Source organism: Castor canadensis, chromosome 8 (genome assembly GCF_047511655.1).
Source record: "Castor canadensis chromosome 8, mCasCan1.hap1v2, whole genome shotgun sequence".
NCBI classification, from domain to species: domain Eukaryota; kingdom Metazoa; phylum Chordata; class Mammalia; order Rodentia; family Castoridae; genus Castor; species Castor canadensis.
The window spans coordinates 130,553,364-130,625,452 of NC_133393.1; the positions used below are offsets into that span (position 1 = coordinate 130,553,364).

The 72,089-nt window shown below is 38.3% G+C and overlaps 1 long non-coding RNA gene and 1 other non-coding gene across 2 annotated transcripts; one reads left to right on the top strand and one right to left on the bottom strand.

Moving 5' to 3' along the window:
* Positions 1-6,656: 6,656 nt before the first annotated feature.
* Positions 6,657-58,705, bottom strand: LOC141425565 (uncharacterized). Its single transcript, XR_012450541.1, has 3 exons — positions 58,606-58,705; positions 8,929-9,258; positions 6,657-6,744 (listed from the first exon to the last, which is right to left on the bottom strand). It is a non-coding gene; the product is annotated as an uncharacterized lncRNA (long non-coding RNA).
* Positions 50,140-50,274, top strand: LOC141410598 (small nucleolar RNA SNORA2/SNORA34 family). Its single transcript, XR_012435435.1, has one exon. It is a non-coding gene; the product is annotated as a small nucleolar RNA SNORA2/SNORA34 family (small nucleolar RNA).
* Positions 58,706-72,089: the final 13,384 nt, after the last annotated feature.

Sequence of the window (72,089 nt, forward strand, 5' to 3'; positions counted from 1 at the left end):
CCATTGGCCACTGATACCAATGAGCTGTGCTCTTCTAAGTGTGATTCTACCTAACCTGCCTTTGATTTCCCAGAAGTTTGCTTTGAGAAAAGGCAAAGCTCACAAAACACAGAATTCTGAAAATGATGGCTAGCTAGCTATTAGGCAAGATTCCAAGACTTTATACAATGCAAATAAAATCACCAAAGGTGATTTAGGCAGTGGCTGGTAAGAAAAAGTAATATTTGGTTGTCAAACAGGAGCACAGCCATCTTTTCTGATTTAATGCATTTATGAGAGTTTACTTCCTTTCCCAGTTTAGCTTTCACTCCTGGTTGGGGCAATGGCTGGGGGGATGGAAGAGATGTGGAAAATTGAGAGCCAGTACACAAAGTATTTACTGGCTAAAGACGCCTACACTTCCGCCAAAATCGTGTTTATTTGTTAAAAATACAGTTCATTGTGTTGCTGTAAAACTAAATCTATCCCCAGCCCCCAAAGAGATTGGGGTTTCAGGGTGCAGAGCCAGCTAGTGCTTTCCGAGTATTAATGTGCCAGCTGCTCCTCCAGCGTTCCTTTTATTTCCAGTCCCTACGCTGGTTTTGCACTTTGTTTTTGTGTAAAGAAATGAGGATTAGAGGCCTTTTGTTAGTAAGAGGGGACAGGGAGCGCAGCATCTCCTTTGAGCCCCATGCACAGGGCAGCCTAGCCGGGCAAGGCTCAAAGCCCTGATTTACTTGCTTCTTACTCACTTTTTCAAAAAGAAAAGCTCCATCGCATCACACTGCTCCCTCAGAAACTTGTAAGACAGCGAATTAAGGAGACTGAAGTTTCCAGAATGTCATCTGGAGAACACCAAAGCAGCATTACCTTATCGCTCCCGGCAAATAAAACAGTGCCAAGGTTGAGAGGCATTTGGACCAAAAGGGCTCCTCAGTATCACGTGGTAGGGGCCATTATGGGGGGGTAGGGTTTGAGCTGTGTCCAAAGTCCCCCTCCTTGGCCAGTGTGCCCAGTGTAATGAGCTGCTGAAACAACACCAGATTCTCCTCTGCTGAACAAATCGCCCAGCCTCTGACCGAAAGAGGGCCTCTTTTATTGAGTAACCCCTCTTAAAATGGAATTGCTAACCACACACACACACACTCACACACTCACACACACACACACACACACACACACTCACACACACTCTCACACACACACACACAGAGACACTCAGCACACTCATACACGCACATACTCGCCCTCACACAGGCATGTGCACACACCACACGATGTATTTTTTTGGTTGATCTTTAAGACAGGAAGAAAATCACTAAACAAAACTCCCCAATAAACACTTCTCTATTTTATTTTGAAGGAACCACCGCCTTTATCCTTTGCTCCTTCCCCCTCACAGTTCAGAATCAAAACACTCATTCTAATGACCAAGCAAGGGTGGAAGAATTCAAGAAAATTAGGCCTGGTCTAGTTGCTGGCTCCATGAGGAACTTCTGTTGCTCAACAGCTGCTCTCTGGCTTCCTAGGCAGCCCTGTCTGCCCCAGGGAGGCTGAACATGGGGGCAACACAGGCTTGTTCAGGGAGTGGGGAGGGACAGTGACTATTTTTTTGTACCTCAGAAAGATGGGCTTATCAGAAATTGGTTTTAACCAAACACAGATGGAGAGTCATGTGTGTGTGTGTGTGTGTGTGTGTGTGTGTGTGAAGGAAAAGAGAGTCTGAAGGCACATCCACTCAACTTTGAATTGTGTAGGCTTTTTTTAATGTAGAAAAGGCTGAACCATTTCAGCCAAATAACAAACAACAAAGTGATTGAGAAAGCCTTTATGACTAAGAACAGATTGCAATGTAAAATACGCAAAAAAGAGAAGTTAAACCAGTTGACTTATTTAACTTTGGTTTTTCCTCCTTTTCACATTTTTTTTTCTTCAGCTTAAACTGGGAGGAAATGTACACAGTGTAAATATCCAGTATTTTTCCTTGTGTTTAGCCCTGACAGAATTCTTTGCAGGACTTAGTTTAGTGTGTCTCTGGGGATTATGTGTGAGCATGGCGTTTCACCAGAGGGTCACAGGTTGCTTCCTTCCCCATCTTATAAGTTAAAGCTCTCAGTATCCATGTGCTCAGGAGTAGGAGTAAGGGTGGGGGATGGGAATTCGAAAATGTGGGGGTAGAGGAATGCTCAATAGCTTTTTATTTCTCATATTGTTTTTTTATAAGAACATGTCTTCTGTCATTCTTGTCTCATACTCAGAAACTAAATTTCAAAACCCTATTTCAGAGTACATAAATAAATTAATATATTTCTATTTTATTAATTTATTCCTGCATTCAATAAACATCATTTAAGTACCAGGCATTGTGTTAAGTGCTGGGGAAACAAAGATAACTAAAATTAATTTCCTTATTTTGTATGTCCTCAAACAAACAGCAGACACAGATATTTAGACCAATAATTACAGTAAGTGTGCCATGAATCAACAGAACAGGAAAAAAACGTAACCTGCCTGGAGAGAGCAAAAGAAGGCTGCCAGGAGGTGGTGACAATGAAACCCAGTTTTGCAAGCTAAGAAGCAATACCCCAGAAGGTCAGGAAAAAGAAAAGATGCTAGACAGAGGAAACAGTAAGAGAAAAGCCTGTTTTCACTGTGGGTAAGAAGCAGTCTGCAGTGCTAGGCCCTGTCTAGGATTCTGGGAACCTGGGACAAGTTGAGTGCAATGGGATAAGATTGGCCCATGATGTGTAGTTTGAAACCAAAGAGCCCCAAGAGGCATCATCAGGGATAAGGTTCTATAAATCCAGTGGGAAAATGTCACTTATACATCATTCTAAAGGTTCTCAGTATGAAAACAAAAGCCAGCAATAGGAAAGCAACAAGTGAAGGCAGCACAGGTTTGGGGATGTGAGGAGGAGGGAGAGCTCAGAAACAAGCCTTGACATAGAGCTCCAGAAGACTTTTCCAAAGAGATTGCAGTGTTAATGGTGCAGAACCTGTCTGGGCAGGCACGAGACCAAGGCACAGCACAGCATATGCCGGGAATGAAGAATTAAGGACAGTCATCATGACAGATGCATGAAAGATTGAGGAGAATCGCAGAGAGGGGCTTCACCATAAGGAGCCTTGGGAAGTGTGCTTAGTGGTTTGAACACCATCTTCCCTAAAAGAGGTAGTACCCAATATAGCAAAAACTGAGAAAGTGGTCTTAAAAATCATTGAAATTCGAAAATGTGGACGACAGAAAGGGGGAGCCTCTGAGAAGTTTTAATCATTGAACTTTCTTTCAGGATGCTGGTTTTTGAGGGGATGGGAAAGACTAAAATGTACTTGTTAAAGGAGATTGCATCTAACTTCAAGAACCACAGTACACTTTACATGCTTTTCAGGTTTGTGTTTCAATATAAACTTTAATTTAAATACCAGGGTACTTGGGCAATTCTTTAAGAAATCCCTCATACCCCATTTACAAGTAACATGATCTTACACCTAAAAGACCCAAAAACTCCCCCAAAAAACTCCTAGACACCATAAACAGTTTCACCAAAATTATCTGGATACAAAATCAATTTACAAAAATCGGTACCTTTTCTATACATCAACAAAGAACAAATTGACAAAGAAAAAAGGAAAAGAATTCCATTTACAGCCACAAAAAAAAAAATCAAATACCTAGGAATGAACTTAACAAAGGATGTAAATGACTTCTACAAGGAGAACCACAAATCACTGAAGAAAGAAATCAAAGAAGACTACAGAAGATGGAAAGATCTCCCACACTTGTGGATTGATAAAATCAACATAGTGAAAATGGCTATATAACCAAAAGCAATCTATCTGTTCAATGCAATTCCCATCAAAATTTCAATGACATTCATCACAGAAATTGAAAAATCAACTTTAAAGTTCATTTGGAATCACAAAAGACCGCGAATAGCCAAGGCAATACTCAGCAAAAAGAGCAATGCTGGAGGTATCACAACACCCGACTTCAAACTATACTACAGAGCCACAGCAATAAAAACACCATGGTACTTGCACAAAAACAAGTATGAAGACCACTGAATAGAACAGAAGACTCAGATATGAATCCACACCATTACACTCACCTAATTTTTGACAAAGGCACCAAAAACATATGATAGAGAAAAGCCAGCCTCTTCAACAAATGTTACTGGAAAAACTAGACATCTACCTGCAGAAAACAGAAACTAGATCCACGTCTTCCACCCAGTACAAATATCAACTCAAAGTGGATTAAGTACCTTAATATAAGACATGAAACTTTGAAGCTAGTACAGGAAAAAGCAGGGAATACACTGGAAGCAGTAGGCATAGGCAATGACTTCCTAAATAGAACTCAAATGGTTCAGCAACTAAGAGAAATGATTGACAAATGGAACTACATGAAATTACAAAACTTCTGAACAACAAAAAAATGGTTTCTAAATTGAAGAGGCTACTCACAGAATGGGATAAATCTGTCTTTATCAGACAAGGGATTGAAACCAGAAAATACAGGGACAGCAAAAAACTAAATTGCCGAAAAAATCAATGACCGAATGAAGAAATGGACAAATGAGCTGAAAAGAGTTTTTTCAAAAGAAAAAGTTCAAATGCCTAAAAGCACATGAGAAAATGCTCACCATACCTGGCCATAAAGGAAATGCAAATCAAAACCACATTAAGATTCCACAGGACTCCTGTTATTAGAATGGTTCCTATCAAGAACACAAACAATAGAAAACGTTGGCAAGGATGTGGGGAAAAATGAACCCTCATACTCTGCTGGTGGGAATATAAATTAGTACAACCACTACAGAAAACACTATGGAGGTTCCTCAAAAAACTAAAAATAGAACTGCCATAAGATTCAGCAATTCCACTCTTAGGGATATACCCAAAGGAATGGGAGCCAGATTACAACAAAGGCACCTGCACACCCATGTTTATTTCAGCGCTATTCACAATAGCTAAGCTATGTATGGAAACGGCCAAGATGTCCCACTACTGACAATGGATTAAGAAAATGTGGTATTTATATACAATGGAATTCTATTCAGCCACAAAGAAGAATGAAATTTTGTTGTTTGCAAGTAAATGGAAGAAACTGGAGAACATCATCTTAAGTGAAGTTAACCAGGTTCAGAAGGCAAAAATCTGCATGTTTTCTCTCATATGTGGAATACAGACCTACTACAAATACAACAATATTATGAAAAACAGGTCCCACTAAGGGGAGGTCACACATGAGGAGAGTAGGGTAAAAGAAGGAAGTTAAGAAGGTGAATATGCTTTATGTACTCTCTATACATGAATGAATGTAGAATTTTTAAACTGGCTGAAACCATCATGAGAAAGGGACTAAGGTAGAATGAAGAAAAATAGAGGAGACTAACTAATTGGGGTTATAGTTCATGTATACATGGAAATGTCACAAGGAAACTCCCTGTGTAGCTAAGCAAAATGTCATTTCTATGGGTTTTTTTTCTTTTTTCTTCCACAAAATCAGAGAACAGGAGGGCAGAACAGGTCCTGGGGGTAGGGGGTTGGTACCAGTGGGAGATGGGGGTGACAGGGAAAGGGGGTAGAAGGAAGGTGAACATGGTGCAAATACTCGTACACATGTATGTAAATGCAAAAATTATACCTGTTAAAACTATTCTAGGAAGGGGGGAGGGGGAAATAAAAGAGAGTGGTGGACAGGGTTAATTCAAGTATGATAGATTTGATGCATTGTAAGAACTTTTGTAAAAGCTGCAATATACCCTCACCCAGCACAACAATAAAAAAGAAAAAGTGAGAACAAGAAGAAAAAAAGAAACCCCTTGAAATAATTCCCAATACCTAGGACTTTATTTTCATCTTGAGCAGCTCGATATGTAAGGTATTTATTTATTTATGTGAATATTATAGTAGAAATGTACAGTAGTCTGAATGACTTTCAAGGTGTGAGGTAATGGGCAAAGAATGTCAGGAAAAGAATGCTATGTCTTTGTAATTATTTAGCCAATTTAATTTAGACAGTACACAGGCTCCACCTTTGGTTTTATTTTGTTTTTTGCAAATGCCTGGTACACCATCTAATAATTCTGGGGTTTTTCTATTCTTCTTTTCTGTATTTCATTATGCTTTCTCATCTTAGGGCCTTGCAGACAAGGTTGAATTAGTTAATTGAGATACTAAACAACCTGGGTTTCCACACCTTTTACAAGCAAATTGACAAATGCAAAGTCCACACCTCATCTACTTCCTGTTATCAGGTTCCTAAAGCCCAGATCACCATCTACTGACATTGATCGCCCCATGGCCAGGCCTTGAATTACTAAAGCCAATGCCTATAGCTGAGAGCTTGCCACAAAGGACCTACACAAACTCAAACTAGGGCTTCCTCAGGGGCCTGCCTTGCTGTAAAAGTGGAAATAAAAACTGTTGCCCAGGCTTTCCCTCCCTTTATCTGCCTCCGAGCAATCCTGATGCTTCCCCATATGGCCTACACAACATCCTCTTCCTTACCTTTCAAAAAGCACTTCTCCCAGTGCCTACCACCTCACCATACCTTATTTAAAACAAAGTCCCAGGTACATTTTAAAACATTTTAAAGCAACTCAATAAACAAAGTATTTTTTGTTAGATAAACAAATGAATATTTCCACTCAAAATATATCTTTCACTTACCTTATTAAAATGGTTCTTATGTGATGAAAATCATCATACTCTCATGCAACCAAGGCCAGAATTTGAGAAATCAGAGCTCAGAGTAACCTACACATTGCAAAATAACACCAAGAAATTATGATCTACAAGACAGTGTCATTCTTGATTCCAGGGAGAAATCCAAAGAGGACTTTTCCCCAGCTAGCACATCCATTTTTCTGCATATTCCTATGTAAAATGTTATTTTTGCATGTCAGGGTGGATTAACTGCTCTAACAAATAACCATAAATTTCAATTATGTAAGATAATAATATATATTCCTAAATCACCAGAATACAATGCAGGGGTTCCTACTTGGAAAGTTCTCCTAGCTACCTCCATGACTCAGGAATTAAGGATTCTTCTATTTTGTGATGCCGCCATTTAAAACATGTGCCCCTAACGTCATTAAAAAAAGTGAGAAAATTATGGAAATAGGCATATCAGATTCAGACTCAACTTCAGTCACAAGTGCCAAATAAAATGTCTATGTATATTTCATTACTCAGAAATAATCAGACGACCTACACAATCCCGACAGTTATAAAAGCACCATGACATGCAGTCTCTCGTGGGCTGCTGTTTCTCACAAACTCTTTACAAGGAAAGCAGAGCCCAAATCTTGGTAGTCAGCTAACCTTTCCTTCCAATTCAAGATATATTACCCAGAATTGCAATCTGGTGATGGAGTAACTGTGGGCTGGTCACATGTTAATGTAAATAAGTGGTTCTTAACCTTTGGGGGGTCATAAATCTAACAAAATTTATGAACCCTCTCCTACTACAGAAATTCCTATTTTTACTATAAAAGACTTTTTGTTGGGATCCTGCCCTGTATTTGCCACTCTCTGGTCATTTCACATGACAACCACAGTGACATCTAAAGATTTAGATTTTGTCACATCACTCCCTGTGAAGAGCTTTCAGTGGATATAGACTCAGATCTTTGACATTGCATAGAAGTCTCTGAGTAAACCAATGCTATCTGCTGCTCATGTTGTAAGCTTTGCTTTTCCTGTTCCCTCCCAACTGGCCTTTCTTTTCCTTCTTCTCACCTCCAGCCTCTGCACATATCTTTGTATCTCTTTTAAATTGTTTTTCTTTCCATCCTTACAGTGTTAGCTGCTACTCTGCTTTCAAATCCCAGATCAATGGTCATTTCTTCAGGAAAATCTTTATACAGAAACATAATACAGCAGAAGTCCTATATGTTCTTAGAAACTTCTTTAATTTTCTTAATATTCATCACAGTTTGTAATAATATGTTTGTGTGATTATTTGATTTGTCTGGGTCATTACTAGTAAAAGATAAAGTCCATGAGGGCAGACTCTTGGAGCACCTGGTGCTACAGCTGAGCACCTGGCTTACTGTGTGGAATACAGAGGGCACCCAATATTTGTGTAATGTGTGTGTGAATATTGCCTAGGCTTTACATTATCTTGGGGGGGGGGAAGAAAAGTGATAAAAAGTCTTTAAACCAAGTTACTTTCTCATTCTCAGAAGTGAAAAAATAATGAAGTCAGTGTTGGGAATGATTTTAAGGAACTTTACATTCAGGCAATGTCTTTTACTCTGTACATAGCAACCTTGCTCCTAGATAACAAGCAGGAAAACATGTCCATTATTGCTTATTACTACAAGGAAAAGGGCTTCTGCAAGAATTGCTGAGTAAGATACTATTGGGCTAATCCAGGAAGCCTTCTTGGAAGAGATGGTCTGTAGGTTAATTAGAGGGTCTTTCATAATATTTCTTCTGTGAAATATATTGTTATTTCAAGTGCTAAAAAATATTTTGTCCACAAATCTTCCTCCTTAACTTTTTTGTTTTGCTTTCAAAAGGATAAAGCTATACATTATGAGTTAGGCTGGCAAAGCATGGGTCACTCTGGCATTTTAGTCTTCCGAAGGAGAACAGGACATTAGACAGTTGTTTCTCATACTTTCTCTAATAGATTGTATAAGTTTTCGAAATATCCAGTGGTCTCCATGAAGGAGTCACGCTCTTCTCAGGCTTGACCGTGTGATTTCCTCTTGGCAAATGACATGAGAGTGGGAGAGTTTTGCGCCAGAAGCCCAGAGAGACATTGTGTGGTTCCACCAGCTGTCTCTTTTCCCTGTGACACAGGCCATCATACCCCCAGATGATTTTTTTTTTAATCCACCTGATCTCAAAATGAACAGGACAAGAGACATGGCCACAACTGACCTACAGTTAACATGTAAAATAAGAAATCTACCAGCTTTTACTCACGTAAGGTGCTGAGATGTGACAGTTGTTTAATATTGCAGCAGAACCCAGCAAAAGATGACCGATGCACTGAAAAGCTATGACTAAATGAAATCACACTTTGAGCTACATAGCCAATGAAGGAATGGTCCTTACCACTTGCGTGTTTCATCGCTCATTTTTACCAGTGCACTGGGTCAGGAAGGCACAGATGCAGTCATGAGAAGAAAAGCCGGCAGTGACGCTAGTGAAGTCCACATTCCCCGACTTGCCAGTTCTCAGTGGACGTGCCAAGAGGACTCCATTACAGAAGGAAACAATAGATTTCTGTCAACTAGAAGGGAACTTCCATTTCTGGAAAGAAAAACAAATGGAAAAAGGAGAGCTTTATCTCCTGATTTATACTAAAATAAGAATAGCCGGAGTTTATCATAGTATCATTTTAATAGTGACATCTCATAGAAAAAATATTTAAAGAAAGAAAACTTATAAAGGACAAAAACAGTTTCCACAAACTATTTGTTAAGCTCATGAACCTAAATTTTTATGTTCAGTTCTTAACGTACCATCCCTTCTTCCCCCTCTCTGCCTCCCCTTCCTCTTCTTGTCCCTTTCCTTGTCTTTCTTCCTTGTCCTTACCCCAAATCTACTCATGGTTATCTTTAGAAGATACAGAAATGATAGATAAAAATATAGATATACTAGATATATCTTTTATATATACCTCATTTATTGATATATTTTTATATTTTGAGAGTCAAATATAAATGAAGAACACACTTATTTCTAGGAGTTCAATGCATATCTCTAAAATGTTAAAAGAACTTGGTTAACCCCAAATCCCTACTTCTTGAAAAATCCTCCTCTAAAATGATCTGGAATTTAAGGGATTTGACACTTTCTTTTAAGTATACCAAAGTGTATTCCCATTTCCTTAGGGTGGGCGGGCCAGGAACAACTTCAGTTCAACTTCATAAGCTTTCTTGCACGCCTGCTAGCACCATTAATTCCATCTCCATGTAACCTGCAGTTTAAGTCTGGATTGTTTTAATGAAGAGACTTTTTGTCATGAGTTTTCTATTCCAAGGTCAATTCCAGTTAAATATGAATTATGGTCCAAATTACCAATTTTTACTTCCTATTTTCATGCAATGTTGCCTTTCCCCTAACTGCACTGAGTCCTTAAAATATTCAATAAAAGGTGTATGAGCTAAACTAGTCTTACCATTTAATCACTGAAGTCACTTTTGGAAAACCAATCATTGACACATAGTGCTCAGTTCTGAAATGCATGTGAACCAGAAGTAAGAGCAGTGACATTTATGTGCTGTGGTGTCTGAATTTGCAAAGGTTTTCCAGTAACCTGAGGAGTGCATTGAGTTACTCTGGGCAAATATTTTGCTTTATTTTTATAGCTTTGTGATAAGTGGGAAAGCCCTAGATCAGGAGTTAGCAGCTCATGGATTGCTAAAGGAGTTTTATATGCAGTATTTTGTAATCTAACAAAAAATGTAAATGGTTTATAATTTCCTGACCACAAATAAGATGAACTAAACTCCTTTTTGTTCTGAACTGTTCTAGTCCAATGTAGAATGTTTATAACTGGATTGAGCTACATGAGAATTCAAAGCCAATTATGCATACATACAGAAGAAAGATCTTTTTCCATAATGGTCCTATGGCTTGAAGCCACAGAAAGAAAGGGATTAGTGCAAAATATACCACTCCAAAAATACTACAGTCCATCATTTAAGCAACATATGAAGCATGTGTTGATGGTAATTCCTGGATATGTCAATCAAGAAATAAGCAAGCTTACTGTTAAATTGCCTCAATATAAGAATTATATATTCTTATATATTATGACTACTTGGCTACATTGTTTGTTCTCTCAGGTTAATTTATTTTATTTTATTTATTGATTGATTTATTTTTGGTGTAACTGAGGTTTGAATTCAGGGTTTTGCACCTCAGCCACACCTCCAGCCCATTTTGCTATTTTGCTTTGGTTGTTTTGGAGATGGAGTCTGGCGAATAATTTGCCTGGGCTGGCCTCAAACCACGATCCTCTTGATCTCAGTTTCTCAAGTAGCTAGGATTATAAATGTGAGTCACCAGTGCTTGTCTCCTAATCCCAGGTCAGACATGAAAGGAATCAAATAGATTTACTGAGCTGGCTGTTTTCTTGAAATCCAGATGCCAAGCAGGTCAGTGTCTTAGGATATGTGCTATGAAAACCACAAAATACTCAATTTGTGACCTTAGAAAAAACCAACTCACTGAAAGTTAAAATTAAGTGGGACTCAGACATCTTGTAGCTCTTTCATTTCATTTTAACAGCATGAATACTGAGGCTCAAAAAAACAGAGTAATTTACTCATAATTAATAATCTAGCAATCATAACTTTAGAGAGAGTACTTCACCCTAACCTGTCAACTCCAAGGCCAAAGCTTTCTTCTCCGCCATGTCACTTGGGAAACAAGTACCATTTCTCAAAAATGAGCCCTGCATAAAACATGAAACTTTCAATTACCATTTAAAACTACAGAATATCCCACTGAAGTTTTAAATCTAGTAGCAACATAAAAAATGAAGTTGTACTAAAGAAGCTTAAACTATGTTCCTCTCCCCCCCCCCCTTTATCATGGGGGAAAAAGAATCGCTACTCCTCTATCAAACTACTAAATGAACCCTGTAAATTATTTCTTGAGTAATCTTGAAGCAGTCTCACACATTCTAAATACTCCCTAAAGGTAAAAAAAAACTACATGTGAGATACAAAAAGAAAAAGGCATGCATTATAGTAAAATTATCTCTAAACCAGAGATACTGACCTTGTTTGATTTTTCTTCCTTTGAGTCAATTTTAGGACGTTTACCTTATTTTTAAATCTGTATTGGTGGAACTTTTACTTAGCTATGCACATCAAGTATAAATGAACAACTGAATCTTGTGAATACCCTTAAGAGAATTCAGACATACAAAAAAAAAAATGCTGTTGGGTCAGACCGTCACCTAAAGAGACAGCAAAGTCAACAGTGCCACATTTGCATGCAAGTTTTGTTGCTCCTGTAATATTTACTTTTTCTGGAAATTGCCTTCAGAGCCATGAGTTTACACAATTAAATTTAATCTTATTATGATAGCTACACCCCATGTTGCACCAAAAGCCTTATTACATTTTTATATCATTCACACTTTTCTTCAGATTCGCTCCTGATTACTCTTCCCATTAAAACATTTGTTTTTAATGATCTGTTGCCAATGAAGATCACTTGGAAAGAATATTAATCAGGCTCTAGAAAATATTTCAAAGAACATTTGATTAACGATGGCCAGAGCTTTGGAATAAACACAAGACTTTCCAATCTTTACCACAGAAATAGACTGCTCTCATCTGTATAAAAACATTCTAGCACACTTGAAAACATCAGTCTTTGTTACTTGAATGACCCATGACATCTATGTCATGCTTCCATAAATGTATCTCTAAAAGTGTCCTATAGGGTGGATTGAAGTCAAAGCTGAAAGACGTCCTGCTACATGTCCTAGACTATTCTCTTATTCCATGTGCAACAAGGTCAGAAACATCTGTGATGAGTTTAATCTGCTCAGTGTAGCTACAATGCCAGCAAATCTCAATTTACTAATGCTAGAAAAACAAAAATGCAAAGGTACTCAGTGTTCATAAATGGGGAGGGGAGTGGTTGTCTGTGCTTTAATTATTCTCAGTAACAGTGTCTCTTTACCCTGCTGCAAGCCAGCCATCCCTAACCTGCTCTGCAGCTCTTTGAGGCATTTGGAGAGGCTATACACTTCTTCAAATAGGAATTGTGATGCCTACATTATAGTAACTATGTCATAGAATTTTGTGAACAATTCCTGGTACATGGTGAATGGTCAATAATTACAAATAGTACCATTAATTGAGAGACTACTGAGTTTCCAAGTGCCCAGTGAATATAGCACCCATTTCTTTTAAAATTCTTCCTGGCAATGAAAGCCCCCTATACAACTAACATATGCTGAGAAAAATGTTTTATTAAAAAAAATTTGGAGGCTGGGATGTAGCTCGGTGGTATAGCACTTGCCTAGCATGCGTGAGGCCCTGGGTTCGATCCCAGCACCAAAAAAAAGAAAAGACAAAAAAAATTTTTTTTTAAAGTCTTCTTGTAAATTTCTGCTTTCCAAAGTAAAATTCAATCTCAACTAACTATTAATTTTTGTGTTTTCTTTCCTTGATTAGCACCATTATTAGTTGACAGTACACATAAATAAATAGGTAATTTTTATTTTTATAACAGTAAAGCTTACATTCTTAAAGACACATGAAAATTCTTTAAATATATAAAAATGAAAATTCAACAATAATGAAAGCAAATTTATAGCCCTCCTTCATCCCCACTACATCTGGCTTCTAGTCATTCCCTATTCTCAACCAAAATAACTCCCATAAGAAGAAGGAATGTCAGAAAGCCAAGTCATGATGTCCTGTCTGCCCAACTTCCAAGCATAGTTACAGAGCTCAGTAGATCCAGACTCCATGGCAGAGGAGGGTCATACACCCTGCCCGGGGAGCCTGACAGAAATTGTGAAATGCTGGTGACTTTGCAAGAGACAAGGAGTGCTACCAAGTGCCAGGTACTTCCGGAGCTGTCATGGAAGGAGCAGAGAGCCTATTTAAGGAATGTGGCTTGGGTAAAGATGCTTCATCATTCTGTAAAATAGAAGGCAGTGCTTTTTTTTTTTTTCCAACCCCTTTGATGGCTTCTTCAAGCTGTCCTAGCTCAGAAGTCTGATTCTAATTTTCATGAGCACCACAAACAACCACAAGGGCAAGAGGACTACAAGACCAGAAACTAATGCTAAATTGCAATAATTGCTAAATCATCTACTGTATTGGGAAGCTCACTTGAAACTAGATTTGTAAAGGAATTAAAACTTTGGAAGGGACCCACAATCCTTTTTTGCATCACCAGGGAAACAGCTTGCTGGTAATCCCTGAATAAAGAGAAAGTCTCATGGGCTAATCTCTCTTAGGCAAGTATCATTACTGGTATTTCAACCTGATGAGCAATTCAACTGCAACAAATAAACTAAAATAATGGTGATGATGATGATAATAATAATATTGTAATAACCACACATGATTGCCTTATCAATGCCTGTCATGCAGTGCTTTGAAAGTGCTTTTTTATATAGACAGTCTCTACCTTCCTGTCTCTATTCTTTTTCCCCACCCACTAAGATAAGAAACCACTCTCAATAACTGAGAAATGTCTAGTGGGATTACTTGGAAGGACATAATTATAGCTACTGAGAAAGAGACTCAGTATAATTGAAACTAAATTAGGATAAACTGTTTTCAAGAGATTGATAATTGTACCTTAAGTTTTAAAATAACCAAACTTATGTCTGTAACCTCACTCAAACCAAGGGCAGGTGTATTTCCTATACATCTGCCAGTGTTTTTGTGTATTTTGGGGTATGGTCAACAAAATTTTTTCCTTCCACATTGGCAAGCAAATGTATTATCTAAGCAAATTGTATATGAATTTGTACAAGACCACAAACTTCTATTGAGAAAATAACCTGTATGTCATTATAGGAGATTGTTTTCTCCTCCTAGAAAGGTTTTCTTGACTTTTTTCTCATTTAAACTGGTTCATCCTTTCATGACTTCTTGCAATACAAACTGAAGATGATGCTAATGCTTATCAGTAGTCATACCAACTATTTTTCTCAGGTATAAAGCTAGAATACATTTTTCAGCCTCTGTTTTGGTTGGGTTGTGCATTGTATATATATATACGAGATCTTGCTAACAGTAAGTGGGAAAAAGTGATGGGTTCCATTTCTGGTCCTTGATTGCAAGAACTTTCCACCTATAATCCTTGTTCTGAGAGGATTCAGAGGACATATAATTCAGAGTCATTATATATAAGGCCTTGGGTCCCTGAATGACCATGTGGAGAAGATGCTATCATTCCGCCTTTCCTTCTACATTCAAAAATGGTGTGAGCAAAAAACAAATCTCTGTCATGTTACAACACTGAAGTTTGGGGATTTTATCACTGTCACTGTTTTTACCACTAGTCACTGGCATTTGCTGAAGAGTTATTTTTTTCACTTGCTTCTGCATCTCCATTTTTAAATTCATTTCACATTATCTACCTTTCTTTTATTTAGTCTGCAAAGAACTGTTGTACCCAACATATGTGCTAGGAACAAACACAGTGGACTATAACTACTTTCAAAGTATTCCAAATGAACAACCAACCACCTTACAATTTGCAAAGTACAACAATTTAGGTCTCCCTCTTCTTCTAAGGGCACTAATCCTATCACAGGCCCACCTTTATCACCTTCTTTAGACTTAATCACCCAAGTCCCCACTGACAAATACCATCATAGTGGAGATAAAGGCTTTAACATATGAATTTTGAGGGCAATTTCATCCAAAGCATTCTGCAAAGAATAAATACAAATTCCAATGAACATTGTAATAAATATTTATTCTACATTTATTCATTCAATTTATTCTTTGGGGTGCTATTGTGTGGAAGGTACTCTTCTAATTTGGGAGTGTAACAGGGAATGAAGCAATTTTTCTTCTGTCATAGAGTTTACTTTTTAGTGTTAAGAGAAAAAGGAGTAACAAACAAATACCTTAGCAGGATAATTGTTATTTTTTTGTAAGCAGAATAAAGAAAGAGACTAAGTTTCCTTAGCATAGAAACTCAGGAAAGACCACATGAAGATGTGATATATGAAATCACACTGGAATAGTAACAAGGAGCCAGCAGTGCAAAGACTTGGGAAGAGAACATTCTAGGTGGAGGAAAGAACACAAGTAACAATTTCAAATCAGAAAAGAGCTTGGCACATCTGAGACACTGAAATGAGGCTCAAGTGTTGTGGCATTGAGAAGTCAGGGAAGAGCGGAGGTTGGAGAATTAGTGAAGGAAAAGCCTCCTACAGAGGGAACTGAGGAAACTCATCTGATACTTAACTTCACTCATAAAAGAAGTGTTCAAAGGAATAGTGTAACTTACCTTAAAATTATTTTTAAGTTGTGTATAATTTGGGAAAAGATATTTCTTCAGTGCTGGTCAAGGTTTATAGTGATACAATTCTTTAGAGGGAGTGATGGTTACATATTTATCAAAACTTTCGAACATGCATGACTGTAACCCAGAAATTTCTGTTCTAAGAAATCACTGCAAGGAAATCATCCACTCTCTTCGTCAATGACATTCTTCATTGGATTGTCTACTATAGGTTTCATAACCAAAAGACATAAGCTACACTTTCTTCACTTTTCTAGATAGTAAACAAAACAAATGTCTTCAGTCTCCATTGCTTTTTATACACTCGATCCATAATAAAATAGAAAAATATGAAACATGCAAAGAAACAGGAAAGTGTGACTTTAAAAGAAAATATAGTCTATAGAATCAGACCAATAGATGACCAGCTGTTGGAATTAGTAGACAAAGACTTTTACAACTATTATAAGCATATTTTAATTTTTATAGGAAAACATTGATATAATAGATGAAGAGGTAGATTTTTTTCAGGAAAAAATAGAAACAGTAAAAAATGGAAAGTTATAGGATTAAAAACATAGTATTTAAATTAAAATTATTAAATAGAATCTATTGCAGTATCCACACCAAAATAAGGTTCCATAGGCTGCTGCAGTCAATGGCAGAGCAGGATGGGGTATTGACGCAAACGCATTTCTGGAGCTGTTTGACATTGCCAATGGTGACTATGGATCGAGTCTAGCAAAATGTTTTAGTTCTGCTCAGCAGTACTAGACTTTTTCTTTTACAATCCTCTTTCTTCTCCCTCATAGATATCAAACTTTAGGGATGGTTTGAGGGTTCCCTCTACTCTCTTCAGCTCCCTCATCTTTTGTCTTTCACCAACATTTCCCCATATATCTTGTGGAAATCTAATCACATCTTTGCACCTGCTTTTTGGTGCAAAAATTGTCTACTTCAGAGAAAAGCATACGTGGAGAAGTCAGTAGAGGTTTTCTAGTCTGAGTCTCAGAGAGGAAAGTGATTGGAAGCAAAAAAGAGCAGAGACTACATTACAGTTCTATAGCATTTGCTATATATTGAGTCATTTCCTTTTTTCTTTTTTAAAGATTTTCCTTTTTTATTTAATTGATTTTCACCAAAATATTCCATGCAGTTGTTTCCATTTTGGAAAGGAGGAACCAGACTTGGAGAAATTAATATTCTGAAATGTGGAAAAGGGAGAATTTCCATGTAGGAATAAATATAAGAAGTCCAACTGCCATGCTCTAAGCACACACCGTGCTACCCCCGCTCTGCTCACTAGTGGAATTAATTTGAGGACCTGATGGTGCATGTATCTGTATGTATTTTTCTTGGGATTAAAGGCTAGTTTTCATCTGTAACCTAAAATATACCAAAGAATCACAGTCCTGCACTGCTCTTCTGTAATTTAATGCTATAGTTTGTTTTCCATAACATATAACTAAGATCTGTTCACATGATCTGAATAAACACTTTTAAAAACTCCAGCCACTTGACCATGATAGAACTCTGACCTTCAAGACTTCATATCCTGTACTTTCTTTTGTATATATTATTGGTAGGTGGGTGGTAACTGAAATCTGCAAGGCATAAATAAGAAGCTTTAATCTACTGAGACTATTTTTTCAGCTTTAAGATTCTATAAACCTATAATTCTAATCAAGGGCCCAGCCACCTGCTATTCTATAACTAAGCCACAAGATAGGCAGTTGTCTAAATTGCTCAGAAACATATACAAAGACAGGGATTCCTTTGTTTCCTTGTTAGTCTACCCTGAAGTTTTGCAAGACCTAATGTTAATTAGAGTCTCTTAGTACAATTTAACCATATTACTCTTAGTTTTATTGTCTATGATAGAGTTAGAATAATCTAGCTTTCCTTGGGATAATCATATTTTTATTGCATACTTTATTCACTATTTAGCTTTTTTTCCTCTCTAGACTAAATAAATATGATACCCTTAATCATCCCCCATTGGATTGACTTTCTCAGTAATTATTTTAGCAATGCTGTTTGGGAGACCCTTTCTTAGTTCCTCTATACACATTTTGGAAGTGGAGCCCATATCGATCACATTACTCTAACAAGGTCCTGACCAATGCCAAGAATGACTGGAAAATCTGAGGCTCTTGCCTATTGTGTTCTTTCTAAGAGCCAAGTATTGTATTAACATTTCCAAAAGTATCATTCCCAGTTTTCTGGATTGCCATCAGCCAAAGTTGAATCTCACCCAAGCAAAGTTGGTCATGCACCAACCACACTAACATCGTACACTCTGTTTTAAATTTCTCCTCACAGGCTTTTAAGGCATTTAGATTTCAAGACTTGAATTGTCTTCCTTTTTAAATTTTAATATTTCACTATTGTGTTGCTATCAATTTAATTGATTTCAAGAGTTTCCTTTATTTGAAGGATTTCATTTCTTTGGTGTTTATGTATTTTCTTGTTTGCATGCAATCAAATACATTGCCAGGTTTTTGTTGTTGTTTCTTCTGTTGTTTTTATGGAATGTCTTTTTCAATCCTGAGATTAACCAGTAATTATCAATATTTGTTCTAACTTCTTTAAGATTCCATATTTTTATAGTTTGACTTTTTAATCAATATAGCATTAATTTTTGTCATTTATCATATGAGATTTGACAAAAATCTCACATACATGTATATCTGTGAAAGAGAGAATTTGACAGTGTTTTTAACCCTTCCTTTTCCATTGTTTTATAGTTATTTCCTTAATCATATATAACATTTTTTATGTAATGGTGTATGCATTGGGGAGCATTAATATATTATATATATTATATATAAAAGGTTTTTAAGAAATGAACCCTCCAACTGAACATGGCAAAGACAGTTTATAAAAGAAAATTTCCTACAAACATATGAAGGCATTCAACTTCATAAATATAGAAGTAAAAACTAAAATAATATATAATTTTTCTATCACTTCAGCAAAATTATTATATTAAAGTTATTGAGTTTATCTAAAAGTGCTCAAACACTGAAATGTACAATAGTTTCAAACACTACGGTTTGTATTGTTTTTTCTCACATTTTTCTTTTGAGAATTGTAAACTACTAGAAAGTTTAAAAGTCTAGTACAATGAATACCTAAATACCCTTCACTTACTTTGAAATTTAATTCTATGTGCCAATTTGACTGGGCCACGTGGTTCCCAGATTGAATATATTTCTGTTTTGTTGTTGTTGTGAGTGCTTTGTTTCTGATTTTCATTTGTTTGCTTGGTTTTGGGTGGTGCTGGGATTTGAACTTGAAGCCTAACTTGATAAGCAAGTGCTCTAACACTGGAGTCATGCCCCCAGTCCTTTCTGCTTTAGTTATTTTTCATGTAGGTTCTCATACTTTTTGCCACATCGCCTTACTCTATCCTCCTACTTAAACTTCCCACATAAGTTTGATGACAGGCATGTATCACCATACCCCGTTCGTTGTTGAGATGAGGTCTCACTAACTTTTGCCTGGGCCAGCCTCAAACAGCATTCCTCCACATGTCTGCCTCTGAGTAAGTAGGATTACAGGCATAAGCCATTGTGCACAACCTTAAACTTATTTCTGAGAGTGTTGTGAGCTTGCTTTCAGATGAGATTATCATCTGAATCAACGGACTCCTCATTATAAGTGGGCCTCACCAATGCAGCGAGGACCTGAATAGAACCAAAGGCAGTAGAAGGAAGGTTTCGCCCTCTTTGCTCCCTGCCTGCCTGCTTGAGCTCGACATTGGTGTTCTTCTGTCCTTAGAATGGAATTTGCACATTGGCCTTTCTGGTTCTCAGGCCTTCAAACTTGAACTAGAATTACACCATGGACTTTTCACAGTCTCCAGCTTGCAGACAATAGATCACGAGACTTCCCAGTCTTCATAACTGCATGAGCCAATTCCCTGTAATAAATCCTTTCCCATGTGTGTCTCTCCCACTCTCTCTTTCTCCACGTAGGCTTATGTGAGTATCTGAAGGTTTATGTATATGGATATATTTGTGTATATTACATTTTTCTTTCACCTCTTGAAAGTTAGTTTCAAGTATCATGATACTTTAGCCGCAAAGGTTTTAGCCAGCAGCTGTAGGTACTCTTATTTTTTTTCCTTTATTGTTGTGATGGGTGGGGGTACATTGTGGCATTTACACAGGTTCTTACAATGTATCAAATATATCATACATGAATTCATCCCCTCAACCATTCTCCTTCATTTCCCCCCTCTCCCCTCTCCGTCCCCTCTGATTCCTGGAGTAGTTTCAACAAGTTTAATTTTTCCATTTACTTACATATGTACACCCTCCTACCCCCTTTCCCCAATACCTCCCCCATCTCACTGGTGCCAGCCCTTTGCCCTGGGCAGGACTTGTTCTGCCCTCCTTTTCTAATCATGAACTTTTTCTGTATCTATCTGAGTAAATTCATAAATATGCATAAAAATCTTCAAGAAATAATATTGTCATAATAATTTAACCTCTGAGCATTTGTTCAAAGCATATTTTGTCCTCATTCTTCAATTTTGAGTCTCCATTTTTTATGGCATCCAAGATAACATTAGTTTTTACTTACAATTCAATAGAAAAGTACTCAAATAAATTACAAAGGAGATGTGTAAAATTAATTGTGACTTTGGACACTAAGGGAATATGCATGTGTGCCTGTGCACTTGCACACACATGTGCATATGAGAGCTTTTCCCAGTAATTTGTCCATTTATTCACTTATTCATTTATTTATAGTAAAGTACTGAGTGCTTTACTATAGTTGAATAAATAGAATATGAACTTGATCTCAGGTAGTTTGCTTTTTAGAGCATGTCTAAGAATTCAGCTCTTTCATAGAAGAGGAAAGGCATTGAAGGATTTTAGATATGTCTAATTTGATTTGCATTCCAGAATGGTAATTCTAAAGATGACTTCAAAGATACCTTGAAAGGGAAAAACTACTTATTAAAGAAAACAATTGGGAGGCAGCTGCAGTCAGCTAGGTACTTGGATTGGGAACAAAGATAATGGACAGTTTCAAGAAAAAAATTATAGGAGATGAGGATTTGCTGGAGGACTGAAGAAGCCCCCTACACACACACATCACCTTCTAGATTTGGCCCATGGGTTTGATGGTGCTGCTATCGGGTGAGGCTGGGGAACAGTCAGTAGTTTAGTTTTGAGTGTGTGACATATTCAGTAGAGGGAGATTACATGAGGCATGAACCTATGGAGGACTTTGTATTGTTTTTAAGATGAGAGAGGCATAAACATGTGTAAGTGGTGACAAACAGATCCAACGAAGAACTTGCATTTGAAAGTGGCTATAGATGGAGCAAAGTTCCTAGGGAGGCAGGGGAGAATGGGATGTAGAGAATCCAGTGGAAGGGTTTTCCTTAGGGGTAATTCCATAGTAGAAAATGTGAGTCACTGAGAGTGGTTCAGGACTTGCAAAGAATTTCTGTTTGCCTTTATTGTTTCTGTGAACTAAAGAACAAGCTTTGGAAAATGAGAAGAAAGGTAGAAGAATGAAGGCCCTTATGACAGGGGGTGTTTTTACTTTATTTGTTTATTTTTTCCTGGTACCATTGAGTTGTAGGCAATGGCTAATGGAGCAAGGATGTTTTTAAGTGGCACTGCTTAGAACCAGATCAGGAAGCACTAAGAACACAGCTGAAGTTGGAGACCATGAATTGTCAGTGATAAAAGTATTCTTGCTGCATTATTCATATTTCCCAATAGCTTTAGTAGCCCCAGAAATGTAATAGGTAAATGATTGGATTGATCAAGACATTGGCCTTTAACAGGTGAGTATGATGAGCAGTCAATGTAGTAAGGTATTTAGCTATTTCAAAAAGTTAAAAATTTATGACACATTTAACTCCACAGCTCATCTGGTGGGACACACCTGTTCCCTGACCTCACATCACATATAAAATATGTATTGTATAATATTTCATATGTGTGTATGTATATAATATATATATGTATTACACAGAGTTTAAAAGACTTAAAAGTAAATAAGCAATAGAAAATTTAAGAAACAATTTACATACTATCAGGAAGGAAGGATTTCCTAAAAGCAAAACAGGATGATTAGAAATCATAAATGAAAAGAGATACATTAAAAAATTGTTTTCATGAAGCTTTTGCTCAACAAAAGAAATGGTCTCTAAACTGAAGAGACCACTCAGTGGGAGAAAATATTTGCCAGCTACACATCAGTCAAAGGACTGGTAACCAGAATATATAGAGAATTCAAAAAACAAAACTTGCCCAAAATTAATGAACCAATAAAGAAATGGGCAAGTGAACTAAACAGAACTTTCTCAAAAGAAGAAATTCAAATGGCCAAAAAACACATGAAAAAATGCTCACCATCTCTAGCCATTAAGGAAATGCAAATCAAAACCACACTAGATTCCACCTCACCCCTGTTAGAATAGCCATCATTAGAAACACCACCACCAACAGGTGTTGGCTAGGGTATGGGGAAAAAGGAACCCTTATACACTGCTGGTGGGAATGCAAGCTAGTACAACCACTGGAAAAAAATTTGGAGGCTTCTTAAAAAATCTGAACATATATCTACCATCTGATTCAGCAATACCACTCTTGGGGATATACCCAAAGGAATGTGACACAGGTTACTCCAAAGGCACTTGCACACCCATGTTTATTACAGCATTATTCACAATAGCCAAGTTATAGAAACAGCCAAGATGCCCCACTATTGATGAATGGATTAAGAAAATGTGGTATTTATACACAATGGAATTTTATGCAGCCATGAAGAAGAACGAAATGTTATCATTCGCTGGTAAATGGATGGAATTGGAGAACATCATTCTGAGTGAGGTTAGCCAGGCCCAGAAGACCAAAAATCATATGTTTTCCCTCATATGTGGACATTAGATCAAGGGCAAACACAACAAGGGGATTGGACTTTGATCACATGATGAGGTGAGAGCACACAAGGGAGGTATGAGGATAGGCAAGAAACCCAAAAAAAAAGATAGTATTTGATGTCCTCAATGCAAAGGAACTAATGCAGAAACTTTAAAGCTACAGAAGCCAATAGGAGAAGGGGACCAAGAACTAGAGAAAAGGTTAGTTCAAGAAGAATTAATTTAGAATGTAACACATGTACAGGAAAGCAATGCAAGTAAACTCCCTGTATAGCTATCCTTATCTCAACTAGCAAAAACCCTTGGTCCTTCCTATTATTGTTTATACTCTCTCTTCAACAAAATTAAAGATATGGGCAAAATAGTTTCTGCCTGGTAACGAGGGGATGGGGGGAGAGGGAGGGGGTAGGGGAAAGGGAGGGGGAGGGGGGAAGGGGATAGAAATGACCCAAACATTGTATGCACATATGAATAAAAGAAATAAAAAAATAAAATAAATATGCTTTCTCAAATAGAAAAGAAAGTACAGTTATAATAAATAAAACAACAGGAAAAAAATTGTTTTCATGACAAATAAATGACACCATTATACAAAGTTCAAAGGTAGATTACAGAACGCAATGCATGTGATGAGGGCTCCCAGAAATCATTGAGATGGGATGCTACCATCCCAATAAAGAAATGAAGAAATAAATAATATAAATAATGTAACCAAAAAGGAAACTTCAAAGGCCAACAAACTTATAAAAATATATACAGTCTAACAAGTAGTTGGAAGATTGCCAATCAAAATAACAGTGAGATGCATTTTCCAATTTTAATTGACAAAAAATTAAAGGATATGGAAATGAAGAGATAAGGAAATGAATGTGTCCACTTAGTGATGACTGATGGGTTGTGTATTACAATTCTCTTTTGGGATATTAATGCCAACAGATTAACGATCCAAAACATGCTTAATGAAGCAATTGAATATCATATCAGGAAGAAATAAAAGCACCAAAATTTATGTGCGTATGTATAATATATGTACACATACACTTACTTATATGGTATATGCATATGTATAAGAATCTTTATTGTAGCACTTTTAAATAACCACAAAATTGGATGACCATCCAAAATAGAGAAATAGTAGAATTAATAATAAGACATGTATATTACCACTATGCAACTATAAGTACAATTTTTACATTCCATTTTCCTAGAACAGAAAACTATGTGAAAAAAACCAAGTTTGAAAGTTATTTTAAGGGTGATTTCATTAACACACTCATAGCCTTCCTAATATAGAGAGCATGTATTTATGTTTATTTGTGTTAACATGTATAAAAATAGAAACATGAAAAGACCATTCATCATCAAACTATTAACATTTGTTTTTCAGAAGAGTAAAACTAGATTGGACAGGATTAAGGAAGATTATCAACTTTTTCTTTACAAATTTTCAAAGCATGCTTTATATCAGTAATTTTTAAAAATTAAGTTAAAATCTGTAATTCAAAACTGTCCAGATATCAGTGGTGACTGATATTTCACATTTCTATGTGAGTATAAAATATAGAAACCTTGCTAAAATAAAAGCATATATCACATCTCACTACTTAACAAAAAAAATTGCTTCCATGTCAGAGGTCTGTAGTTTTGGTTGCCATGGGAATGAGACATGTCTGTGCATGAGCAGAAGCTGATAGGCCAGGCCATTGGGGCTGATTTGCATAAGGGAAGGACTGAGGAGCCTCCTAACAAAATTTCTTCTTCTTTTTTTAAAATTTCTTATTCATTCAATTCACATGTGTATACATTGTTTGGGCCATTTCTTCCCCCTGCCTCTGCCTCCTCCTTCTCTTCCCCACACCCCCTGGTTTCCAGGTCTTAAGCAGTTTCTGACCAGACACTTGCTTTTGGCCAAGCAGCATTGGAAGGGGTGGATTGGTTTGGGGCACAGCATATAAGAAAAAAGTAATCCTTAGTATTTAATATTTTCCCACTCAATCTCTGTCTCTGAGTTCTAGGACCAGGAAGAGTTGTATTAATTGAATTAACAGATTCTAGGGGAAGGTGGCCCAATGTATACACATTTGAGTAAATGTAAAAATGATTTAAAATTTTTTAAAAGCAATAAAATAAACAAACAAAAAAGCTTTTATTACAAAAACAAAAAAAAAAACCAGACTCTACACAGAAACACCTTTGAGATGCTGACCACAGTGATGGGATTTGTAGACCATGAAGAGCAAGCACCTGTGTATCAGCCCCAGAAGCAGTACCTCACCTGATGCTGGGCAAGGCGGCTTCATGATAGCACTGGAAGCTTTCTCAGGTGTCTACACCTCTTTACCTACAGTCCTGAGATGCAAACATCTGGGGGGGGGGTATTAGAGGCAGCAGGAAACCTCTAACTTCTGCTTCGTTTCCTTAAGTGTTTCTCCATATGTCTGTGGTCTTCTTAACAATAATTTAAAATAAACACTACTGTAGTTATGATGTGATGTGTGGTGTACAGTTTATTAAGTTCTCTGTTTGGGGGAGTTGTTTTGTTTTGCTTTGCTTTGCCTCAACTATCTTAGTTCATTTGGGGTACTATAACAGAATACCATAGACTGAGTATCTGATAAGCAATAGAATTTTATTTCTCACAGTTCTAGAGGTTGGGAAGTCCCCAGTCAAGGCACTGGTAGATGTCTTGTTAGGACACTTTTCCTGGTTCATAGATGACTGTCATCTTGCTGTGTCTTTACATGGTAGAAGAGCCAAGGGTCTCTCTGGGAGCACTTAGTCCCCATTCATGAGCGCTCTACTCTACTTTTATCACTTAGTCACCTTCCATAGACTGTACCTCCTAATCCTGTCACTTTGAGTAGCATTTCAGTATGTGAATGGGGGGAGCAGGAGACCAACATGTTAAACCATAGCATCTATTCACATAACTTCATGCATATAATTTTTCTGATATTCAATTATTTTCTTAGAATAAATTTCCAAGAGCATACACTGGCTGGTTTAAAAGATTTGAGAATTTGCATGTGTGTTGTGATATACCACAATGTTTTGTTGTAGCAATTTAGCGTGCCATGAACAATGTTCAAGTTATCAAGCTTCTGTAACAAACTGAATAGATGGGTGTGATCTTTTAGATTTAACAAATATTCACTGATTCCTTACTATGGACAGCCACCCTGTGGGTGAGTACAAGTGAGTAACAAACAAAACCAACAAAATTCTCTGCTGGTACGTTACTTATAAGCAGAGGGAAGAGCCTGGTTTGCAGGCATAAAGTCATTTTATCTGCTGTTGCTTCAGGGTCATGTCCTTGACCTTACTAGACAAGGTGATCACCTTGCTTCTTTTTGCTGCTGGTCATTGAAGTTGTGTGAATTTCTTACCCATGCTTTCTGCATGAATTAAGTAAGTGCCTAATGGGAAATTTTATGATATACCTCCCAGATCCTGTTTCCATGTGGCCTCCTGAGTCCAGGGATGATTGTCCTTATGACTTACTGCCCAGATACCACCCTGTGAAGAAATTACCCACAGCTAAGAAAAACCATCTGCACTGGATCCTGTCTTCCTGCTTGCACACTTCTCATCTTCCCCTGGCTGTTAGGGAGATGCTGTCTCCTTTTTTGCCGGCAGGAACAGTTTCTTTCCTTGTCAAGGAGGTTAATTCGTGGGACAGTGTGCCCAACTCTTTCCATATTCAGGACTGTATCTTCCAGGATTTCTTTAGTTTTTACCTTCTGGAGGCCCCACTTTGAGAGACAAAAGTCCTGGGTAACCATACACTGCTACACCCTAGAACTATTTCAATTCTCCAGTTCCCAAAGCCTCAGAAGACCTAGGTACATGTCAAGCCAGTCCCCTTCTCCCTGTACACAGGTGGATCCCCGGGACAGCAAACCTGCTCTCATCAAAAGCCAGCCTTCCTCTGTTCCTCCTTCAGTTTGCACTTGGGGAAGAGCCAGCCCACTGCTCTCAGCCTTCCTAGGAGCATCCCCCACAGATGAGAGCCTATTTGTCATGTTGGATGCGATTCTCTCCCATCTGCTGACCTAAGTTATTTTGTTTTTGTTGTTGCACATGTATTTATAATTCTTTATGTAGCCAAGTCTGTCAGTCTTTTCCTTTATGGTTTCTTCTGTCACTTCAATATTAAAAACAAACTGGTGGTTTCTCCAAAGATCTGACATGTAGTGACATCTTTTCAGCTATGTTTTCTGTTATCCGATACTTTAGCTATCCAAAATTTATTTTATTCATGAGGTATTAAATTGATTCTTTTCAAAAGAATTCTGGCTAAGAATCCTAAATAATATTTATCGAGTGATTCTTTACCTCAATGTCTTTAAAAGCTATCTCTTGTTATCTATCACGTTCTTATATAGTCATCCTTTGGCACCCAGAGGGAATTGGTGCTAGGACTTGTTTGGGTACCAAAATTCACAAATGCTCAGATCCCTTGAGTAGAGTGGCATGTATTTGCCTAACACCCATGCAGAGGCTGTGCTGCTGCGTGGGAACAAACATGCCTACAGATACATAGGTCTCTCAGCCCGGTGAAATAAACGCTGGATACTAAGCTAGCGACCTTTCTGTGAATACTCCAGCTTACTTTCATGCACACATCACATACAGACAGATTTCAATAAGTGCCCTCTCAAGATACAGTCTCCCTCTGACCAGGGAGGCAAGAAATGGGGGGGGAGAGAGATGCAAAGCATTGATACTATTCTGCTACTTAGGTTGGGGGACAGTTTCATAACATTGATGTATGCTTTATATTTATCAAATTTTAGATAAAATATAACTTTAAAATATCAAACCAAACAATGTATACACATGTAAGTAAATGACAAAATAAAAGAAAAAATTTAAACATCAACATAAAAAGGTCAATTAAAAAAATAAAGGTAAAATCTACCTTCTGAAAAAAAGAACACCTCAGGAAAATTTTTAAAAAATAAAGCATGAACCCTGAAAATTTTCTGTTCTTACTGTGACCAGGAAGGTGCCAAGTCTGGGCCGAGCCCTGTCTGCTAGAGGGAGCATTTTGCTAGGCAGAAGGCCTGGGAGTTATCAAATGTAGGTTTTGTAGTTTATTTGTGCTAGAAAATATAACAAAATACCTTTCTTTGAGGGCTAGTCCTCCTTTTGTGCAACCCTCAATAGGCAAACACAGAGAGAAATTTTTAAAACTGCCTGTTTCACTATTACCAATTCATTAACACTGCATTAAAAGGCAAAGGCCTTGCTTTCTTTTACAATGTCCCAGAGCACCCAGTGCAAGGTCTTACACTTAGTAGGTGAACAACTGATGCTTGTAAAAACAGTGTGTGAATGGATAAGTCAAGTCTCACAATTTCCATGGCAACTATTAAATGTCACTCCTCTTGAAATGTGACCATGCTTCTCAACCTACTAAAAATTTCATAATGAGCCACCCACAAACACAATCTTGTATGAATATCCCCCTGTGTTCCCCAAATCCTTTGCAACCTATGGACACAATTGCAAAATGTGAGTCATGGTTCTACCACAGCTCCCACACAATGGATATTTTTAATGCTCTAGCATTTCCTGAAGTCAAGCTCTCAGGAAATGATTTCTGCAATAATGACCTTGTCCTCCCCATGTTCCCTCATACCCACCAATGAATCCCAGAATAGCTAAACAGGTGTCCAAATACCTAGAATTACCAAAATCTTCACAACCTCTCTGTTTCCTATCAAAGTTACAAGGTTAACTTCTTGATTTTTGGAGTTCAAATGGACTGTGTCCATGAACCAGACGTATCCACATTTATGCTTTGTTTTTATAAAGAGACAGTTTGTTCTCAAGGCTGGCAATCGTCTCCACACATGAGAACCAAGTCAGTATAACATAATACTTAAAGGCTTAGGATCCAGGGTTCAATGGCCCTGGAGACCAAATTGTGCTTCTGCCATAGAACATGTGATTTCAGGCAAGTCATTTAGCATTTTAGAGCCTCAACATTCTTGTCTGTAAAATGGAAATAATAGAAGAAACTATTTCTTGGAAAGTTGTGAAAAATCAAGTAATACAACCCATCTGAACTGCTGAACACCAGGCCTGATGCACAGAAAATGTCTGAATACTGACTAGTATTTATTCTTGTGCCAACTTTTCCCTGCCCTCAGGTCTGGCCACTCTCTCTGGTCATTGTGACCACTTAGAATTGCTAGGTGCCCAGATACCTTCAGAACCACCCCACCGTGGCTCAACCCATTCTGGAGAGCACTGTCTGCTTACTCTTTGCAAAGCCAAGACATCAAGGGACACCAGACAGTAAGAGAGTAGGGATGGGCGAGACTTGAGGGAGAATGTAAAAGCACCCAGACACACCCAGCTTCAAAGCAAGCCAAGAAGCCACTCCACAGGGTGGAAAGAAAAGTATTTACATGGTGAAGAATCCTTGAACCCACACCTCATTAGAAAGGACTATATTTGTCTTAAGAGTTTTCTTAAAAATAGAAACCCAACAGCAAAGACAATCATGAAAATGACAATTTGACTATGGGAAACAGCCTCCTGCTATTCACATCTAACCATCTGACAAGCTTCCCAAGGCATTTTCTGAGTCCCTCCAAACAGCAGAAAAGCAACTCAAGAGGATGCCCTGGGGTGCCACTATACCACTAGTGCCCTGGAAATAAGATTTGAGCAGCTCAGATACCAGGGCAGAGGGGAAGGCACATGTATCCCAAAGCCACCAACATCAGCTCCATGGAGCAGCACAAAGCTTTGCCCAGAAGAATTGCTTCAGAAGCACAGATTGGAAAAACAGGATCCTGCTAGCAGTGCTGGGAAAGACAGCAGCAGGCAATACACATGGCCCTGGCAATCAGCAACCCGTTGGCCCAGGCTGAGTAAATTTTTTCTATGAACATAGCATAAAAGCAGCCCCCTTAGGGGCTCATCTCCACAAAGGTTAAGGATCAGCAACAAAGACATTAACCCTTCTTCTGAACGATATTTTACAGCCATCAAACAGCCATCACAGTCCCATCAAAGAGCCTGTCTATACAGGCTGGTGGGAGATGCTCCCAGCAAGGGGGGCACGTCAGCAGTCCTGGGGAAGGACAGTCTCTTGGCTCTCTCTATTTAGCAAAAGCAGCACTTTGCATAACAAAATGTTCCATGCATGATCTTGACTTGGCACATTTCATCCTGGACCCGATAATGAGAATTACTCTCTGTCTGAATTAAGGGGAAAACAAAGAAGCAGCTATTACATTTGTAAATCAACAAGTAGGATTAGCATAACGTACAAGAAACTCTCCAGTCCTCATCAGGGGACCTACTCTGAGTGACCATCGGCATGTTACATCGGCCAACTCCCCTTCAGTTTCCTCATTTACAAACCTTTTCCTTTTTTCTTTTTCTTTTGATTTCTTGAGACAGAGTCTTGCTGTTGCTCAGGATGACCTGCTACTGGCTTATGTAACTCAGCTAGCCTTAAGCCAAGATCCTCATGCCTCTGCCTCCCAAGTGCTGGGATTACAGGTGTGTATTAACATACCCAGCCTTACAAACCTTTTAAAAGACTATTCTTTGGACTTTGAAGTTTCCATTCTAAATTATTATTTGTTTAAAATATTTTTATTCAAGGTTTTGCAAGCTCTGAAGTACACAATGAATATAGTATTCTTACTTAAACTTTTAAGGGGATGGAATGGTAATGGGGTGATATTGATTCTCTCTGAATGATTACCAAGGGTTATATTATAGATTTTTTTTTTAAAAATGGTAGACAATAAAAGGCATAGAGAACATGTTAGTCATATCAGATTAGAACTCCAAAGTCCTGACTTAAGATGTTTAGTCTGGCTAAGTCTCAGAGGGTTCACCCCTAAGGAGCTCATGGAGTGGTGCTTTCATTCTGAGAACAATGTTGCTTGGGGGAAAAAAAGTGGTGGTCTTAGAAAGGATTTTTAGGACACTAGCAAATGCCTAAAAAAGATGAGTATGAACATGAATGGAAAATGATAATTCCTTTTGACAGTCAGGATCTGCTGTAGTTTAATAGCTATTATCAAGTGCTTACTATATGCCAAGCTTTGCAGAAATTCAACATGGATTATTTCATTTAATCCTCAAAATAAGCAAGGAGATGATTAATTATATTTCCACATTTTATAGAAAAGTAGCCAAACTTTCAAGAAAATATAGCCTCTTTCTCCAAGTTATGTATATAGAAAGTGGCAGAACTGGGATTAGAACCCAAGCCCCCAGATTCTACCACATTATTCAGGTTCCCACGAGTCCTCATCAACTAAGGCCCCACTACAACCTCAGGAAAATCAACTACTCCAACCACTACTCCAACCAGATGGCACAGTTCATTCCTGCCTCTGTTGGTTCAGTCTTGAGCTTGACCTAGTCTTCACCCTCCATTCTGCTATCCAACTTCTTCCCTCAAGACCTAGTCAAAGACCACCTCCTCCTAACCATTCCATCCCACCCTGGAAACCCTCATCTCTGAATGACTTTCATCAGGGGTCGTCATTGTTTTCTTAAATGCATACTTCATTCATTTAGTCAATGACATTCATTGTCTTTTCTCTTCAAATGATTGCCAGCTATTAAAGGGCAGGGAACATGCTGCCTCTTTCTTTTGTATCTCCCAAATGGTCATAGTACAAAATTTATTAATGAAATAATATTGCGCTATACTCTGTATGGAAATGATACCATATGACATGATAGCCACACTCCTGTTTTGTTGACTAAATTGTCCTCATTTATTTTCCAATCATTTTTCCTATTCTCTCCCAGGATGAACTGTCTACAAAAGTTTTTTTCCACCATAATATTTTACCTTCAACGTTTTCCATACTGAGACATTAGCAACTGTGTGTATATCTGTGCAAGTGCATGTATATGTGTGTGAAAAAGGTGTGCTCTGAGAAAGCAAAGTGCACTGAACAAAAATTCACTGCATCTTACATGAAACAAACACCCTGGAGAGCATTACTTGCATGCTAACCAGCAAGCCCTCCTGGGAAGTGAGCAACCTTCTCAGGCCATTCTTCAGCCTGATGTGTTGACAACCTTGGGAGAGAAGACTTTAATTGCAGTCCTAAGGTAATATTTGCCCCTATTCCCTTTGGATTGCTTGTTTATAGTCTGAAATGGCTGAACGGGTCCTGCAGGTTTTTCTTGTCTGTTTGCTGAGCATGGAGCAAGAAGAGACAGTCTCAGGTTCACTCAAGTGTAAACAGTTCTCTCCCCAAAGTCAAACTGGAGTGACTGCATAGCCATGGGAGGCAGAGGGAGGCACAATGTGACAAATGAGAGGAACACATTGCATCTGTGCCATGCTGCATACTTGGACAGAAGAAAAAGTGAAGTGGGAATAACATTGCAGAGAACTATGTTCAAACTTGATCTCTCCCAGTTTTTTCTTTCTTTCTTTCTTTTTGACAAAACACCAAGATCAACATTTTAAAACTAATTAGACTTCTGACCTTTGCTTGTTTTAGACCACTGTCACAACTCCTAACCTTTTTCTGCCATTGTATGGACATTATTCGTCATTACAAAGAGCACAGGCAAGGTCAATAGGCTAGATATTAACAAAAGATCCTTAAGGATGTCACAATGTGTCATCCAGCCCCAGCTTGTGTTGTACCAATGGCCAGGCTCCAATACATTTAAATCACTGACAGGTATTGGATACTGTTTTGCCACAACCCATGGGACCACAACACCAGAGAATGGCCAGGTTTTATTCTTGAGGAACTCGAGGTTTGAGGAGAGTAGCATGTACCTTCACACCCCAACCCAACAAGGCCAGACAACAAAAACCATAACCTTAGAAGGATATTGTAGCCCAACTTACAACCTTACATGGCTCTAAGGCAATGAAGTAAACATAAAAACAAATACATTTTTGGCCAGCTGTGGTAGTTCATGCAACTCTAGATGCAGAGATCAGAAGGGCCATAGTTCAAGGCCACATAAAATCATTAGTGAGACCCTATCTTGATTAAGTCAGGTGTGTTGGTATATACCTGTGATCTTAGCTATGTAAGAAGTATAAACAGAAGGATCAAGGTCTGAGGTCAACTCTAGGCAAAAATGAGAGCTCCTATGTGAAAATAACTAAAAGCAAAAAAAGCTGGAGCATGGCTCAAATGGTAGAACACTTGCCTATCAAGTGCAAGGCCCTGAGTTCAAATCCCCAGCACCACCAAAAGAGAAAAAAGCTAATGTTGTACCTTAAACAAAATAAAATATTGATGCCTAAATACCTCCCTAGATAAATCAAACCAGAATCTCTGAAATTAGAGCCCTCAAACGTGCATTTCAGCAAGTTCTCAAGGCAATATAGGCAGCCCACTTGTTTGTGGTCTTCATTGAGAAGCCAGGTTGGGAATCAGGCTGTAGACAGACTGTAACATAGGAATTCATAACCACAGAGAACTGTTCGAGTCAATTCTCATATCTTGTTATCTATAGCTCTCCCAAGCCAACTCAGCACTTGAAGCTGAGCAAGTATTTGGTAAATGTTTAATAAATAGAATTTAATTTAAAGGGTGACCACTGAGTGTTTGGTGGACACTCAAAAGATATACAGAGGAAGGCTTAGGGAGTTAAACTTGAGCTTTAAAAAGATAAGACTAAAGCTCATGTTCTATATATTAAAAACTGTAACTGCTTCTTGTTCCCTCTCCCACTCTCAAATGTTGACTACCAATCATCAAAAAAATTAGTTTGCAACATCAAACTGAGGCTTCCTTAGCTGCTCTGAATTCATGTGATTCTTTAAGACTTATTTCCCCTGAGAGTAGATCTTTTGTGCCAAGCAGGCAAGGTTACTGCCCCATAAACCTGCCTTCTGTCATTAACTTTGAGTGTTGACACTTGCAATGATTAGACAGGGTTAAGCAAAGTGTATTTTTGCAGTCTGTTGGGAAGACTATGGAACATAAACATTGCATCTCATTACAAAGTCCTGAATGTGCAAAACATACTGGTCCGAATACCGTGATTAGATAAGCACCTGCAAAGCACATTAACTTCAAAGGGAAATTGAAGGCAAATTTGGGCCCAGATGCCACCTGTCGCTGTACTTCAGCAAGTCATATGACTTCTATTTTTGCATTTGGTTAATTTCTAAAGTAGCCTACATGGTAGTTATTGCTCCAAACTATTAATAATTACCGCAGTTTGGCCTCCTTCAAACACACTGTGAAGTGCTCTCCACCTACAGTTCTCAGGGTTTCAGATGAGTTTTTGTCCCCCACCTCACCTGGCCTTGAATGTGTCCTGAAAACCAGGCCATTTAAAATGATTCTGAATGACAGCTTTATGTTCCTCCACCAAAGGGAATGAGGTGTGATGGTCACACACACACACACACACACACACACACACACACACACACGTACTCACACACACACTCACACATACACACAAAGATGTGCGTTTTGTTGGAGTGGCCAGAACAACAACTGTGCTTGACACTGGAGGATTGATGAGATGGGCAAAGAGGTTGTAACAAAGAAAGAATGAATCCTCTGTCTCTGTCTGTCTCAGTCTGTGACAATCTACTATGAGCTGCCCTGTACAGTTTATCACGTGACCCTAGAGGTCAGTGGTCCAAGGTAAGGGGCTCTAAGTACCTAAGAAAAAGTCACATTCAGAGACTGCTATGTCTACATGAAGCAACCATAACAAAATACCTCGCCACATTGCAATTCATTTAATCAGATGAACTCATCTGATCAGGTCGAAACTTAGGCTCAGCTATAGGGAATAATGGAGGCTGAAGAATGAGTTCAAGGTCCTGAACTCTGAGGTTTCAAAAATGCTCTGCTCAAATATGTCTTTACTGATCAGATGTGAAAGGTCCTTGAGTCCCATCATGAGAGTCCAGCTTCTTTTTTGTCTGGAGTGTGAAACTGTGTCACAGGGGAGAATGATAGGCTAGAGGAATGAGTAGGCAAAGAGACAACTGGGTGGAAAAGGTCCCCAAGTGAGTTCAAAGATGCCCCCATAAGCCATGGTTCAGATGACAAAGAAAATGAAGTAGGTTGAGCATCAGTGTAAAATGAATGGTTTTCTCTTCTCTTCCTAGCAATGTGAGAACTAGCTGATGTGGAGCTGGGGGCGGAGAGCTGCTGATACGATGACTACAAAGTTCACCAGTTCTCAGAAATAGCAAGCGCAGCAGAACACATCACATGCCCCAGGTGAGCACAGGTGGAGCAGAGTTAAAATTCCACTGGGAAAGATTAGGAAGGATATTTCCCTTCCCAAGACCAAGGACATCAATAATGCCATGTGCATCCTGGAAAGTACTGAAGTCAGAATGCTCTCTCAGGTTTCAGGACAAGTGGGAAACATGGAGGCTAACCACAAAGAAATTCCACCTCTAAGTAACCAGGGGCGCTGAGTGGTTACTTAGAAGTGGAGCAGCTGAAGAATTATAAATGCCTATACAGCACTGATGTCTGTGTAATAAAGGATTCATAGCTTTGAAACTTCTAATAGCACTAGGTGATGGCAATGCTTCTTCCTTCATTCAGATATACCCAGGAGAGCCAAGCCACTCAGTGTTATGCTAAGCAATTAATTACCTAGGACAAAATGAGAGGCAGTGCATAGGTTATGATGCATCAGACATGTTAAATACTGACTTCTCAGGTGATTTTTTTACTTAGACAAATTTTTTTTGACAGTCCGGGAGTTTGAATTCAGGACCTGCACTTGCTAGGCACATATTCAACCACTTGAGCCATGCCCCCAGTCCTTTTTGCTTTAACATGTTATTCAGATAGGGTCTCCAGCAAACTTTTGTCTGGGGCCAACCTCGGACCACAATCCTCTTATCCCCACCTTCCGGGATTATAGGCATGCACCATAATGCCCAGCCCTATGTAAATATTCTTGATATGAAAAACACCTCAAATCATTAACATTTTAGCATGAAGAGATTCTCTCATGTGACAGATGGGGTCCAGGGCTGAGGTGACATTTTGTGGTAGAAGTGAGGTGTGATGCCAATAGAAGAAAGGTAAGAAAAAAAGCCAGGCACTGTATATGAGCCCAATCTGACATGTAATAGGACTTTTAAGCATTTTCCATGAATTCCACAGATATTTACTAGTCATTAGCAATATTCAAGAGAATGTACCAGATGTTTGAGGAAGATGTAAAGAGGTATAAATAAATGATGCCACCCTCAACTAGTTCAAGACTTAGTAGGAGAAATGATACAGATAGAGCTGCAATATGGAACAAAATTAACTAAATGTGGACTTAGCACAAGGATCGCAGCATCAACATCACCTGGGAGCTTACAACACGTGTAGATTCTCAGGCTTCCTTCTGGAATCAGAATGTGCATTTTACCAAGAGTCCCTAGATGATCTATATGCACATTTGGGAGACACTGGTCTTAACAAAAACATCAAGGACTTCAGAAAAAGGAAATATAGCTCTCTTCCCGAAATCAATGGCATAGTCCTGGAAATCTGATACAAGAGCTTCAAAGATAGTTAAGTTCTCACTATGGGATACCTACGAACAGAAAACAAATGGAAGAGTGGGAACAAAACGTTCGGCACAGTTTAACACTGGGTTTCTCAAGTACGCTTGGGGGATGGCTGATAGACCAGCATTTAATACTGGCCGATGATCTTGGGGAATAAGTCTAGAAAGGTGGGTATGGGTCAATTGTAATATCGATTATCCTAATTTTTTATGTCATAATTACACAAAAGAGTTCAATCAAAGGGGGCATGGCAGAAACTTAAATAGCAAAAATATTCTTTAACTTCTCCTGGGTAACATTACTGGGACTTCAGTTTCAACACAAGTCCTTTCTTTCCCCTGTCAGAGTCCTTGGGGAGACTCCTTATGTGTATGGTTTTGATCAAAAAGAAGACCTAGGCAGTCAGTGGGATGGGGATTCCAAGGAGTACAACCTTGGGAAGAATGAATGAAAGTGCACATCAGAAAGCAGACAGAAATTCACTAAGAGGCAGGGGGAATGCAGGCAAAGATTACTGGGAACCTTATCCCAAAACACATGCATATATGCAGGGCCGAAATCTTTCTCCTGTTCAGGGTGTGAGTAAATTTCAGACACTCCTCTTCTCTAGTTCTGACTCATAGGCCCCAGGTTCTTGTCCCACATGTACCACTACCTAGAGCCTGGGAGCCTTTGTACCTGATTGCACTTTGGCCTGTCTTCTGCTCTGTGATTATACTCTCTTCCATAATTGACAGATAAATTATGATAGCACTCATGATGTGCCAGGCCCGTGTGTAAGTGTTTTACGCACTAGATCATTAATGTCTATACCACCCTGTTATTTACCACAGTTATTACCACCCATACACAGATAAGAAAACCATGGTAAAGGACTGGAAGTATATCTCAGAAGCAGAGCTGTATCGTGTCATATGTGAGGTCCTGGGGTCAATTCCCAGCAGAAAGAAAAGGAAGGAAGGAAGGGAGGAAGAAAGGAAGAAAGAAAGAAAGAAAGTCACTCCACTAGTAAGAGGCAATGCTGGGGTCTGAATACATGCAATTGATTCCACAGTCACATTCAAGCAGATGTTTCTCCAAGGTACTTCATCAGCTTACTTATTCTGAGGCTGGGAGAAGTCGTTCCAAAAAACAATGACTTGACTCATGAATAGTGGCTGTTTTCTGCTGTATGACTCACTTGCTAAATTGACATCCAGTCTTAACCATTTGGTCACATAGATCCTGACTACATTTTTTACGAGTGGCCTCTAGACCAGTCATTTTTCCAGTCTTCATTATGCTTCTTGCTTGACTTGCATTTGTCAAGAACCTAGAGATATATTCTAAGAAGTATTTGAAATGAGAGGAAATTGATTATGGATTTAGAATAACCTTTTAAGAGGAGATAATGGATGTGTGAGTGAAGGAAGTTTCTCAAAAATGAGTGAGCCAGGAAAAGAAAGAACAGTGATTACATGAGACAACTAAGGGGGCCAAAAGAGCCTGAAGGAGAGAGAGCCCAGGAAGAAATGGAGTCTACCAGCAGAAAGCTTTACTTGGACATTTAATGTGGTGCCACATAGGTTTGCCTCTTTCAGATGGAGGGAAGGTCCAGTCTTCTAGAGCTGAGAAGCCAGGTCAACTATTGAGGCTGCAGCCCTTGTGTGATAAAGTCTGAGACTCCTGAAAGAGCAATGCAACTATGCCCTCCCAAAGTGCTGAAGATCAACCCCAAGAAGCACATACCATTCACAGGCAGAAAGAAGAGATATCCAGGAAAGATGAACAGCTCAAGAGCTATAAGACAACAGGGGTAATGTAAAGTGAATGAGTTCATTTACACAGTCGTTCATCTCTTCCCCAAACATTTATGGATCATCTACTGCGTGCTCCCCTTTATGACTGATTTTAGGTCAGATCTGTCTTCAAGGGGCTTACAGAATAGTAGGAGACCCACAAAATGGGAAAAGTAACATTCTATTTCTCCCTGTTTATATACTACAAGGAGGAGAATGCCATAAGAACATAGGCTAGGAAAGGACTGTCTGTTAGGATTCCAGGAAAAGTTGGATTTGTGGCTTTTAAAATGAGATCCGCAAAATGAGAAGGAAACTGTCTCCCAAAATGTAGGGAGAGAGAGTAAGGGAGAAATAAGTTTCAGGCAGAAAGAGGGTGTCTACACTCCAGAGAGCCCTAAGAACTGAGAGCAAGTAACATACCTCCAAGGTACCTGGGTGGACCTCAGAGAGCTGGGTTCATAGAGTGAGGTGGGCATGAAGCTGCCGCCGGGGTGTTAAAAGGACAGGTTATGGTAGAAGTCGAGGGGTAGCTGGAGTGGAGGAGATTAAATTTGCTTTTGCTATTTTAGGTCAATTGTACCAACAACTTGCAGTTTCCTTCTGAGCCCCAGCCTGGAGTAGGTGCATTCCAGCTATGCAGAAATCACAACCACAGAGTGACTCATCTCCAGTGGCTCCCTAACAAATCCCCACAGTCACCATTTGACACTTTACCCCCAGGCCTCCACTTTTCTCTCCCCATCCCTTCCAAGATGACTCATTCTTCAATGAGATTGAGGTCACCAGATAAAGGCTTCCTCAACTTCTCTCCTTCCTACCCCCATTTCTTTCCATCTTACTCTCCTCCTTCATTTCAAAGGTAACTCCACCTAGGCACTTGCTGCCAACCTCCTCTCTCCTCTGTAACTTGTGCCACCAATTGTGCTCTCTCTGATTTATCGAATCTCCCTCACTCCTGCCATCTTTTCCTAAACCATCCAGTATCCCTCTCCTGAAGATTTTGCATTCAATCCTGCTTATCTTTTCAGTGACCCTCCAACTCTTTGGAATTTTACCTCAGGACTCCTTAGAGGTGGTCAGACAGCTGATTGTATTCCTAGATATCCCTCAGTCCTGAACCCTTATTATCTGTCTGGCTTCCCTGTCTGCCTACTATGCATGGCCCTACTGCACATACACCTTATTACAGGAGAGTTTTCTCACTCCTTTGCCTGCTGTGAGACAACAGACCCTGCATTCCTCTCCAGAAGCCCAACTCTGTGTCAATCTGTAGACTCAAGCAGAAGAGACTTCAAAGTAACTAACCCAATCCTCTAAGATCCAGCATTTGCCACAACTTGCCATTGCTCCAAATTCAAGTGCTTCTTTCTTGTGGAACCATTTTGCTTCTCATGTGTGGGTCCAGCTTGAATTCCAGCACTAGTCTGGTTTCATTTTCATTCATCCTATTTATTGAGCATGTATCACAAGCCTGGTTCTGCAGCACACATCTCCCACATTTGGTCTTTCCTCCTCTCAGCAACCCTTTGCTGGTGAGCACTTCACAGTCAAGAGACCCACCCAGGCTGCAGGTTTGAGAAGCTTACTTGAGATCACAAAAATACAATCTGTGATGAAAACAGGACTTGAACTAGGCCTTCTAATTCCATAGCCTTTGTTTGATAAATAAGTATAATTTTTGCTAGAAGACAGAGTAGATTGTGTGTGTGGGTGTGTGTGTGTCTGTGTGTCTGTGTATGGGGTAGGGAGTAATGATGGGAAAGCTTTCTGAGACCCTGCTAGTCATACCGGATTTTCTGGTCCTGATTAGCTGCTGTCTGGCTGCCAGGAGCTGTTATTATCGCTCTCGCCTATGCCTGTCACTGGGCCTATGGGGACTTGCCCTTCCTTCCTGCTCTCGACCCTCTGATGTTGACAGCTAGACTGGAAAATCACATGCGGGCTGCTGCCATCCCCACCAGCTGCACATTGTACGTGCTGTCTGCACTTCCTGCCCTGATTCCCCTCTGTCCAAGGCCCTTCACAGAGGTCAGTCTACTTCCAGGACAGGGCCTTTCTCAGTCTGTTTTATCCCTGTCCAGGTAACAGAGCTCTTCTATTTGCCACCATTCTCCATGGAGTCTCTTCTCTGGCTCTTGCTAACAATTCATTCTTCACACCCTGTCTTGTTCCTTTACCTCTAGGCTGATGCTCTTTCTGGCTCTTTCCTCACCTCACATCTTGGTAACCTCTTCTAGCAAGTAACTTCTTTTTTAAAAATTTAAATATTGAATTGAAATGAGTAATTAGAATACACTCCTACAAAATGAAAAACCCAAGTAAGTTTGTTGAAGTAAATGAGTCCCCAGAAGGAGAAACCCACCAAGAAAATAAAAACAGTGATAACTAGGACAATGGAATAACCAATACTTTCAAAGTGCTTTTGTGGTCACCAGAGTCATTGGATCTTCACTGTCCTGTAAGATGACTCTATGATTTGCCAAAAGTCACACAGCAAGAATTATGGTGACAGGATTTAACTCCCAGGCTCTAACTTCAAATCCTATATGCTTCCCAAAATGCTTTTTAGGGAAAAGATTTCTGTCTCAATACTAGCTGTGTCACTGGAAAAGCTCAAGTAGAAATTCCCCTGGTCAGCATTATGCATTCTCCAAGAATAAGCAACTTCAAACAGAAACCCAAAGCAATGGAAAGCAGGAACCACTATCTTCTGACTTCTCTTTAGGGCAGCAAGTCGTAGTTCTTTTTCTTGACCTCATGTGAAAAATTATAATTCCCCAGGGGAGTTATGGGATTTCCAAGGGAGGCAAAGAGGTAAGCACTTAGGAAGTGAAACTTTGCTCAGCACTCCTCAGGAAAGGCGTTCCTTCCTCTACCTAGAACAATGCCAAGTGCAATTCATCTTCCTACCTTTTCTCTCACTCAGCAAACAGGCCCAGTTTTGTATGTATCCTCCTGCTTCTCCTGCAGTAAAAGTAAATACACAGTACATCATTTGCTTCCTAGCATGTGTTCTTTGAGGACATTAGTGCATTCAGGATAATGGCCCACCTGGGAAAACAAATTTCCCTTGATATAAGAAGTCTACAGGGAAAATGAATTTCCCTTTCTGTCCTAAGTAGTGTAAATAGCAAAGTAGAGAAATGAGAAATTATCCTTTTGCTCAATAGACCATACCTCAGGCCAACTGACTTGTTCCCCTCTGAAGAGAAGAAACACTTTGTTCCCAGATCTTGGGAACAACAAGTCACATCCATTGCAAGTTCTGGACAACATTGTTCCTGAGAATAAAAAAACAACCTCTGTAAAGGCCAAAATTGTCACAGTTTTAATGTTTTATAGGTTGATGACTATTTTCAAGAGATATTTGTCCATTGCCTTCAATGTGTTGGGAACCATTCCAGGTTAAAAATATAACCTTGCTTCCATTTTCCACAGAATGGTCAGGGATCCTGCTGAAAGGTTAATTGCATTGCATCACATTTCTCCCTTGCTTTGTGACTTTCTCTGGCTTTCCTCTGCCACACAGAACACACTCTAATTCCTTTCTATGCCATTTGAGCCCTGCCTACATTCACCATCTTGCCACTCTGTTCCACTCCGGCCACATTGGACTTCCCCTCACTCTTTGAAAATGCCAGCTTTCTTTCACCTTATGGGCCTCCCACTGCTGCCCTCTCTGCAGGAAGCATTCTTCCCTAGACTCCCATTCCTATAGCTGGCACCTTCTTCCTTCTCAGTTCTCCACTCAAATATCACCTCTTTTCCTGAAAAACCCTAAAAAGCAAAACTACCATACAATCCAGCTATTCCACTCCTGGATATGTACACCATGGAATGTAAGCCAGCATACAGTAGAGATAACTGCACACCCGCGTTTATCGCAGCACTATAGACAATAGCCAGAATCAGTTTAGGTGCCCATCAACAGATGAATTGACAAAGAAATGATGGCACAAATGCACAAGGGAGTTTCATTCAGCCACAAAGAAGAATGAAATTGTGTCATTTGCAGGAAAATGGATGGAACTGGAATCATTGTGTTAAGCAAAATAACCCAGTGTCACAAATGCAAATATTATGTTTCCCCTAATATATGGAATTATTATTATTATTATTATTATTATTTCCACTAGTGACATGGAAAAGGCAAAGGGGGAGGATATGATCAAGGTGTATTATATGCATATATGAAAATGTCATCATGAGACTCCTCAACTTGTACAATTAATATACACTAGTAAAAATAAATAAAGTGAAAATAACAATAGAACCAAATATCACTCTTCTCCCCTTCCATCCTTTATTTTATTAATAGTATTTGTAATTCTTAGACAATATACTTATTTCTATGTTTACTATTTGTTTTCTTCATTAGAAGATAAGACCTCTATGTTAATTTGTCTTATATTCCCAAAACCCGGTACCAAGAATCCATGAATAAACATCCAAGATGCTATTTATAGGACAATTTTGTTATATTTCTCCCTCATATGTTGGAGAAATGGTAGGATTTCCTACTTGGCAGATAGGAAAACAAAGTTTTCTCTCATGGCTGAAGATTTTTTTACTTCACACACTGCAGACAGGGGTCTCTGGTCAGAGTTTTCCTATTTTCTCTGCAATGCAAGTACAGGCACGGTAGCTGGGTCAGAAAGATAAGCCCAGTGAGTTTGCATCTTATCCCCAATGTTAAAGAAAGGAAGTGAAGCAGAGAAACATTTGTTTTCCTAGATGTGTAGGAGAGATCTGAACAAACTCAGGGCCTTACACCTACTCTGTGGATTCCTTTGAATGGTTGATTTGGGTAAACCTTTTTTCTCTACAAATCTGAGGAAGATTCATTTATTCATTTAACAAACAGCTTAAATGTCACACTCCTGATCAGTTTTCCTCATCATGATGTCTAAGAAGTCCCTCTACTCTTGACTAATTTCTTTGCATTTATCTCTATATAATTTAATTTCTATTAGTGTTTTCCATGGCCATTGTCTGATTCTTTCTGGTACAATACAATCTCCATGAAAGCAAGAGCTCTGTTTCTGGTCCACTGACACTTTTCTAGAAATAAGAATTCCTGACACATGGAAAACCCCAGCAAATTATCTATTGAGTAGATGAAGGAATGAAGTCTTGGCTCTGTGAAGGCTTTCCTGACAACCCTTTCCCAAAGTTGACACTCTTGCTTTTCTGAATACTCTGCAGCTATCAGCTCTTCCCCATCCCCTCTGCTTTGTCATTCAGTGTTGTCTGTTCTTGTGGTTGTGTAGCACTGCTGAGTTGTTTGCATTTTGGTTATACCAAGCTGCCATAATCAGTGCAGGTTTGTGGTGATTATTTCACATTTGGTTTCCCCAACCAAAACTGTAAGCTTGCTGCAGGGAAGCCATATATCCTAGGCCAGGGAATCAAGAAAGGAGAGGAAGTTTTTGAGGGTATGATAATAAAGTGAACTTTTAATATACTGAGTTTTACATACATATGGCATATGTGGGTAGAAATGACCAATAAGTGCATGCATATGGATCTTGACAAAGGTCAAGACTGAGATAATTCATTTGGAGCTCATCAACATGTGTTTAGTATTATTAGTAACCTGGATGTGTGCGCTCATGCATGGCGAGGATAGAGAAACAGGAAATGAGCAAGAAGGGCAGGCACACAGTAATGTTGCCATGTAAAGGGAAGTAGAGCAAGGAGGCCAAGACAGAACCATGCCAGTGGTAAGAGGTGGACCAGAAGTCTGTGTCATTGACGATGCCATGAAAATTTAAATTTTCAAGAGAATAGAGAATGGCCAATGGTGGCAAATATTGCAAAGAATCCAAGTAAGAAAATACTAGAAAAATATTCAACTGCCCACTAGATTTGGCAACTGAGCCTTAAAGAGCAACTTCATGTGAGAAATAAGAATAAATGCCTGATGGAGAGGGTCTGGGAATGGACTTTCCTGGAAGGTGAATAATTAAAAAGAACAAGTTATAACAATGCCTCTGAGAAGCTTAGCTTTGAAGTAAAAAAAAAAAGATAGGTTCTAAATAAAACTTCTGTGGGAAGTGAATTGAGTTTTATTACTCAAAATTCTGTTCTCAGTTGTGTACTTGAAATAAACACCACTCAATAAAGTGGTGTTTAAAAGAGGATATTTTAGAATTTCATAAAACATCAGTACTTTCTCATTTGAGAATCAGATTTCAAATTTATTACAACATATTCAGATCATTTCCTGATATGTGAATGGGAAAAATCCAGGATAAGAAAAAGCCAGAAATATCTAAATTCCTACTCTTGGTTTACAAATAACAATAAGATCAATGATAACAAAAGTGCTCTTTTCCTGCAGTGGGAAGAGGGAAGGCATTATGACCTGGAACATGGGTCAACATGTTTCTCCCACAGGGAGAAAGAACTGGAATTATGGTCATAGTTTGTGAGTTACTGCACACTTACCCACAAGCCTAGACATTGCACTAAGTTATGGCACACACTCAGGCCAATAAAAGACAAATTAAGACCATCTGAAAGGGTTCAAAGAGTTTTCAGAATGGGAAAGATGTATAAGGATTCAGGAAGTAGAGAAGGGAAAACAATATCTAAATTAGATATTTTTCCTTTTCCTAAAGGATCGGTAATTATCCTATCAGTGACTTTAAAATGAAAGTGATTAAAATGCCAAAGTTAAAACAATTAATCAATAGTTGATAAACTCAAAGACAAGACAGGTAGGCACAACAAAGAAGAAATATTAACTCAGTGAATTTCGTTTGTTCAGAATGCATACTTTTTTCTCTACAGGATTTTCTCATGGGATACAGAAAGTCAACACTAGGTACTAACATGTACAGGGCTTTACATTTCCTCATTTCATCCTTAAAATAATTCAGAGTAGACAGTGTGTCAGAATCTTCCTCCCATCCATCTCAAAGTGTTATTTATCTTTGTGTTTTTATACAAATAGAGCCTAAGAGGTAATAAGTTTTTCCTTTGGCTTGTCTGGTTCTTCACAACATTATTCAGACAAGTAGATTTGCCAGTGATCGAGAATGCAACAAAGAGGAAAGGAAAGGGAGCCATTTTCATCTGGTGAAATGAGGATAATCACCTTATTAATTGCAAAAATATCTAAGCACCAAAGATAAGTGGTAAGGTTATCAACTTACTAATTAGAGAACTGTACAGAAAGGCTAAGTGATCTGACCAGATCACAATGGCTAGCACCTGACATACAATTAGTAGAGTCACTATAATATTCCATTTTCCTATGGCCTCAGATTATACTGTGGAAGGGATGATCAAAAAAGTATGGCCAGGTGTGATGGCTCAATCTCAGCTGCTTGGGAGGTGGAGATGGGAAGGATCAAGGTTTAAGGCTAGCCTAGAACAAAAAGTTAGAAAAACCCCATCTCAACAAATAAGCTGAGTATAGTGGCTCACATCTATAATCTTAGCAATAAGGGAGTTGTTAGTACAAGGGAAGTCCAAGATTGGCCCTGAACAAAAAAATGCAAGAAGCTATCTAAAAAATAACTAAAGCCTAGAAAAGCTGTGTGAGTGTGGCTTACATGGTAGAACACCTGCTTAAAACACTTAGAGCATAAGATCCTGAGTTCACATCCCAGTACCACCAAAATAAAAATAACAAAAGTGTAGTGATTCACAGGCCCACAATTGGTTATCCAATGTATCTTCAGTTATTTGTTATCCTTTCCATTTGTGCTGAACCAATTCTGCTTATCCTTCTGAAACAATAGCTAATATTTATAGGGGCCTTACTATGTATAACCAAACATTGCTCTAAACACTTTTTATGTCCTAAATCATTTAATTATCATAAGAACACTACTAGGTAGAGTTATTCTTTTCATGTCTGTTTATAGATGAAAGGGCCATGACACAAGGAGGTTAGGTCATTTGTTCAGGTGCCACACAGCTGGTGAGTGTGAGAGCAGTGATTCAGGCCCAAGGAGTCTGGAGTCAGAACCTTGGTTCTCAACCACTAGGCTATGCTGTGTCCATTCTTATTTCAGGTCAGAAACCCTCTATATTCTGGAATACCACAACAGAATTCTAGCTAGTCTCATTAAATGTATCTCTTCTCACATTATTATTTTTATTGTAAAAATAAAATATGGATTCCTTCTCTAGGCAAAATATTATAAAAGCATGAATTAGACAAAAATCCCATTTGACCACCAGCTACAAACTCAGGTCCCTTCTCAGGGTCTGGTTTATTTCCAATTTTTGTAGATATTTTAAAAGAAATGTTACAGTAATTATTAGCAAATTTCATTTTTAAGTAATCCATGTCTTTGAGAACATGCTAAATCAAAGTCATGTGACTTTAAAGGAAGAAAATCCCATTTCTTAAAAAAGAAAAGAAACCCTCTGCACCCCAAATAGAGAAGCCATGGCCCCTTTGAAATGCTTTACTACTCCTCTTTTGGTACTGAAGAAATCAGGCAAAGTCCTCCAAAGGAAAAGATTAGAAAAAGTCAGAGGAGTGACAGTGCAAGTAGTATGTGCACAGAAGGAGTGACTAACCCTTGGGAAAACAATATGGATGTTCTCATTTGAGGATTTGTTATGCTACTAGGCCAAGCCCACTTCTTGATGAAGTCTGTGTAGATAACCAGAATGTTGATTTTTACCTGTACATCTCATTCCTGGAGCAACCTGGAATCTGCACTACACTGTGGTTCCACTCATTGAACTTGAATGTATCTACCTCTTTCCTTGTTGTATATATTCATGAAGACAGGAATAGCATCTCTCTTATTTCCTGCTGCAGTAGGATTACTTAGGTCAATACCTACCATGTAAGAAATGTTTGTTGACTGAGTGAATGAACCCCACATGACTAATTCTAATTGCTAAAGTTCCATGAATTCTGTACCTTTATTTTTTAAAGTCCTAGAAAACAAGATGATTTAATCATCCATGACCATTGTACAGTTAACATGGCTTAAGCAGTTACTAGTATCAAGTCACTAATATCAAGTGTTCAAAAAAACACATAACTTAGACATCCTAGGAAAAGCATAGGTTTTAGAGCCAGTCACTCAAGTTCATAAAATATCTTTACCTCGTGGTTTTTGTGTAGCCTTAGGCAGTTTTCTTAATCCTCTCTTCAATGTCATTTTCTATAATAATGATGATAATAGACTCTTTAGGACTTAGTGAGGACTAAATGAAATAGTGTATAAAAACATCTAGTGAAGTGTGAGGCATTGAGTAGGTGTTCAGTAAATGTCAGTCCTGCATCTTCTTTCCTTTCACCCACTTGATGCACCCTAACCAATAAAACTTGAGTTTATTTGCACTGATAAGTCTTTTTCTTTCCTCATTTCCATTGAGGGCCATCTGGACAACAACGTTTTTCTCATCTAATCCTGATGTACCATTTTGTGGGACTCAGCCTCAGGCCACTAAAGATTGCTGTCAGACTGAGGTTTATGGATCAAATTCAAGTGTTGTAACACATAATAGCTCTATCCATTAAAAATCCAAACTACTGTAGCTATTTTAGGAGATGCAATATATATTCAGAAGTTTATAAAAGGAGTACCAATGTGATGTTCTAAAGATCAAAAATCATCCCAAAATTATTCATCTCCTTATAGAAATGAATTGCTACATTAGGTACTAAAGCAGACACCTTGCTCTAGAGTCTAAATTTTTCTCCAAAATTTCCCATAATTGTAATTTCAAACCAGTGAAAGTTCTTCAAATAAGAAAAGGTAGAATCCTTTACTTACTCTCACAACATTAGAGCTTCTTCTGTGATAGTGTTTATCCAACACCCATCACCATGTCTTCTACTTCCAACTCATTCAGATGTACCCTAAAAACTTTTCTTTAAGAGACACAGTTAAACATAATCCCACTCCTTCCCCTATTATGACTGGAATTCTTTTTTTTTTTTTCTGGCAGCACTGGTGTTTGAACTCAGGGCCTCACACTTGCTAGGCAGGCACTTGACTACCTGAGCCACTTCACCAGAACCTTCCTCTATTATGAGATCATGAGTCTCACTTTTCCAACATTTAAGAATATCTTCCCAAGGAGTTTGGAACAAGATAGCAGCTGAGTGACATCACTCATCATCTCTCCCCATGGATATACCTTATTAGACTCCTATTCTCACACCAAACTCACTGGAGTAGTGCTAAGGAAGTTAGTGTTGGTGGCTCAGTAGATTTGATTTCATCAACATCCAATGAGCAACTCACCAGTAGCACCTGTGAGCATGGATCCACAAACCACACTGCATGGACCTATCCACAATCCTTGGTGGTAGGGATTAGGGAGAGAGACGGTAAGAGCAGATGTAGGCAGTGAAGAGCTGTGATTCAAACCAAAGGGACCATATCAACCACATCTCAGAAACCCCCATGAAACAAAAGATACAGTCCTGGGGATTAACTTACCCCAGATACTAGTCACAGTCTCATCTAGGAGATCTCAGTGGCATGGACAAAGTTTGCTGATCAGGCAGAGTCCAAGCAAACCCAGAACACAGCACAGCAGTATTGGACCTGGGAACTGAATGGTGCTGGTGTGGACAACAGCAACTGAGTTGGCAGGGACCTAGCAGTCAACATGTCAATGTCAAGTGGGAAGTGAGTGGGGACTAGGGGGCTGAGAGCCTGGTCCCCAGAAGCCATTACTAGGGACTGTAATCAGCTCTCCAAGCCTACCCCTCCTCAAACTGTAAACCAGCCCAGGGCTGTGAGTAGCTATCCCATGGAGTTAAGGCTGCACACCCCCCAACACATACATACTGTATTAATTTGTTCAGAATTTGAGGGATTTGGGAAAAAATAACAACTATACTGGACAGCAATAGAAAACACTGATTTTTTTTTTGTCACTGTCTTTTTGGATTTTTATTTTGATTTATTTGATTTGGGTATTTTTGTTCTGTCTTGCTTTCTTTTTAGTTTTGCTTTTTCTCTCTTTTTGTGCAGTTATTATATGTAAGCCACAACATCTACCTTTCAATATTCAATCCTTAACTATCTCTTCTCCTTACCTCTCCTATCACTGCCCCCATTTTCACTTTCTTTCCATTATAATTAAAGTAGTTCTCTCACTTATTTTTCTTCTATCTCTATTCTTCCACCACAATCCTTCATTCTTGCCTGTATTTTTAGCAGTATGTTAGACTGCCAGATCATTTTGTTGTTGCTTTTGTTTCTTGTTGTTTATTTTTTTCTTTTCTTTCCTCCTTTCTCAGTACACCTTTAGCTAGACCTTTCTCAGTATACCTTTAGCTAGATCTTTTCTATCTATCTCATTCTGCTTTCTCATTATCCCTCTCTATTAACCTTAGCCATGTCCTCTACCAGCCAAATAACACCATACAACTTATACCACTCATTCACATAATCCTGTCTATCCCATATCCCCCATCTTCTTTCCATTACCACCCCTATTAGCAAAGGTCTTCCTAGTATCATTGTTGCTCCCTTATTCCTCCAATAATACTGGAGCACAGGGGATGACTGGTCTTTATTAGGGATTTCTGTGTTCTCATGGTGTCCATCAGCTGTGCTAGCTTCTGCAGTTGAATTTCCTCTCCCTGGGGACCAGACCCAGTGTCTTGAGCACTGTGTCAATTGTTTTACTAGTAAGCCACATATACTGCAGTCTATGATGAGAAAATACATCATGGCTCAGCCACTACCTAGTCTTACCTGAACACTGAAAACTCTAAGTGAAATGACACTGGAGATCAAAACCTCCAACTAAAACCTTTCCTTAGATGTGTAAATCCTGACATAATATTAAAAAAAAAAATAAGGCAACATGTTTCTCCAAAAGTCAACAATTCCACAATGAGTAATAGTGAAGCAGATGAAATTTAAACAATGGACTCAAAAGAACAATGATAAGAGTGATCCACAAAATTAAAAAGAACCTATATAAGCACATTGGTGAATTAAAAGAGAATACAAATAAACAGCTGAATGCCCCTGAGTCAAGGCCAGCAGTTTGCTGAAGCAGTTGGCTTCATGCAAAGCCTAAAAAATGTCTTTCTATGGTCTGTTGGCCATTTCAGAACTTTGGAAATGTAATGGTCAATTCAATGGAAAGAAACATTTGTTGCAGCAAAGAGGAAGGCAAGCTTGTAGTAGAGGTGATACCTTCAGCATATGAAGCATAGGCATTTAAAAACAAAACAGAACCCATTGCCAGTGGCTCACACCTGTAACCCTAGCTACTTGGGAATCTGAGATCATGAGGATTGAAGTTTGAGGCCAGACCAGGCAAATAGTTTGTGAGACATCCCCCCCACTACCCCCATCTCCAAAGTAAGCAGAGCAAAATGGACTGGAGGTATGGCTCAAGCAGTAGAGCACCTGCTTTTTAAGCATGAAGCCCTGAGTTCAAATCCCACTCCCATTCAAAAGAAAAAAAATAGCTGAATGAGCTCAAGGATAATTCAAATAAACAACTAAACCAAATAAGAAAGACAATGAAAGACATGAAAAAGGAATAAAAAAAAATAGAAAGTCTGAAAAAAAAATTGAAATCCTGGAAGTGAAAAAGCTCAATAACTCAAATAAAAATTCAACTGGAAGTCTTGCTAATAGAATATAAGTTGAAAATAGAGTATCAGAAATTGAAGATAAAGAAGAGGAATTAGATCAATTAGATAAAGATAAAGAAAAAATACTGCCAAAATATGAATAGAACATGCAAGACCTCATCAAAAGACCAAACCTACAAATCATAGAAGAAGAGATGCAAGTTAAAGGTATGGATAACATATTCAGTAAAATAATAACAGAGAAATTCCCCAATCTTGAGAAATAGCAGGCCATCCAAATATAGGAGGTTTTCAGAACACCAAATAGGCAAGATCATGAAAGAAACACCTCTAGACACATTACAGTTAAAACATTAAACATACAGAACAATGAAAAACTATTTAAAGCTGTAAGAGAGAAGTTATAAATTACATATAAATGCAAACCTATCAGGATAATAGGAGATTTCTCAATGGCAACTCTAAAAACAAGAGGCCATGGATGATATATTCCAAGCCTGAAAGAAAATAGCTGTAAATGTAGATTAATGTATCCGACAAAGCTTTCCTTTGTAATGGAAGGAGAAATTATTAACCTTCCACAATAAACCAAAACTAAAGGAATTCATGACTACTAAAACAGCACTGCAGAAGATACTTAAAGGAATCCTACTCACAGATGAGAAAGATAAGCACAACCAGGAAATATCAAATGATTAGAAGAACAGCAAATGAGGACAAGGAAAGAAGCAAGCAACACAAAAACAAGAAAATGGCAGAAAATCCTACATAAATTCAAATATTAACACTGAATGTTAATGATCCCAATTGCCCAATCAAAAGACATAGAATGATTAATTGAGTTTTAAAAAAGCAGGACTAGGCCATTTGTTGCCTACAAGAAATGCCTCTCACTAACAGAGGCAAACATTGACTTAGGGTGATAGGATGCAAGAAAATTTTTTAAGCAAGTGGACCCCAAAAGCAGGCAGGGGAAGCTGTAATGGGATCTGGTAAGGTAAAACGAACTTCAAACCAAACTTAGAAGAGACAAAATAGGCCATTTCATACTAATAGAGTTTATCAATAAAGAGGAGGTAGCAATTGCTAACATTTACATACCTTTCTTGAAGATAGATCATATTTTAGGACATAAGGCAAGTCTTAACAAATATTTAAAAATTAAAATAACCCCCTGTATTCTACCAGACCATAATGGAACTAAAACTAGAAATCAACAGCAAAGCACACTACAAAAAATATTCACACATGTGGAGATTGAATGATACATTGTCAAGCTACCAGAGAGCCATCAAAGGTATAAGGGAGAAATTTAAAAGTTCCTAGAACCTAATGAAAATGAAAACACAACTTAACAGAACCTTTAGGAAACAGAAAAGACAGTGCTAAGAGGAAAGTATACAGCAATGAATGCCTACATAAAAACAGAGAGCTCAAATAAATAAACTAATGATACATCTCAAGCTCCTAGAAAAACAAGAACAAGCCAAACTTAAAATTAGGAGGCAGAAAGAAATAATAAATATTAGGGAAGAAATTAATGATGCAGGCACCAAAAAGAAAAAAAATACAAAGAATCAATGAAAAGAAAAGTTGCTTCTTTGAAAATAAGATTGATAAACCCTTAGCCAAACCAATGAAAAGAAGAAAAGACCCAAATTAATAAAATTAGAGATGAAAAGGGGCTATCACAACAGATAGTAATGAAATCCTGAGGATTATTAAGGAATACTTCAAAAGCATTTATCCTCTAATAAACTGGAAATTTTAGAAGAAATGGTCATGTTTCTACATGAATTTGATGTACTAAAATTGAACTAAAAGAATATAAACCACTTAGGTAGATCTGTAATAAGCAATGAGATTGAAGCAGTATATAGAATCTCCTCACAAAAAAGAGCCCAGGACCAGAGGGGTTTACTGCTGAATTCTACCACACCTTCAAAGAAGGCCTAATGCCAAACCTTCTCAAACTATTCCATAAAATAGAAAAGGAAGGAATGCTACCAAACTCATTCTATAAAGCCAGTTAAAACCTGGTAAGGACATAATAAAAAAAGAAAATACAGACCAATTTCTATGATGAACATAGATGCAAAAATTCTCAATAAAATACTTCCAAGTCAATTCAACAACACATCGACCATGTTTGTTTCATTCTAAGGATGCAAGGAAGATTCAATATACTCAAATCAATAAATTGAATACTGCACATAAACAGAATAAAAGACAAAAACCATGTGATCATCTCAATAAATGCATAAAAGCTTCTGACAAAATTCAACACTATTTCATGATAAAAGCTCTGAAGAAACTAGGAATAAAAGGAACATAATAAAGACTTTATATGACAAACCTATAGCCAATATCATACTAAGTGGAGAAGAACTAAAATCATTTCCTCTAAATTCAGAAATAAGAAAAGGATATTCACTCTACTCTTATTCCATGTAGTGCTTGAACTCCTAGTCAGAGCAATAAGAAAGAGAAAGAAATAAAATGGAGTCAAATGGAAGTCCTATTATCCCTTTTTGCAGATGATACAATCCTACAGACCCTAAAGGCTTTACCACAAAATTCCTAGATCTGATAAATGCTTTTGACAATGTAGCAGGATATAAAACTAACATACAAAAATCAGTACATTTTCTATATATCAATAATGAACATGCTAAGGGGAAATCAGGAAAACAATTCCATTCACAATAGCCTCATCACCAAGTAACAAACTTAACTAAGGAGGTGAAAGAGTAAAAAACCTCTACAGTGAAAATTATATAACCTTGAAGAAAGAAATTGAAGACAACACCAGAAAATGAAAAAACACCCTTTCCCCAATGTTCACAGATTGGCAGAATCAATATTGTGAAAATAGCTATAATACTGAAAGCAATCTACAGATTCAATGCAGAATGTAATGAAAATGAAATAAAATCCCAATGTCATACTTCACATAAATGGGGAAAAAAATCAATGCTAAAATTCACAGAAAAACATAAAAACCCCAAATAGCAACAGCAATCCTGTGCAAACAGAGTAACACCAGAGGTATCACAGTATCAGACTCAAAATCATACTACAAAACTATAGTAACAAAAACAACATGGTACTGGCACAAAAACAGACACAAAGACCAATGGAGCAGAATTGAAAAACCTGAAATAAACTCATACAGTTTCAGCTATCTGATTTTTGACAAAAAAGCCAAAAACATACATGTGAGATAAAACAGCCTCTTCAACACATGGTGCTGAGACTAATTATCTCTACATAGAAGTCTAAAACTAAACCCTTATCTCTCACCTTATACAAAAATCAATTCCAAATGGATCTAAGATGTTCATATAAGACCAGAAACTCTGAAACTGTACCATGAAAATGCAGAGAAAACACTTGAAGATATAAGCATAAGCAATTATCTTCTGAATAGGACTCTAATTTCCCAGGAAATAATAGCAAGAATTTACAAGAGGGATTGAATCAAATTAAAAGGCTTCTGCACATGAAAGGAAGCAATTACCAGAATGACGAGACAACCCACAGAATGAAAGAAAATCTTCACCAGTTTATTCTCTGGATAAAGGATTGATATCCAGAATATACAAAGAGTGTTCAAAAAATTAAACACTGAAAGAATAATCAAATTAATAAATGGGCAGATGAGTTAAATAGACAGTTCTCAGAAGTATAAATAGCTCAATAATGAAAATATATAAAACATGTTTAGCCATAAAAGAAATGGAAATCAGAACTACACAGAAATTCCACCTCACCCCAGTCAGAATGGCTATCATCAAGAAAAGCAATACTGAGGTGATTGCTCACCTCAAATGCTGGTGAGGATGCAGGAAAAAGGAACCCTCATACATTGTTGATGGCAATATACTAGTGCAACCACTGTGGTGATCAAATATAGAGGTTCATCAAAAAGCTAAGAAAAAACTTACCTTATGACCTTGCTATTCACTCCTGGGCATATATTTGGAATTCACATGAATATATAAGAGAGACAGTCGCACAACCATGCTTATGGCAACACTATTTCATAACAGCCAAGCTGTAGAATAGACTGAGGTGCCCAACATTTGATGACTGGATAAAGAAAAATGTGGTACTTATACACAGTGGAGTATTATCCAGCCATAAAGAATGAAATTATGTCCTTTGTAGGAAAATGGATGGAACTAGAAACCATCATGTTGAGTGTAATAAGTCAAGTTCAAAAAGTCAAATAACTTATATGCAGAATCTAGACCTAAAATTATGATAATAATAACAATGGAACATGAGTGTTAAAGCAGGGCTGTCTTTGGGAGGGAAACAGATAAGAGAGGTGGAAAGAAGAATGTACTGTTGGACAAAGAGGTTTAATTTACATTACATATATATCTACCTGAAGAAAGTGTAATGAGACCCACTAAATACTGTTTGGAAGAGGGAAGTAGATCATGGATTAAGTGAATATAATACAAGGGATGAACTTGTACAAAGTACACTGTATACAGCTATGGAATTATCACAATGGAATTCTCTTTTACTATTAATGTACACTAATACAAAAAAAAAAGAATATCTCCCCACAAGTCATTGGGGCAAACCTAAGGGATTACTTCCTAAGTGATCTACCAATTTGTCATGTCTTGAAAGCTAACATCCATTACTTCTCTTCATCCTGCATTACAAAGTTGAGCGATTCCCAGTTTGATGAAGGCAGTGTTTCTATGCTCTTGGATTGGTTTCCATCACCATCTTTGAGTAGAGATAAGTATGGGAAGCTTTCAAATCTCGCTTAAAAAATAAATCTATTTTATGCTTTAAGACCTGGGAAGTGTCACCAATAATTGAGTTTTTTTCTTCTTGTGCCCCTGACCTAAAGTTTATATATTTTCCTTAAAGATTTAGCAAGAGGCACCCAGTAAGAATTGTAGTCAACAGCATTAGTTAAACATACTACACCTAAAAGATAAACAGCAGCTGGTTTACTCTGCCCCTGCTCGCCTATTGGTCAATGCTGATCTTCGAGCAATAAATCTCATAACCCAGAGGAATTTACATAGCAACTCATACATCATCCAAAAGGAGATTTGAAGTGGAAGTGAACAGCTATCTGGGCCTGATAGGCTTAGGAACACCTATGTTTTCTTGATTCTTAATTCCAGGATTCTTTTTTTGATCTAAATATGTAAAACTCACCCAAGAGATACATATGGACCATCTATTGCTTTTTGTTTTATTTTTGTTGTGTTCAATAGACAGTAGGCAACTTTCATGGAGATTCCAATGGAGAAAAAGACATGAGGCTTCCCTTTAAGAGACTTGTAATCAAAATAATCTGAGGCAGTTAATCCACACAAATAACCCCTAGGGATGGGAGGCAGAGAAATAGATATAAACTGTGTAACTAGCTAAACACCAGTCCTGCAAGCCAAGTATACACAGGAAGGGGTGGGGAAACTCTCCCAGGAGAGTTAGTTCAGAAACTCCTTTCCATGGTCCTGACTGTATCGTATTTTCTTCCATGTTGCTGTCTGCACTGCAAAATGCCCACTAATCTTAAAGTACAGTACATTTTATGGTACTGGCAGCTCCTTAAGGCAGCTTATTGAAGTGTCTTCATTCTTTAAAGATGGAAATGAGACCATAGGAAATACAAGATATATATTTTATCCTCAAACTATTTCATCAACTTAACTACTATTCCATTTGTAAGAGGCAAATAAGAAAACAACTGAAAATGAATATATTTAAAAATCCATCAGTTTAAAATTGTAAATTAAAATTTAGATAGCTCTCGCTTTCTCCTCACTTTTTAAAAAATATTTTTGTCCTAGCCCCACTACCAGTTAAACTACAAAAGCACAGTGACAAAATCAAAACTTTGCTGCAGATTCTGGGAACTAAGATTGTGTGCCGCTCTAGGACATCCAGCTCCACCATTAGAAAACCTTGTATTTCTTCTTGTATCATGAATTCTAAACAGTCTGATACTTTGTTGCAACCATTCTCCTTGTGTTGAGGAGTAGGACTGGGTGGGATGGGACAGATGTTGGGAGTTTTGTGATGGAGCATTTTTTATAATATGATATCTCCATTAAGATGGTTAATTAGGTATGGTAGAGAGCCCATGGATGCTACAAAATAAATATCAAATCATATCAAGCTCCTTAGATTTGAGGAGAGTTCTCTCCAATTTTAAGTAGTATTCTTTAAATGTACTATTTGGTAATACTAGAATCAAAAAAGCTAATAAAAGTCCTAAGCACTGAGAGTTTGAACACATTAATGACCTTTCAAGGATAAAAAATGCAACACCATGGAAGAAAAAACCTTCTGGGATAAAAATCGGTATGACACAACCTTGAGGGAGTTAGAAGAACTGTCTGCGGATGATACCAACCCTAGAAACAATCCTTCTCATTAGGAAAGCTATATAAACACCAGCTTCTCATAACCAACAAACAGTTGGTTGCAGTTACCACAACTGATCCAAACTAGCTTATAGGAAATTAGGCAAATTTCTCTTCTAAACACACCCTGCCCCACCCAAAAAGCAAACACCACCTCTAACCAAAAGAACTATGTCACGGGAAGAGAAAGACACCATTCTCTTTAATATCATTAACTCTTGAGTCTTAAGGAAACGTGGTTCCCATAGGCCTTAGAGAGTTCCTTAAATGTGACCTACATTCAAGCACAATTATCTTTCTTTCCCAATTGGCAAACATATACTGTACATCTTTGTCATAAAATCCTATAATTAATACAATTTTGAATGTTACAAGCCAAATTATCTGACCTACAATGTGGTAAGATGTGTAACAGCTGAAGATAATTAAAATAGCTTGACTGCAGCTTAGCCCCACCACCAAACCTTTTAAAACTCCAGCTTTTGCTCTATGTGACATGATTTATTTTATCAGTAGAAGTTATCCATACAGTTCTTTAGGAGAAGTAAGGAAGACTGCATCTTTACTAAATTTTTAGAACTAGTTTGAATATTATTAAAAAGCACAACCAAGATTTAAATTAAAGCATTGCATATGAAGCCTGTAGAAACAGAAATGTATTCTATACAGAGAATATATTTATGCTGTTGTATTTTACCAAATGATATCTAGGAGACACGTGCAGTATAGGATAAAACCCATTGATAGGTTGGATCTAGCCAGTTCAATATACCAGCTATAATCTTTTTTTATTATTTTTGTTGTGCTGGGTGTACATGGTAGCATTTACAAAGGTTCTTAAATATATCAAATATATCATACTTGAATTCACCTCCTACACTACTCTCTTTCATCACCAACCCCTGACTCCTGGAACAGTTTCAATAGGTATCATTTTTGCATTTACATACATGTACATACAATATTTGCACCATATTCATCCTCCTATCCCTTTTCCTGGCCACCACCCCTTCCGATCAGTGCCAAATCCCCTCCTGTGCTCCAATTTTGTAGAAGAAAAAACATAAGATGATAGGAGAAACATGGCGTTTTTTGCTAGTTTGAGATAAAGGTAGCTATACAGGGAGATTCCCTGTGTTGTTTCCATGTATATATGTAATACAACCCAAAATGGCTCATCTCCACCAGTCCTCTTCACTCCTCCCTAGTCCCCTTCCCATAGTGGCCCTGGTCAGTTTAAGATTTATATATTCATTCCTGAACAATGAACATATCAACCACATTCAAGTTTTTGGTTTCCTTCCCTTGCCTCATCCATTCCATGCACAGCCTCCCCTTAGTGTGACCCATGTCCATAATATTGCTGCATTTGTTTTAGGTCTGTGATCCACGTATGAGGGAGAACATGTGGCTTTTGGCCTTCTGAGCCTGACTAACTTCACTTAAGATGATGTTCTCCAGTTCCACCCATTTACCTGAGAAGGAGAAAATTTCAGTCTTCTTTGTGGCTGAGTAAAATTCCATTGTGCCAGCACTATAATCTGAAGCTTATCAGTCAACCCTCTTGGAATCTCCACCTCTCGTCTGTAAAATGAGAAAGCAATTTCATAGAGTTGTTATGAAGAACAAAAATTATAATAATTGAAGTAGCTTGTAACCTGAAAGTGTTAAACATTTGACTTATGCTTTTACCTTCCAATATTTAGAAAGTTGTCTGAAATGAAGTATGTCAAAAGATATCTTTAAAATGTCAGGTGAAAATACATTTTTACAAATAGTGTGGTGTATGTATAAATAAATACTGAAAATGCATTTAGAAATTTCAGGTATGGGCTCTAAAATAAAGATGACAAATTATACATATGTATTCGTAGTCTCTTCCAACCAAATGCCCACCAAAAAACTATTAAAGGAATGCAAATTGTACAAACTCGTGAGGTAAAATGAGAATAAAGAGTGGTTATCAACCGATAAAATATTTCAACAAATTTTTTGAAAAATCAAAAATAGATGGAGATGTGCTAACAGATGAACGGCATTCGAAGAGGTTAGCTCAGAGCGAAATAAAGGAAACAGGAGGATAGTGACAGGGATGGAGTTAAACTGAGTAGAAAAACCATGTAGGTGCTCAGAATTCTGAAAATTCAGATACCATAGGCATGACAATGAGACATAAGGCTGAAATATAGAAGAAATCCATCAAAAGTTGAGTTTATTAGAAAGATGCATGGCAAAGCTTTTTTTTTTTAACCAGCCCCAATCAAGGCATTTGCCTTGCTCTAAAATGTGAACAGAAAGCTAAAGTTCTCATGTATTTGGAAAAAGTCCTTAATGTAAGAGATTCTGACCAAGGTAAACAACCAGGAAGAACTGATTCCAGAATAAGCTATGATAATATGAACAACAGAAGTTTCTATAGAAATTGTAATATCCCTAAAGAAAGATTTAAGAATATATTGCTTTCATTAGACAAGAACAGAATATTCTGAAAAAAACCGGAGTTTTTAAAGGCTTGATTTAAAATAAATATATGTGTGTATATATATGCTTATATATTTACAAAAGAAAAATGAAAAAGAAATTTTAGAACACAAAATCGAGACATTCTCCTGAATGATAAAATGAAAACAATCAAACCAAGGTGTGACTCAAGCAGTATAGTGCCTGTTCTGCAAGCAAAGAGCCTTGAGTTCAAACCCCAGTCCCATCAATAAAAAAAAAAAAGGCCAAACCAAAACTAACAGATAATTAATAGGAATTATGGAAAATGAGTAGCAAAAATGAAGAAAGGGAAGGAAGGAATGGAGAGAAGGAAATTGTTCACTTGAGTGACACGTGAGAATTTTTAAAACTAAAAGATTTCAGATTTCAGATTGTCAGAACCCACAAGTAACTGTAAAAAGACGTCCAGCAAGATCATCACTGAAAGAAAAAAGCAGAAATACAATCAAATCATCTGCAAAAAATGAGTTTAAAGGTGGCATTGAGCTTCATATCAACAATACTGGATCCTCAAGAAAATTAAAGCAATGACTTTAAATGCCTTTTCTAAGAAAAAGTTGTTTTCTAACTATATTTTCTATACCCAATTAAATTATTAGCCAAGTGAGAACATAGCTCACACTGACGTACTAATTTTCACACATTTGAAGAGTCAGAAAAGTTGCATCTCACATGTAATTTCTTAGGAATCATGCTGAGTGTGTCCTACAGCAGAAAGCAAGACACAAAGAAAGCAAAAGGCTTGAGTTCCAGAAATGAGGAACAAAGGAGACAAGATGATCAGTAAAACAGAAGAAGGCAATTGGTATACGGCAGGCATAGGCAACTAGCTCAGACAAGAGTGTGTGGACAAAGGCACTCATCTTGAAGTAGCTTCAGAAGAAAAAAGCTTCCTGAAAATAATCTAACAAAATCTGTAACTCAATGGACATGGTAAAAATCAATAGCATTATAAAAGAAAAAAGACAGATACTCTAGAAAAGTTAAATACTGTACAAGACAGGAAATATAACAAAGCATACTATTTGACACTATAATAACATTGAGTTCAAAAGCAAACACCTTATATTAATTTATAAACATATAAACAAAGATGGTAGAATTATAGTTAGAGAATAGAGGTAAATATTAATAATCTTGATAATTTAGAGTAAACTATTACAAAATTGGGAAACAAAGGTGAGAGAGAACAACCTAAAAGATAAAGGCTCAGAATAAATTGCCTACTGTTAACAAAAACAAGTATTTTACCTAAAATTGCATGTACAACCAATAAAGACATAACATGGAAATGGGATGAATGGAATGTATTGAGTGACTTGAATTGCATTCTCATTTATCAATATAGGGAAACAATACGTAATATTGTATATGTCCATTTTCCTTTGCTATAACAAAATGCCTAAGGCTAGATGATACCTACATAGAAGAGTATTTTTTACTCACATTGTAGAGACTGAAAGCCCAAGATTGGGCAGTCCTATTTGTTTGGCCTCTGGTGAGTTCCCCTTGTCTGTGTCACCTCATGGAAGATAGCATCATAGTGGGAGTCTGTGCTAGGGAGAAAAAGTACATGGCAACCCAGGAAAATAGAGCAGGGTCCAGTTTTGTTCCTTAATAACAACCCACTTTTGTAGGAACTAACTGAGTTCCACAAGAACTACTTTAATCCCTTCCTATGCTAGAGTGCTCAGAGACTTAAACATCTTACACTAAGTCCTACCTCTTAAAGGTTCCACCACCTTCCAACACATCACCACACTGAAGGCTTTGGGGATGCAATGAACCATATCCAAACCATAGTAAAGTTCTAAAACTAATAACTCAAGAATTAGCAATACATGCCCACTGTTCAGAGATAGGAAAATAACAGAAAAAGTCATAAAGTCAAAAAGTTACATCTGGTAAAAACAATAAAATAAAAGGAGAAAATAAAATAAAATACAGTGAAAAAAGATACATCTGGGGTGGGACATGGATGACAAGAAGAATGAGACAGAAAACTTAGTTTTCAGCCTCAGCCCTGCTCTCTTCTGTCTGTTACCATGTGCAGGTCTTTTGTCTTTTTTTTTTTTTTTAACTTTGATAAAAATTTTGGAATAAAAAATCTTAGGTGTAAAAATTTTAAATAAATAAGAACCTAAGGTGTAAAACTTTACTAAGATATGTGTACTCCACTATCATACACAAATCAAATTTATACAAAACATGACAAAATATTTTTCTATAGCATATTTAATGCCGAACATGGTTTCAAAATGGGGAGACCTTCACTTTATTTTGATAAAAGGTGCTAATTAATTCTCAAGCGTTCAAACTCAGTGATATGTGAAGTGTCTTCCGATGGCCCCTCCATCTGAAGACGTCTGTGCTCGCTGGTGTACGGTGTGCACAGAATGCCTCACTGTTGTGTCACTCACTACTGCAGGAAATATTCATGAATGTTCCCCAACGGGCTTAGATCACATGGGGGCTGATATCTTGATTCAGAACCCTATACCTTAAAAGATTTGAGTACATAGGAATTGTAGATGGAGATTCTACTCCCCCATCACTCCTTTCTTCTACCTTCAAAATGTGTCCTTTTACCACCAGGAGCTGCAGGTAGATTAGCAAGTGATGTCTTTCTGAGCAGCAGAGAACAAAGGAAATTTCTCACAGAACAGTGTTGGAATATAATCACCGATGCATGCTATCTTGCCAGCATCTTGGCTATTGAATATCATCTCTGCCTACTATTCAAATACTGTTCTCCTTGGATAGGAGAGACAAAGATGAGAAGTCCACTTAAGTGCTCAAACAGTACCCTCTGCTGGTTTAGTTTGAGTTGAAGATTTTATATGCATCTGGGCTTATTCACACAGACAACACATGGGAAGAAGATAAAAAAAACAAAGTAAGGTGAAAACTATAGACCAGTCTCAGAAAAACAATATATTAATAAAAGATTTTTGCATATTACATTCAAGTTCTTTGCTTTACGAAGTGATTCATCACACGTTCTCCTAATGAGCTCCCCGAGTGTCTAAATATGTGACATGATTTACACTCAGTCTTCAGGGAGCATATTAATTGTATAAAACAAACTGGTTCCTTAGGTCACAGCCCAGGGCTATTGCAGGATACCAGAGAGGCCTGTGGTAGCTGGTGTGTTTGTTGGTAGTTGGTGTGTTTAGGAAAAGTTCAAAATTAATTTTTGCTGTCTTGCTAATATGTAAGAAGCAGTGGTTTGGAGAAGGCAAGATTAATTTGTCTGATGAAGAAAGGAATAAGTAACATATGTTCGACAGGGCAGGGGATGTAGAGATCTATTTTTGCTTAATATATTTTAAATGCTTAATAAATTGTATAGCAATGAAAACCAGGTGCAGTCCTATATTTAGGAGAAAACAAGGATTCTTTTATATCTTTGACTGAAAATGAATTGGATACTCAGCTCTCTGTGCCCACCATGATCGTGGGAATCACGATGGTATGCCCCATTTTCACTGAGCATTTGCAGATGAGAACAAAGTCAGCATATTTTAGGCTGTCATTCAGTGGGCGAGCCAACTGGTCTTTATTTTATTTCCTTCAAAGTAAGGGTGGAAGAAATTTAAATGCCAAGGAGCACCAAGCTAAAAGGCACGTGAGTGGCTCACACTGAGAGGAAGCAAATCACGTGGTTCTTTTGGTCTATAATTTTTTGCTGAAGACAGGATACAGAGCAATAATTCTTCATTGTAAAAAAAGCACCAAGACAAATCTGATGATAGGCAAGGAGTAGGAGTCTGGTGAACTGGAGAGGGCAGTTTTACCTACACTGGCCCAATAGTGCTTGTCTTTGTTGCCATGAAGCCCTGACAGCCAAAAGGTACTGGGTCTTCTGATTTGTCCCGAGGAGAATTCTCCAGAAGTCAGAAGATTCATACAGTATTTACTCTTTGAAGCTCAAATCTTCACCAAAGAGTCTGTGAGCCAAAATAAATACTGAGCAACTAAACCTATCTCATGGGTCAGGAACGTATAACTACTACAGACCAGAAGTCCTTTCCTCCTGCCTCAGGGACTTTGAACATGCCCTGTGTTCTGTCAGTAATTTTCTTCTCTCATTCCTCTGCTGTTCCTCCTCCCTAACTACACTCATCCTTCCAGTATTGACTTAATTGCCACAAAGTCTTCCCTGATATGCTAGATTAGGGTAGATCCCCTTGTGACATGCTCTCTCATTTTTCTGTACTTTTCTGTCATAGCACACAGCATGGTTTTTAATTATATGTTTATTTCTATTTGTCCAATCTTTTTATCTCCTTCACCATTATGGCAGAGGCTGAGTCTTTTGCTCAGAAGCTCATTACCCATAGGAATAGAGGCATTGAAGTATAATTGTTGATTAAGAAGGTAATAATGTCAAAGTAACTCTTTGGGGGCACATCTGGAACTGCACACTCATGGTTGAAGCCACATGAGCCTTTAGATTACAGCTTTGGGGGAGGAAATTCTGAGTCTGAATTCCAAATAGCTTACTGCTGTCTGTGGTATTGAGTAAGCTGTTGAAACTTGAGTTCTTTCCTTACTTAAAAGATAGTGTCTTTGTGCAGAGGATTAAGATGATAAGTTAAGTTCTTGCACAGTACAATGCATATGAGGTGTCCAATAAATATTCATTTTTATTTGTACCTTAACACTAATTATTAGTGTACACTGTGCCTTTCCCATTACCCCTTGGTGCTCAATGGTGAGGGCTGGAAGATTTGATCTGTGGAACCTCCTCCCTTACTTTTGATCTCAGACAGCATTCTCCCACCTAACCACAGCATTCCCCTGCCAATCAAGGTAGCTAGACACATATCTGCACAAGAAACTGCATTCAGAGTAATCAAGCCTGCAAGGGGGTCTTACAATTTAATGTTTGAATTGTGGATTTTTTTTTTAATCAGAAAGAGTTATTCACCACCAATCTCTTTCCTGCTCATGGAACTGTCCTTAATCAACTCTTAAGAATTTCCTACACTTACCACAGGCCCATACTCTGCCAGAGGTGGGTTATAACCTAAGATGGAACAGTGAACACACCCTCCCATGGCAGAACTCATGATTCCTTGACTGGGAGGGAAACACATTCCTGTGCTTCATGGAAAGCAGGTAGGATTGGAGCCAGATCACCTGGGGTCAAAGTTTTTGTCACCACAGCTCTGTGGCCTTAACCAAGTCCTTAGGCCTTACCTGTAAAACTGAGCTCATACTCCCTGCTTAGAGGGTTGTTTGAAGGTAAAATATAGTGTGTGGAAAGCAGCCTGGCATGGAAGGGAAGCTTGGTGAGTTATGTAATGAAGGGGAATTAGCGCACTAAACTCATCCCCTCCCCTTCCTCAAGTAACATTCTATTTAGTTTATACAAAACAGCTCAAACCACAAGTGGCTGGATGGTACAACCGGAAATCATAGGATTTCAAACTTATAATGAAGTAAGACAATCTTTGAGAAGTTTAACATCATGGATAAACTGGGCCAGAAGTTCAACAGCTATGTACAGCTCTTTGTCCTCTATTTCCACATGCAGGGAGAAATCTGACTCCCTCCACCACCACCACCACCAGTAGTTCTTCCTGGCAGGCTGGCAGGTAACCCAGGCCTCTGTGGTCACCTACCCCACCATGGAATCCCAGCTTCCAGCATCAGCATTCTAAGATCTCACTGGGTCCAGGTGCATCCTGTGACACATTTCTCACTTCTGGCCAATGTTGTAACAAAATCCATGAACTCCACTCTTCAACTTACTTACTTATTTTTAATGTCTGCATGCTTCCTGTGGGTCTCATATCAGCCTCCCTGGCCCATAGATTCCCCTACAAATTGAGCATAATATGGGTTATCATTCACTGTGCCCTCTTGGCAGCCTTCAGCGGCCATGGTGACACCCACATCTCAACACTCCCGGAGTCTCACCCAGGGACCTGTCTGTCTTCATGATAAAGGGGAGACCACAGGATCTTAGCACATAGCCGTTGAACTTCTGGCCCAGTGATCCCAAACTGTCCATGACTATCTATTTCTTCCATTTTAAGTTTGAAAGCCTATGATTTCCAGTGCATTATCCAACTGACTGCGGTTTGTGCTGTTTTTAAATAACTAGAATGTTATTTGAGGAAGAAGTTGGGAGAATGACCTAGTACTCTAGGATTGGAGGGCTGGAGCCAGATCATAGGACCTTCATGGGATTTGTCCATTTTCCCAGCAGTTGGTGCTCCTGTCTGCCTATAAACGGCACTATATGTGACTAATAATGCAAAAAAGGGGATTTATTTAAGGGATGTTGGGAAATTCCCAAAATCTTCAGGAATCTGGATATCCAGAGACTGCATCTATATGGCTAGATCTGACCCAGGGACTTAACTGTCCTCAAGATGATGAAACAACAATTCCATAAGACCTAGTTCAAATTCTGGGCAGCAAAATATTTTAATACGACAGGCCATTACTGTCCATACTTCTTAGCACTGACTGGAGTCAAAATTGTATGATGTTTGGTTCTCTTAGTGCTTAGTACTCACTTGAAAATCACTGTGCTCACTATCTGTCTGTTGAAATAAATGCATTAACAATGAATTTAATGCCACATAGTGTCTTTTGCTCTGGGTTCCCATGACATCCACTTTGATTCTTCCTTTTGTCCTGAACTTTCACAACATCCAGATGCAGACTCTCTCTGTCCCACAGAGTAGATGCTAGGAACAGCAAGCCATGTCACTCTTTCTTCAGCCTAGTTGGCACCAGCCCCAGAACTGCCCGACTTCCTCCCTCTGGTTTTTTCTTCTCCTTTTCAACATTCTCTTGCCCTTTGGACTTGCTGACTACACTTGGCTCACTTATTTTTTGACCCTGGGCACTTTGTAGTGTTTCTCAACAGGGGCACCATTAGCATTTAGCAGAGAAAAATTCTTTGTTGAGCGGAATGTCCATGTGTTGCAAGATGCTTTAACATCCCTGGTCATGCTCATTAAAGGTTAGGACAGTCCTACAATTGTGGTGACAACCAAAAAATGGATATACATTTCCAAATTGTCCCTCATTTGTGGTGGGAAGCTGGGGGAAGAGCACAACCCCCAGTCAGGAATTACTGCTTTATAAAGACAGCTCATTTCACCATCAGGCTCCTTGTTTAATGGCTTATGCCTTTTTGCTCTACACTCTGGACTTGAACCCAGCTGCCTATAGGTCCTGACAGCTAGAATTTCACACCCCCTAGGAACAGGGAAACTTGTTGAACAAAATTATCATTGTGAGAAATTATTGTACGATAATTGAACATAGAATCAAATGGAACTGGACTTTGTATTCTTGTCTGCTTGGTGATACAGACAAAGAATCACTCTGAGCTCCAATTTCTCCTTTTGTAAAATGGAAGGTGTTTTAGGTCAAACTCTCCAGAAGCAGAGCCTGAGGTGGAAGATGATTTTTTTCAAACAACATTTGGGAGAGTGCTCCCAGGATACAGGTGGCAAGAAGGCCAAGAAGGGGACCTGAAGCATAAATTATACTACAGTGAGTGTCACCTTGAGGTAATGGAGTTAGCCTTTGTACCTGCATATCAGTCCAGCATTGGCTGAGGTCTGGGGTCTGGACACAGCTCCTAGTGCCCAAGGAAGCCCTCCTTCCACATGTAAGGATGTGGTATAAATGGTTACCGGCAATTCTTACAGCATGTAGAGGTGAGTAGCAGTAAAAGGGGTCTGGGCAGGGCACCAACAACATCCATTATAGGAAGCAATAATACTTACTTAGAGAAATATGGCTGCACAGTGTTTGTTACACAGCAAGTGGTCATTGAGTGGCATGAAGTGAGAGCATTCTGTCACTGCTCTCTGACAGTGGTGGGAGGTGACACTGCAGGTGGGTAACCAGTCAGAAGGAACATCATCAGGCTATCAATTCTCTCAGGAGCCTGCAGCTTCCCTGGCCTAACTCCTGATTCTGAGCCACCCCAGCTCTATCCTAGCAAATATCTGTCATTTTCCATTTCCACAGCAAATAGATGACCCGAATCTTAGAATACCAAAAAAATTAAAGAAGAAACATTGAAGAAACACACCTGTCCAAGTCCTAGTCAGAGCTTTCCAGAGACACAGTTATTAGAGTTGCATAAAGAGAGATAATATTATTGCTTCTTTGAGAAGGAAAGAAGGAAGAAAAGGAGGAAAAAAGAAAGAAAGGAAGGAAGGAAAGAAGGAGGGAGGGAGGGAGGGGAAGAGACATCAGTGGAACATTGAGTAATATGAATTTCATGGCCCTGTGGCAAAAAGAGAAGAAATTAGAACTGACAAGAACTAATCGCACAAGAAGTGACTACAGCCTCCAGATTAAGGGCTCTGTTTTCTCCAAAACAGCAGCAAAATGATCCTTTCATGGTCAGACTGAGAAAAGAGAAGAAAGCAGAATAACAGAAGCTGATATGCATGGTACTTCTTAAGATTTGAAGAACTTCCTTGGAATTGAAGCATTTCATTTCTTTATGTAGATATGAAGAAAAATACTGAGAGAAGTACTTCACTGCTGTCACATACTGGCCATGTTACATTGGTCTTTGATTTGTTAAAATCTGTGTAGGACCCCTCAAGTACTGCTATAAAGTTCTCAGACTCTGACCTTTCTCACTGTTCCCCATAGGCAAGTGCCTTGCTTAGGAGGGGGAATGACAGTGAGTAACTGGTTCAGTACCAGGGATGTAGAAACTATCTTCCCTCATTTCCTGTACACAATGCCATAAATTTCAAAAACTTACACTTACATTTTTAAAAGTATGAAAATGATATGTGTTCATGGATAAAAATAAGAAAATCTAAACAAGAAAAAAGAAACGAATTTCTCACTACCCAAAAATAATGACTACTAGCATTGTGTTGTATACACTTACAGACATTCCCCACATATGTGTTGTGCACATATGCACATACACATGTACTTATAGTCATTCTGGACTCTTTCCTAACATGTAATGTTCACTAAAAATAGACATCACTGGAGCCAGGCATGATGGCTCACACCACTAATCCTAGCTACTTGGGAGGCTGAGATCAGGAGGTTCACTGTTGGAGGCTAGCTCAGGAAAATAAAAGTTTGTGAGACACCATCTCAACCAATAGCTGGATGAGGTAATATGCACCTGTCATTCCAGCTATGGAGGAGGCTGAAATTGGGAAGGTTGTGGTCCCTAGCTAACCCAGGCAAAAAAAGTTTGTGAGATCCCATCTCAATGGAAAAAGCTGGACATGGTGGTGGGTGCCTGTTACCCCAGATACAGCAGGAACCAGAAAATAGGAGGTTATTGTCCAGTCCAGCCTGGGCAGTAAAATAAGATCCTGCTTGAAAAATAACCATACCAAAAAGGGCTGGAGGCATTGCTCAAGTGCTAGAGGCCTGCCTAGCAAGCATGAAGCCCTGAGTTCAAACTCCAGTACAGGCAAAAAAAAGAAGAGGACATTGGCATCTTTTATATCAATTAACATAGTAAAGTACAACACAGGATAGTGTACTATCAGTTTTAATGACAACATAGAATTCTATGGTATGATTGTACTATAATTTTCTTAATATATTGTACTTGACATACAGGTTATTTGCAGTTGTTTTATCATAAACAATGCTATGATGAACATCTTTAGCTAAAATTTGAAGTAAATTTAGGATTTGATTATTACTTACCTAGTATTGATTCTAGAAACCATCACCGAGTCAGAGACCTGTCAAGTTTGCAATTCTATGCATGTTGACAAAGTATCTTCCAGAAAGGCTGTGATCCATTTCTATGCTCACAGGCTGGCTCTTCTTTTGACCAACTCTGTAATTGTAACTATAGCCAGTTTGGTAGTTGTTTTAGTCTGTTTAGTGTTGCTAACCAGAATCCCACAGACAGGGTAATTTACAAAGAATAAAGGTCTATTTAGGTCACTTTTCTGGAGGCTAGGAAGTCCAAATTGGACTTCCCACATATGGCACATCTGGCAAAGGCCTTCTATCCATTTTAGCCCAACCAAGGAGAATGGAAGGCAAGCAAGTGTGTACAAAAGAGCAAAAGCATGGTAAGTAGACCCACTTTGTAATAATACACTTCCACTGTAACTAACCCAGTCCCTTGGTTACAACATCAATCCACTCACAACAGCTCTGCCTCTTATCCACACTTCCCACCAGGCCCTACCCAATACCTCTCCATAGAAAACCGAGTTTCTAACATGTGAACTCTGGGAGATAAACTCTCAAACCATAGCAGCTGTAAAAACAATGCTTGATATTATTTTTTAACTATTTTGAAGGAAATGCTCACTATTTAAAGTGACCCACAATTCATACAATTTGTCCTAATTGTTGTCTAATTGTATTCTTCTGCATTTATGACAGTGGTGAACATAGACTCCAGAAATACTGACATAATAAGAAATTTATAAATTTAAATTCAAAATACAATAGATTCTGTGTCCAAATTTTAGGTGTATATAGGTATTCACTAGTAAGAGCTGATCTTTATGTTATTTTCTGATATTTAAGGTTTAGTTTAGCTTGTTAGATATACCAGTTGCCAATTATATTTACTCACCAATCTAGTTTATAATTCAAAAGTATTTTAGGAAAAATCAAAAATTTGTCCAAGCAAATAGATTGGAGGGGAAGAAAACTCCAAAAATCCTTGATGAAATAGTGATTGTATTTAACAAGCAGACAAGTACCTTTAGCGCTAGGAAACACAGTTTGTTTTCAGGTATGTTGCTAATTTTCTGGCCTGTGAGGATTTACTTAAGTGTGTCACAAAACAGAGTAGAAAAAACTCCTGCCTTCCCATTCTGCTGCACCCTCCACCCCAATGGCATGAGTTTATCATTATATTCTGTGAGCTTATCAGAGACCATCTGCCAAGCCCTTTGAACTCCTTGGAGAGGAATGCTTCCTAAATAGAACTTGAGCCTGTGGGATCCCATACTAGTGAAGCAAATCTCATGTTTCTTAAAAAATTATTGCACAAGTGACCTAACAGGAGACAAATAAAAGCTGCCCAGTCTCCTAGTCTACTAGCTTCTGGAAAGCTTCCCTGAGAGTGTCTGCAGTTATGCACACTCAAAGAGTTCCTAATACTTCTCTGTGAGACTTCAAATAGTTCTCAAATTAAGACTTGACCCTACATGAAATGTTTTCTGAAAAATCATAAACACCAACACTATTGTATATCTTCAACTCTAAGACAGTAGGGATTCTAGAACTTTGTTTCCTTGGGGAGCATTACAAAGGAAGTACACATAGAATATAGTTGGAAGATAAAGGTTGATATCCCAACCACATAAGGAACTGCTATTATGGGGCCAAACTGGCTTAGACTCTGTGCAGGGAGAGCATCTGGCTGCCAGCCCAGGGTCTCAGGCACTCTGTGCTCTGCTTCCCCAATGCCTCTTGAACATTTCCATTCTTAAACCACCACATTGCCTTCACTAGGGCCACCCACAGGGAGGAAGGATTTAAGCGATTGATGGGACTCGTCTGTTCCCAGATGCTCGCCCTCCAGCCCACCATACTTTATGTCCTCCAAAATCCTCACTGAGATTTTATTTTTTAGGTTAGGGGCAAGATCTCTGTGGAATTATTGTTTCTATAGGGAGTATTCACTTAGTGCGTTACTGAGATGAATTTCAGATTCAATAAACCACATCTATGATTCTGTTCATTTGTTCATTCCATTTGCTTTTCCCTCTTCCTGAAGTGACTGCCTCTGCTTCTCTATATATGTGTGAAATAATTCAGCAAATATTTATTGGGGTTTATTGCAAGCTCAGTTCTGTGTTTACAGGCACTAAGGGTAAATTTGTTGGAAAAAAGTCACAAATACTTCTCTACAAATAATTATGTTACCAAATCCATAAATAGAAATTGCAATCAACCCTCTAAAGACCAGCATGCAGTATTTTGTGTATATGATGAACTGGATCAGGGGAAACTGTCATGGAGAAAATGACATCTAAGGTGAGACCTGAGGATGAGTAGCGAATTCCCAGATACTGAAGGTAGGGAAATAACCCAGTGAGAGAGGAGCTCCAAGGAATGCTCAAAAAATGGAAAATAAGTCAAATCTAAAAGAGAAATAGCTTCAAAGCTCAGCACATATGAGAGCTTTCCCTGACCACCTTCTAAAAGTTCTCCCTACATATGTACTCTCCCTGCCTCTTCCTTCCTGAAAATTCTCCTGCATGACTCTTTCACAGTAACCATAATAACAACCACCACATTTAGGGAAGGTTTTCAGTGTCCCAGACTCTACTCCAAGCAATGTATCTATTTTTATCATTTACTCCTCACATTTCTATGAGATAGGTACGTATTTTACTGATGAATAGACTAAAAACCACTAATTTAATTATCTCAGTTACTGTTGGAGTATTGGGGCTTTCCTTGTTTACAATGCTTGTTTAGATTGTCTAGGCAAGTGCTCTAGCAC